This window comes from Pristiophorus japonicus, unplaced genomic scaffold (genome assembly GCF_044704955.1).
Source record: "Pristiophorus japonicus isolate sPriJap1 unplaced genomic scaffold, sPriJap1.hap1 HAP1_SCAFFOLD_283, whole genome shotgun sequence".
Lineage (NCBI taxonomy): Eukaryota > Metazoa > Chordata > Chondrichthyes > Pristiophoridae > Pristiophorus > Pristiophorus japonicus.
Window position 1 is genome coordinate 1 of NW_027252593.1, and position 72,089 is coordinate 72,089.

The 72,089-nt window shown below is 44.3% G+C and overlaps 1 protein-coding gene and 1 long non-coding RNA gene across 4 annotated transcripts; one reads left to right on the top strand and one right to left on the bottom strand.

Annotated features, from left to right (window-relative positions):
- Positions 1–9,689: 9,689 nt before the first annotated feature.
- LOC139247828 (uncharacterized) lies at positions 9,690–9,965 on the bottom strand. Its single transcript, XR_011590968.1, has 2 exons — positions 9,897–9,965; positions 9,690–9,774 (listed from the first exon to the last, which is right to left on the bottom strand). It is a non-coding gene; the product is annotated as an uncharacterized lncRNA (long non-coding RNA).
- LOC139247827 (uncharacterized) lies at positions 9,882–54,503 on the top strand. Of its 3 annotated transcripts, XR_011590967.1 has the most exons (4): positions 9,882–10,151; positions 39,084–44,563; positions 54,185–54,251; positions 54,355–54,503. XR_011590967.1 is itself a non-coding variant. In XM_070871793.1 (3 exons), exons 1-2 carry the CDS (start codon positions 43,192–43,194, stop codon positions 54,229–54,231), a joined length of 1,419 nt encoding a protein of 472 aa, XP_070727894.1. In that variant the 5' UTR covers positions 34,308–43,191; the 3' UTR covers positions 54,232–54,251; positions 54,355–54,503. The 3 variants fall into 2 exon arrangements, 1 of the variants encoding a protein (XP_070727894.1); XR_011590966.1 differs by lacking the exon at positions 9,882–10,151 and having other exon boundaries at positions 34,308–44,563.
- Positions 54,504–72,089: the final 17,586 nt, after the last annotated feature.

Consider the following 72,089-nt stretch of genomic DNA (forward strand, 5'->3'; position numbering starts at 1 on the left):
TTGGAGCCGCTACACGTGCTCCTGCGTAAGGGTTGTGATTGGTTTTGGGGTGACTGTCAGGAACGGGCTTTCAAAGTAGGCGGAACCTACTTTGCTCAAATAAGTTGTTGACCCTGTACGACCCCCATAAGAAATTGGTTCTGACATGTGATGCATCGTCCTATGGGGTTGGATGCGTGTTGCAGCAGGGTAACACTGAGGGCCAACTATAACCTGTAGCTTATGCCTCCAGGTCGCGCGCTCAAGCTGAACGGGGTTATGGGATGGTTGAGAAGGAAGCACTCGCATGTGTCTATGGGGTGAGAAAGATGCATCAGTACCTTTTTGACAGGAGGTTCGAATTAGAAACGGACCACAAGCCGTTAGCCTTGCTGTCTGACAGCAGGGATGTTATCAATGCCAACGCATCAGCTCGCATACAGCGATGGGTTCTCACACTTGTTGCATATGACTGCACCAGCCTGGCACGGAAAATTGCGCTGACGCGCTCAGCAGGCTTACACTGGCCACCACCGCGGGGGCAGCGGAGCAAAGCGCTGAGATCGTCATGGCTGCCGATGCCTTTGACAGCGCAGGCTCCCCCATCACAGCCCGCCAGATCAAAATCTGGACCAACAGAGATCCCCTCCTATCCTTGATTAAGAAATGTTTCTTGACCGGTGATTGGGCACCCGCACACGGAGCCTGCCCTGAGGAGGTTGGGCCGCTTCACAGACGGATGGATGAGCTCTCCATCCAAGCCGACTGCCTATTATGGAGCAACCGGGTAGTCATGCCCCAGAGGGGCAGGGAAGCATTCGTCAGGGAACTCCACAGCGAGCACCCGGGCATCATGCTGATGAAGGCCATTGCCCGGTCACATGTGTGGTGGCCGGGAATTGATTCAGACCTAGAACACTGTATTCGCAGGTGCACGACATGTGCCCAGCTAGGTAATGCCCTCAGGGAGGCCCCGCTCAGCCCGTGGCCCTGGCCCACCAGGCCATGGTCACGTATTCACGTAGACTACGCGTGCCCGTTCATGGGAAAAATGATTCTCATTGTGGTTGATGCACTCGATTCATTTCGAGTACGCATCATTTTGAATTTGTGCACGATATCCACCACCGTGGAGAGTCTGCGTGCGGTCTTTGCGACCCACGGCTTGCCAGACTTCCTTGTTAGCGATAATGGCCCATGTTTCACAAGCTACAAATTCCGGGAGTTCATGCCGGGTACTAGCATTAACCATGTCAGGACAGCACCGTTCAAGCTGGCCTCCAATGGCCAGGTGGAACGTGAGGTCCAAATCATAAAGCAAGGCATGCTCCGGATTCAAGGACCCTCCCTTCAATGCCGCCTATCGCGCCTCCTGCTGGCCTATAGGTCTCCACCGCACTCGCTCACGGGGGTCCCACCTGCGGAGCTACTCATGAAACGAACACTCAAAACTCGGTTGTCCCTCATTCATCCAGTCCCGTCCGACATTGTTGAGGGCAAGCGCCAGTCCCAAAACGAGTACCATGACCGAAATTCAAGGGGGAGATGTATAGAAATTGATGACCCGGTATTTGTTCTCAATCACGCTTTGGGGCCCAAATGGCTCGAGGGTACTGTAATAGACAAAGAGGGGAATAGGGTCATAGTGGTAAAACTTAACAATGGGCAGATATGCCGCAAGCATCTGGACCAAGTGGAAAAAAAGGTTCAGCATGGACACTTAGGAACCTGAGGAAGATCATGAGATGGTATTCACACCACCACCAGTGAACGAGCAACAAGAACATTCAGCAGCATGCACAGTCCCGGTGGTCAGCCCGGAACCACGCATACCAAGGCTCAACAACCAGAGCCTCAATTGCAGCGCTCCATGCGAGAGTGCAGACCACCCAAGAGACTTAACCTATCATCCCAATAAGATGTTGAGGAGAGGTGATGTCATGTATGTAACCTTTATGTAACAACACTGTATATACATAAGAAATGCACACCTTGACCACAGGGGATGAACTTGTGGGAGACACTTCTCACCTGGTCATCCAGGTATATAATAAAAGGACGTCCCACACAGGGTCATCACTTCCTGGTCCTGTGAATAAAGGTTCAGGTCATGGAGTGACCTTGTCCACAGAATGTGCCTCGTGTGGATTTGTGGTATTGTGTAAGGACTTTACACATCCTTTCAGTAACCAATGTGTGAGCAATTGCAGTTAAAGGCAGGGAAAGCATGGGCCCCATCATTATCGATTAATTACTTTCACTAATTTTAATAATCTCTCTACTCTATACTCTCATCACTGTACTCTGCATTCTCTGTACTCTCTACGCTGTATACCAGTCAGTTTGATAGGCCCCAACAATATCAGTAAATAACTTCACTATGTAAAAACTATTTACAAAATAATTTCAATTATATAAAAACTATTTACCAGAAATAACGTGATAATACCTATTTATATTCCCTGTCCCAATATTCTGAGTACAATTATCTTCAATTTAACTCTCTAAGGGCCCAAGTTTCGGGCCGCGCCGAGAACGGCGCAGCCCCGACCTGGATGCCCGTTTTTCGCGCTCGAAAGTGCACCGAAAAAATACTTGCATATTCTCCGGCTCCCTGCAGGTCTTCAGCAGCTTGCCGCGGTGTGCACAGAACAGTGGGGGGGGGGGGCAGAGCAAGAGATTCACGGCGATTCTACAAGTAGTGGGGGGCGGGGCTAATTTAAATAAGGCAACGTCGTGCCGGCAACCCTGCGCGTGCGCGTTGGAGCGCGCGCGCACGCGCAGTGGCATATAAACAATGGCACTCGGCCATTTTTAAAGGGACTAGAGGAAAAGTGAAGATTTGTCTCATGGACCCCTGACCGAACGGCCTCAGTCTTCACAGCTCGGAGGCTTCTGCTGCCGCCGCTGTGGCTTAACGCCAACCCTATCCCCTGGCCGAATGGCCTCCGTCCCCTTCGCAGCTCGAAAGCTGCTTGCTGTTTCTTCAGCTGCCGTCCAGACACTGATGGAAGTAAGGCCTGCCTGAAGCACCGCAGCTCGAAGCCTGATGCTGTTTCACACAGGTAGGAACATGGAATATTTCATCTTTGCTTTGTTTATAAATTTTTATTCAGGTTGGATCTTTATTTGTATAAGTATGACTGTTGAATGATTGTCGAATTTAATTACTTCTCTTCACCCCCCCCGCCCCGTTCCCTACGCCTAATTTGTAACCTACGCCTGATCTGTAAAGTGTATGCAAAGTTTTTCTGAGCGTACAAAAATCTTCACTTACTCCATTCTGTTCGTTTGGAGTAAGTTTTCACTGCCTAAACTTTCAAAAAAGGCGTAAGTGGCCGGACATGCCCCCTTTTGAAAAAAAAATTCTGTTGCAAAGTGAAACTGTTCTAACTGACTAGAACTGGAGCAAACTAAATGCCGAGAATTGAAATTTCTAAGATACTCCATTCTAAACCAGTTGTTCCAAAAAAACAGGAGCAACTCAAGCCGAAACTTGGGGCCCTTAATAACTCTCAACTAATTCTCCACCCTTCTGAAACGCAGCTGAAACTTCAAGTGAAGGTCTCACTCTTTTATTTGAAATATTCACACTTTGATGAAATCTTGCTCTTTTGCTTTTTCTTCTGTATAGAATCATAGAATCATAGCAGTTTACAGCACGGAAGGGGGCCATTTCAGCCCATCATGTCTGTGCCGGCCAACAAGGGGCTCTCCAGCCTAATCCCCCTTTCCAGCTCTCGGTCCGTAGCCCTGCAGGTGACGGCACTTCAAGTGCACATCCAAGCACTTTTTAAATGTGGTGAGGGTTTCCGATGGGCCGTGATCTTATTGAATGTCGGAGCAGGCTCGAGACGCCAAGTGGCCGACTCCTGCTCCTATTCCTTCTATCCTCATACGGACATTGAGGGACGGGTGGAGACTAGGCAGTCCATGCCGTCCCACGATATTGTGCATCGCAACATAGGCACTCTCCACCCCACCCGAAATCCTGCCGATCTCCTGCCAGAGGGACAAAACCCTCAACAGGCAAGAGTGCGAGGGCGGGGCTGGCAGAGGGAGGCGAGGGATGCCCAGGTGAAGACATGGAGGGATGTGTAGAGGAGGATATCAATATTAACGTTGGTGCCCAGGGAGACAGTGTAGGCCAGTGAGGCCAGGAGTAATGGGCAAGGGGGAAGAAGATGCAGATGGCGGGGTTTTGGGCAAGTTGGAGCTGATGGAGGATGAACATTTAGAAAGAAATAAGGTTTGAGTATGGGGTGGGGATTGTGGACTTTTGGGCCTGGGTGGGTGAGGTGGGCATCTTTGCAAAAGACATCACCGCCCCTAGCAACAGGCTTCTTATTGGCGGAGCCAGCCACGTCACTCAGCGCGGCCCAGCCCCTCTCCTAACCCGCGCAGGTTATGCTAATTATGCTAATCATGTCCTCGCGCTCCCTCCCCCAACCGTTGAGAGCAGGGAGCGGGCGGGCGCACTCCATCCAGACTGATTGACAGGGCGGCAGCCAATAGCAAGGCGGGGGAATTGTGAAGTACAGTGCATTTCGGCCAATGGCGAGCGGGGCACGAGGGAGGAGGGAGGGGAAACAAGCGACGGCGTTATTCTCCCCGGAGCGCCGCTCAGTGCGGCAGTCTAATGGGGAGAGAGTGGCCACTGGTGTGATGGCGGGGTGATAGAGAGAGGTGAGAGTGAAGGGGATGTTCTCCGGTCCTCAGTGACCATGCCGCGCATTGAGCACCACACTTATCAATCTGAAGGTACTCGATCAAATTCCTTGTCGAAATCATTCGGGCCTCTTGTCTATATTTTGGACTATCACTGTTCAATACACCTTAAATTTTAAGCATTTAAATCAATATTTGGCCAATGAGTGTTATTTGCTTTTCCAACCAAAGCTGCCACAACTGTCACAGTTTTTGGATTTTTATGCTAGGTATTTTCATGGGCTCAGTGTTAGCAGTCATTTCTGTAAGTGGACCTCACATTCCCTACAACCTGGAGTGTACCTTTTCCTGTCCACTATCTAGCTAAATGATTGCTTGACCCAGGATCATAAAAGGAACCCTTACTCCATACACTGGCAACAAGAATATAATACGTGTTTCTTTACAGAAGGTGGACTGAATAAACAATACCAAGAAAAGACAAGTTTAAAAACAAGTGGTACATCTGTCTAAGAGATGTGAACGGAATGTAGTTTCACACTGAAAATATGTATTTCCCTATACCTACAGACTCAAGAAAAGAATAAAAGGTGCAACATACTTTTCCTCTAAACATAGGCCCTAAAATAGAAAATTTATACTAGCTTAACCCTTCGAGGCTAAGCTGGCTCAGGATTTAAAGTACATATAGTTTTTGGATGATTTTTGTAAATGCCACACAAGCTCTGGGACTGGACCTGCCTCTACAGACCGACAGAAGTTTATACCACAAAAGGCCATTCGGTCCATGTCTGCCAGTTCTTGGCTAGGTAATTCCACAAACCCATTGTCCTACTTTCCCCTATAACAATGCATCATCCTCTACTTCAAATTTCTATAATCTGATTTTCACTTAAAAGACCCAACAGTCTCTGCCATTCACCAGGGCAAAACGTTCCATGCTCTGGCAACTTCCCACATGAAAAGATTTCTCCAAACCTCTATCCTCAGTCTCGGTGACAAATTTAAACTGATGAGCTCTGGTCAGTCACCCACCAATCAGAGAAAAGTCTTTCCAATATCACTAATTATTGGGTTACAGTAGAGTAGTTGTTATGCCACTAGACTAATATTCCAGAGGCCTGGACTAATATTTAATAAACTGCAAGTTTAATTCACAGCATGGCCATTTGACTATTTGAAGTCAGTTTAAAAATCTGGAAATAAAAAGTGGTTATCAGTAAGAGTGACCATGAATTTGTCAGATTGTCAACAAAACCCAACTGCCTCACTGATATCCTTCAGGGAAGGAAATCTGTCGTCTTATACAGTCTGGTCTTTATAGGACACATCATTGTGTTTGAATCAACTGGCCTTTGAAGTATCCTACCAAGCCACTTAGTTATATCCAACCCAGAAGGCGGCCCACCACCACTTTCTCAGGTCAGTTAGGGATCGGCAAAAATTGCAGGCCTTGTCAGCGATGCCCACATCCAAAGAAATAATTTTAAAAATCTCTCTTAAATCCACTCATAATTTTAAAAAACTCATTAAATCTCCTTAGCTTTCTCTTCTCTAGCAGATATAGTTTTAAGTATCTTAGGTTTGTCCTCATAACTATATTGGCTCAGATTTTTCAGTAAAACTAACAGTGAGGCTATCAGTTATATCAGAGGCCACCATTACTATGGAGTAAATCGGGCAGCAACTTCCAGCATCTGCACCTGCAGTTAAAATGCGGAAATCAGGAAGTTGCTGTCAGAGCTGCCCTGCTCCTCCACAAGCTTCCCTGTCGGTGTATCTCGCCAAGAGATTCAGCATTGAAATACATGGAATGTCATGAAGTTGCTGTACTTCGGCAATATATACACACTGAACTCGCCAGAAAGGTTATGGCTAGTCCATTCAAGTTTAAGTAAATATTTAACGACATGCAAGTCTTGATTATGACCAGACAACCTCTCTGACACTGAAAATGAACTTTTATAGGTGTGGTAACTAATTTCTTCAGATTTTAATTATCGGAGTGATTATTTGCACTAGTTTTTTTTGAGCATCCTACTGTGCCTGTGCGCCCTGGACTCCGCCTCCGACGCTTATGCGCCACTGGACACCACCCCATCCTCCCGCGCACGTGCAGACTCCTCGAACCCAACATTGGAAGTCAGGCACATATACTGGAGCTGTGCCGTGTGGAGCTGCGCGCGTGTGTCTAGCTATGGATTATCTCCAGGACTTTTGTCCAGAATATCACTGCAATTATCAACACGAACATCTTCGCGAACTTCTGTGGTAGAAGGTGGGAGAGCGAGAGAGAGACTGAGAGGGGAGAGAGAGAGTGAGAGAGACTGGGGGAGAGAGAGGGGAGAGAGAGAGAGACTGGGGTTGGGGGACGGGGGGGGCGAAGAGAGAGAGAGACTGGGGCTAAGGAGAGGAGAGGAGCGAGAGAGAGAGAGAGACTGGGGATAAGGAGAGGAGAGAGAGAGACTGAGGTGAGGGAGAAGGGAAAGAGAGAGAGAGAGAGAGACTGAGGGGAGGGAGAAGAGGAGGGCGAAGGACTGGGTGCGGGGCGAGGGGGCCAAGGCGAGGGCGAGAGACCGGGGGACTCGGGGAAGAGGCATCACGTTCTTCCAACCCCACCCCTTTACAGCCACAACCATTTTCTCAGAAAGCTCGGTGCATGTGTCACTATTCACTTCACACCCAATCAACCTATTAACAATCTAACCCACACCCAATGCCCCATCTATGGGGCGGCGGGCGGGGGCAGGATGAGGTCAGGAGCTTGGGCTGGGATGGGTCAGGAGCTTGGGCTGGGATGGGGCAGGAGCTTGGGCTGCTCTATCTTGTCGAGAGATGACAGTCGGAATGGCTCAAATTACGCTGCAAAGCCACTGAGAACTTGGGCGGGGTGGTTCTAATTATACATTCCAGAGAAACTGCTCGGTGTGCCTTAGCCTCCAAGGGGACCAATCAACAATCAGGTCATGTGATCATGGAGAGCCAATCAGAGCATGTTGTATTGCAAATATGCGCATCCTTTAATTATTGTTAGAGATTTGGAAAACAATTTTAATGGCGCAGAAATTCTGCTTTCTCCTTCCCGCGGGCATTCGACAAGATTTTAGAGAAAAAATGTGCACCTACCTGAAGCTGCTGCGCCCGCTCGAGTTCCCGATCCGCGGGCCTCCTCTCCCTGCGCGCGCAAGTCTACAACTCCTATTATTATGAATGAGAAACCCCCAAAATACTAATAAAAAATAGAAAATGTACACTACATATTTAAGATTCATTTAAATTAAAATTATTGTCTCATAAAAAAAATAGTTTCCCAATTTTTAAAAACGTTTTTTTGATTATGCCTTAAAATAAACATACCGTAGTGAGGAGGGTTTTAAACAATAAAACCTGTTTTCATAACTTTATTTTAATATGTTTTTGTGTGTTTTAAAACACTTGCTCCAGTAAAAGTAGGCTATGCACCTGTTTTTTCAGGCGCAAGATTTGTGAGGACATTTGCTGGACAAGATATGCGTAAATATCGCAATCTTGCACGTACAAATGTCCTCGCTCCAGCTTGACGGATCGGAAAAGCCGGTTTACAGCACATGCGCATTGCGTGCTAAAAACCGGCTTTTCCAATGCCTTCCCGGGCTCGTAGAAACTTTGTACGGGCCCAGGGATGTCTGAATTTCTACTCCAGTTTTTTTTTAAACTTTTTCTTTCTCTTAATCCCATCTTTCTTTCCCTGTCTTAATTTTGCTTTCTGTACATGAATTGACATTGAATTAAATATTCTAACTTACACTTCCTGGTTTAGACTCTGCATGGCTAAGTATCTGACTGGTTGAAGACACATGCTGTTGCTTGTCCTCTTCAGATCCCATGTAGAGTGCGCCCCTCTGAAATTGTTCTCTAATTACCATAAGTCATCGCGCAAAAGCCCACTAAAAGTCTGTATAAGTCATCGCGCAGAAGCCCACTAAAAGTCTGTATAAGTCACCGCGCAAAAGCCCACTAAAAGTCTGTGGGCAACTGTGAGAGTAACGGACAGCGAGTGTCATTTTTTCACCACTGACCATAAAATCTGGGCCAGAGAATATATACTCCCATTCCCTGTATTTGCTTTCAAAAGATATTACCTCACACTTAACCACATTAAGTTGCATCTGTCACCTGTGTGCCATTCTGCTAACCTGTGACTTTCTGAAATCTATATAACTCTTGTTATTTGTCATACCCCCTTACTTTTAGATCAACAAATTTCAATATTATGCTCTCTATGCCAAAGTCGAAATCATCTATCCATACAAAAAACGAAAGTGGATCCAGCACTGGCCCCTGGAATACACCACTTACAAATCTGCTCTACTCCAAGGAACACAAATTTACCTGAAAGTTTTGTTTCTTGTTTCAACTAACTTTCTTTCCATATGACTACTTTTCCTTCTATGCAAAATGTTTTTATTGTTCTAACAACCCTCTTGTGAGACACGCTATTAAAAGCCTCTGGAAATCCATGTACACTTCATCCACTTTACTTTTAAAAAAAATTGTCAAATCTGAATAACTTAATAAATCCATGCTGACTTCTTAATTAGTCAATACGATTCTAAACACTCACTAATTTTATCTTGAATTATGGATTCTGGAAGGATGAAATATCAAAGTCCTTGCTCTGTCTCATTTGCATATTGCTAATTTGGACAAAAAGCTGCCTCCTGCCAGCAACAGGAAAATTACCCAAAATATTCATTTTATGATCATTTGTCAAGACAGTATTCCTTCGAGAATCTGCAATATGGGAAATAATTTTAATGATGCCCACACACTACTTTCACAACTTGACTGTTACTTATGGTTCACGGTGTTATTCGTGATTGCATTGTGAAGCTCCATTATTACTTGGACTACCTGAAAGTGATTGTTGGTTGATTGAAGTCACCAACAATATTATAAAATGGCTCCAGTGGGATGGCTGATTTTAGCATGTGAATAGAAATTTATAACATATACTTTGGCCAATTTTTTTTCAAGAATATCTTTTGAAATTTAAAACTTACTTTTTCATGCAATAAAAACCATGTCTCCATTTCTGTATGGGCATATGGTTGTCCTTATCCACCTCTTGCTCGGTGTCAGTTGACTCTTAAACAAAGAGTGAAATAGAGAAATGTCAGAATAATCAATAATTGCATCAAAAATGCTTTTTAATCACTGAAATTGGTTATAAAGCTTGCTTGTCAAATTTTCATTCATTCTAAAATTACCAGGAATTGCATGTTTCCAATTGGTTTGAGCCATCTTCGGATTCTTCAGCTCTTTACAAAAATGGCACTAAAAATAAACAAACATTTCATTTTTATTCAGACAGACTAGAAAATCAACTAATAATTCAGCAGCAGATTGGGAAATCTGTTTGTGTTTTAAATTCAGCTCCAAACGATCTACTGCATCCTGTTCAATAAAAGGTATATAACATGGTCGCAACTTCTTATAACGTCTACCAAGGGCAATTAATTTTGGTAAGCTTTTCTTTGATTCTAAAGGATATGTGACTTTGTACATCTCCTTTACTATATCAGGGAGATAATCCATTTTAATTTCCAAGCATTGTTTTGTTATGCATATGTCTAGTTTATCTTGAGATTCTATCTTGTTCAGTTCAGTGTTTTCCACACTATTATGTTTTCGTAATAGCAATTTTTGGGTGTGTTGTAATATATCCTTATGAGAATCAGTGTTACTGGACAATGTTTTGCTTCCTTTTCGAATGTCTGAATGTGCAATCGGATCTTTTATTAAACTAGAATCGATAAAATTAATTTAAGATTTCTGAACAACACTGGGAAGGAGACCCCTTTTATGATTGATGATTTTCTTCTTCATATTGATCTCCAACATTTTCTTATGTTTATCGCTTCTGAATGCCAGTTCAGTTAGAACAACTATACATGCAAATAAGGCTGTGGATTTAGCTGGGAATAAATCAATGTTGGAGCAGGTGGAATGAATGCATTTCTTGATCTCTGAATTTCTGTTGGTATGCCCCAGTTAAGCTGAAGTTTTTTCTGTGTAATGTGTCATTCCAGATTGATCCTGACATTATCTTCAAGGAAAACTGTTTCTATACCAATAGGCTCTATTTCAGCTGTACATGTCTTGATTGGTGGAGGTACTGGTGGTGCTTTAGGAATAATTTCCAATGACTTTTCATATGAAGTTGGAAATCCCCACAAACTTGAAATAAGCTTTTGTTTTAAGTTTAACTCCAAACGATCAACAGCATCATGTTCCATAAAAGGTATATACAATGGTCTTGGTTTTTTTATATCCTTTCCCAACTCTAATTGACTTTGGTAAATGTTTATTTGATGCTAGAGAATAGGAATGTTTATACGATTCCATTACGAGATTTGGTAAACAATCTACGTTAATTTCAACATATTGTTTCGTTAAGCACATAATTAATTTATTTTTGTCTTCTGGCTTGAAGTTGATAACAACAGATACCTCTCTTAAATTGTTTGCTTTTCCCTTCCTACTACCTCTTTCAGGTTGTGATGGAAACATGTTTTCTCTTCCATTCTGAGGCAATTCTTTCTGACGGGGAATGATTTTAAAAGGATATGGCGTATTAGTTTTATTGGACACTGAATAATTTCGATCAATGTTTTCTGACTGCAGTCGTGCCGCAACCATGAAATCAGCTAAAGATTGCTGGACAAGCCTGGGGAGGCCCCACTTATTGTTTATTATTCTACTCTTTTCATTTCTTTCTATAATGTTTTTATGTTTTACAGTTATGAATGGCAATTCGGTGGTGACAACAACTGTATCAATTAGATTTAGCTGTGAAGGAATCAATTTAGGCGAGGATGAAGTGAATATTTCTGTTGATCTCTGAAAATTTGAGGATAAATCCCTGTTGTGTTGGAGGTTTTTCTGTGTAATGTGCAATTCAAGACGGTCTCTCGTTTTGTTATCAATGAAAGTTGAGTCCACGTTGACTGGCTCTATTTGGGCATCTCTCACCTTGGTTATGAGAGTTGCTTGAGGAGACATCATTCTCATTGAATTTTCAAAGGAAGTTGGGCATTCCCAGAGATGGGAAATAAGTCTTTGCTTTAAATTCATTTCCAAGCAGTCAACAGCATCCTGTTCAATAAATGGTATACACCGTTGTTGATACGGATTCGTTTTCCATCAGTCTGTTTCAGCGAATATACTGACACGCGAACACCTTAGCAGCTTTTAACAAAGCAGTCTTTATTAAATGTTTCAACGGCCGGGATTTATCAGAATAAAGGAACACTCTCCCTCAGAGTGCACTCACTTCCCTCGGACAAGCCCCGTTACAATATAGGGGTGCAACGGTTATACACTTTCGGTACGTAATACAATTGAGGGACATTCCGTTCACCCTATCCTTTTGTGATCCCTCCTTCCCTTTGTCCACTCATGAGCCGACATCTGGCCTTCCTTGCCCAATTAGATACGGGTAATTGGTTATGTGTAATAGCAACTGTTTTGCACAAAGAGCTTTTTCACCCATTGCTTGTTATTGCTACAATTTTACTGGCATGACTAGTAACCAAGACCTTGAGCAAGTCTGCTATTTGTGCCAATGTTGTAACATTTGCAGTCTGACATTCTTTTGGTTATCCTTCCATGATTCCTTTGTTCACTTCACTGTCTCCATTGCTATACATTTTCACACATTCTCACCGTGGCCTTGGTCTTGGACCTCTTCTGTTAGGAGGAATAAACTTAATTGAAGGTATTTTGTATGGGTTGTGAACACTGCTGACTGATTCGTGAACATTAGATGGAATTTCAACCCATTTCTTAGAAATACATATTTTAGGTTCATTAATAATATTCTGAATCTTCTCTATAGGCATGGTTATGCCAGTGGTGCATGGTCTAGTAAACATAATTGATGAATGACTGTTATTTATTTTTTGTTGTGTTGTAAATTGAGCTCTCCTTGTTTTGATCTCATCAAAATAATTAATTTGCTTAGATTCTATTGCGTGGTTTTTAGATGCTGGAGTCTGCTTCTCACCAAGAGGTTGTAGATTAGCTAATGTAACTGTATTTGTGCTAAAAATGGAAACTGGTGAAACAGTCATGGCTCCTTGTCTTGATATAGTGTGATACATTTGTTTCTTGGCATATATTTTGGATGGTACACTAGCCTGTACAGCAAATCTATCTTTACTTTCTATGTTCTCAGGGACATCATTTCCTTTTGTAGATGTGTCCATTTTCATTTCCAATTCTTTGGAGTTCAGCTGTTGCATATTTTCAGTCTCATTCAACGGAATAATTTCAACTTGATCTTTATTTACAAATGGCATATTCCCATATGTAATGTCAATATTTTTCAAAAAAGATTCATTCACTGAAGGAAGTGATGGCGCATGCTCAGCCTCTGTTTTTGATGGTTGGTGTGTTGAAGTTGGATGTTGTTGGGGTACATCAGGTTTATTAATGCTCTGCAGCAGATGGTAACTTGACATCTCTTGAAGTGGCTGTTCTTTGTTCACATAACAGTTAGATCTGTGCTGAGGAATTTTTCTGTCCAGATGAGAATCCAGATACTCAATGCTGCATTTACTAATTTGGGGCGTATCAATTTCTTTGATAATAACGTCAAAGGATTTTACTTTGCCATCAGTTGCAGTAGTTGTTGGTCTCATTTCAAGGTGAGCTACCTGATCATGCAGCAGTGGTGTTTCAACCTCTTCAGTTTTAATTTCAACTGAATCTTCTTTGAGGGCATAGACTGGCGATTTTTGTATTCCAACAGATTGTTGAACACGAGGGGTACTTCTGCAGCCTTGATTTATCTTTCTTTCCAAATTTAATTTTAGGCGAGTGGCCTGCCTTTCATTGAATGTTGAGACTTCCAATTTCATTATGGTCGCATTAGCAGAATCTGCGGAGTTAACTTCCTTGACTGATATTGGTCTCCACTGTTGCATTCCAATCCTCCTTTGCAGATTGAATTCCAAGTCATAAACATCATTTTCAGTGAGGCTGAATGTTTTTATTTCCTTCATTTTAAGTTCAATAGATGAATTTTGAGGTTAAGGTGATAGTAGAGGCATCATCATTGAAAGTGACTTCCTTTGAATGTGTGGCAATCCCCACAGACTTTCTAATGCCATCTGAGCAGCATTCAGCTCAAGGGTTCTAACCTGGTTCTCAGGTAATTTTGGAACAACAGTAGGCATCATTTGATAAAGCACATTTTCCATTTGCCGAACTTTTCCAATCATTCCCTGATTCCTTTTAACAATTTCCAACTCTTCAGTAACTGGTGGTAAAACAAAATGAAGATTTTTTCTGAGCTGAAGTAACTCAAATTTTTCAACATTTTCTTTTGTCATAAAAGCAACTTTCTAAATGCATGGGTAAATGTGAAAATTGGTATTGTTCACCATTGCATACTTTTCATGTTCTTCCAAATGGTAGATATCAGACAAAGGAAGCTGGTTTGAATCTGGCAAGACTGTTCCTTGAAGACCATTGCAGTACCTGTTGTTTCTAAAATCATTCTGTACTGGCACTCTTTTGATTTTGTCAATTATTGCTCTTGAGGCAAGCAAGGTCTGGCCTGTTGGAGATGATGGACAAGCGGATGACATACAACCTGATGTTTCTATTTCAGCAATGGTCTCAAATAGAGAGAAATGTGTGTTTCCCGTTAAAGTATTCAAGCTAGTACTTGTAGACCAAGATGTTTCAGATGACCATTGAGTGTCTGAATAATGAGCAAAAGAGGAACAACCATCGCTACTGCAGGATGAAATGGTTTCAAAACCGGGTGTAGACACTGGAGTAAGTGGATTACAAACCTGGGTTTTTAATGTATAGTAAGGCGCCAGTTTCACTACATTAACATATGGTATTTTTCTCAATGTTTCAGTACTGTATGAACTTTTTGTGGTTTGTGTACTGTAACTGAGAGATGACTCAGGAATTGATAATCGTGGGCATTCTCGCCAAGTGTTACCTTTGAGATAATTATTTCATCCTTTCTAAATCCCGATGGTGATGTAGAATATCTTTCATATTCATAGCTACTGTATTCAGTTTCTTTCAGTGCGGTGTTACTTCATGATGATCCTGAAATTTGCTTGTCCAATGATTTACTAGTAACAGTACACTGTTCATCAGTACTTGTCCATGTAACACTAGGAGTTATTCTCCATATTTCTTCTGAAGAAAACTGGTCAGATATGTTTGTTCCAACCGAAGTGTGCTTTCTGAACAAATTTTGTTTCAAGCATTTTTCCTTAGAGTCTGATAAGGCTAGACAGTCTTTGTTAAATGTGGATTCTTTTCCCTCAATCTGGTTCAGCGAATTCATTGAGTCGAACACTGTTACTGCTTATAACAAAGAAGACTTTATTGTTAATCACCGGCCGGGACTTAATCAGACAGAAGGAATGCTCTCTCGATAGAGCGCACCCACTTTCTACGGGCAAAGTGACGTTACATTGTAAAGGCACGACGGTTATACATTTTCGGTAAAAGATTACAAGATACAATTAGAGTGACATCCTAGTTCAGGCTATCCCCTTTGATCCCTCCTTCCCTTTGTCCACTCATGAGCCGACTTCAGTATGGTCTGTTTTTACACAGAGCCATTATTCTTCTGTTAATGTTTCATGTTAGTGGTATGATCTAATAAGACCTTGAAGTTATTTTGTAAGCTGTGTCAATACTGCAACACTTGCAGTCTCCAGTCTGAGATCTCCATGGCTATTCCTCCATGAATCCTTTGTTAACTTTTTACTGTCCCTATACATTTCCAACGTTCTCAACTTCAATGTCTGTACACATTCAATATCCAGTTTCAGTATGCATTGTCATTCCCCCCTTTTATCATTCCATGATAACCCTTAGGATTATTCTAGGAGTATCGCATTCATCCGTTCACACTCTATTTCCTGAATCTTATTGTCGAGTAGATCTTTATTTCGCTGGATCATAACCTGGGAGCCCTTGACCACAAGAGGGTTTGCTAACCTTGCCATCATTACTTTACAACAAAGGTTAAAGCAACCAACAATCAAGCAACAGGTAATTATTACTATGATGAGAATAATTGCCCCATGCATTAGATAGGATCTCCAAGATCCACCTAATAGCCAATCAAACCAGCTAGATCCTCCTGCTGGTGTGGATAACTTCTTCACCTCTATTCTTATGTGATCAGCGAGATTGGTTATGTTTTCTGAACTATCGGGAATGTAAGTGCAACATTCAGATCTGATCAGGGCACACGTTCCCCCTTTCTCAGCTAACAGGTAATCGAGGGCCATTCGGTTTTGTAATGCTACGGTCCATATTGCTACCATTTCGGCCGTGATGCCCTCCAGAGCTTTAACAGTATCGTCTCTAGGTTCTGTACTTCATCCATGAGACGTCTTATCCCGATTGGGAACATCATGACCCCAAAGAACCTGTCGGCGGGGGTGAGGGCTCGCTTGTATCGGCTGGATGCATGTGCTTTCGCCAGGGTACGTACTTGCCACACAAATGGCACCACATATCCCAGATAGCAGGACCCTGTCCATCGCCTCGGCAACCAGGGATATGCCTTATGACCGCACACGAAATACGTGCCGTTAAAAGCTGCTTTCTGATATATTGCTTCCAGGTCCCAAGACTGGGCCCACAGACCTCCACCTGTTTTATTCGGAAGGTGAGAGAGGATGGTGACTCGTGCACCTGTGGTGATGTTGAGACTGTGTGGGCAATTGCTGTACCCTATGATATGTCCCTTGTTACTGGTGTCAATTCGGGTTATACATATGCCCCGGTTGGCCTCCCAACCCCCGAGGTATTGGTCAGGCTAAGAATGGGGGTTCCTTTTCACGGTCGTAGGTTGATTGGTACCATCCCTGGAATGTTTGACTAATGGGGTCTCCAGCACTCTCCCACTCGGTGACGTCCCCGTGGTCGTTCACGTGGTAACGGTATGATACGCCTCCTGCCCTCCGTGCTTCCTCTTTTGACCCGCCTTTCATCTCTCGTATTTGCATTGGCCCCCCTCCTCTCATGATAGTCTGGCTCTGAATCCACCTGACAGTCTCAGTTAGGGTCAGTGGAACGGGGCACAAAGGAATTCCCACTTTGGAATGTACAGGGATATGTGAACACATCCAGCAACTAGAAAAGTTCCCATTTCGCGCATAAACATAAGACATATCCAAAAAGGTGTTCACATGGAGCTCTCGCTTCAGTCTCGCTTCCCACGTGCCGCACTTGACGTACACCAACGCTACTATACAGACTGTGGCACACAGACACAGTTTCATCTTATCACTCTTGGTTAACAATTATTCGAGAACAAAATGTTTCTTGTAGCGTCTCTATGGACAAGGATAAATAGTCCGAAAATTTTGCTGATTCAAAGAGTTCGGTTTTCTCGCCTCTCAGGTCACCGTCGGTGTAGCTGGTTGTCTATCACTGGGGGCAGGGGTTCAAACTGTTCTCCTCGGGACCCGCTCAGTTAGTCGGGACGCTCCTAGGAAGGACCTTATTCAGCTATGGAGAAGAGGAAGTCTGGAACAGAAACGGGGGTTAGGACAACCAGTAAAATAGGTTCGTTAGAGGGTGATGAGCTTGCAGTGGTGCAGGTGAACCCAGGCACTTCTCTCCTCAACCTTAGCTGCAGTGGGGGTAGTAAGTAACACCTGAAAAGGCCCCTCCCATCGTGGCTCTAATCCCTTTCGAATCCATTTCTTAATCAGGACATACTTCCCTGGTGCCACGAGGGACGATTCGGGCAAAACTGGGAGGTCGAGGTGAGCATCTCGAACCTGGTTGTGGGCTATTCGCAGAGCCTGAGTCTGGGAAAGAACTTAGGTGGTCATTTCCTCAGTCATGTGGTAGAGGGGACATTCTGATTCCATGGGGTCCTAAGGGGCTATGTTCTCAGGGACATCATTTCCTTTTGTAGATGTGCCCATTTTCATTTCCAATTCTTTCGAGTTCAGCTGTTGCATATTTTCAGTCTTATTCAACGGAATAATTTCAACTTGATCTTTATTTACAAATGTCATATTCCCATATGTAATGTCAATATTTTTCAAAAAGGATTCATTCACTGAAGGAAGTGATGGCGCATGCTAAACCTCTGTTTCTGATGGTTGGTGTGTTGAAGTTGGATGTTGTTGAGGTACATCAGGTTTATTAATGCTCTGCAGTAGATGGTAACTTGACATCTCTTCAAGTGGCTGTTCTTTGTTCACATAACAGTTAGATCTGCGCTGAGGAATTTTTCTGTCCAGATGAGAATCCAGATACTCAATGCTGCATTTACTAATTTGGGGAGTATCAATTTTTTAATAATAACTTCAATGGATTTTATTTTGTCTTCAGTTGCAGTAGTTGTTGGTTTCATTTCAAGATGAGCTACCTGATCATAATAGAAACATAGAGACATAGAAAATAGGTGCAGGAGTATGCCATTCGGCCCTTCTAGCCTGCACCGCCATTCAATGAGTTCATGGCTGAACATGCAACTTCAGTACCCCATTCCTGCTTTCTCGCCATACCCCTTGATCCCCTTAGTAGTAAGGACTGCATCTAACTTCTTTTTGAATATATTTAGTGAATTGGCCTCAACAACTTTCTGTGGCAGAGAATTCCACAGGTTCACCACTCTCTGGGTGAAGAAGTTTCTCCTCATCTCGGTCCTAAATGGCTTACCACTTATCCTTAGACTGTGTCCCCTGGTTCTGGACTTCCCCAACATTGGGAACATTCTTCCTGCATCTAACCTGTCTAACCACGTCAGAATTTTAAATGTTTCTATGCGGTCCCCTCTCATTCTTCTGAACTCCAGTGAATACAAGCCCAGTTGATCCAGTCTTTCTTGATAGGTCAGTCCCGCCATCCCGGGAATCAGTCTGGTGAACCTTCGCTGCACTCCCTCAATAGCAAGAATGTCCTTCCTCAGGTTAGGAGACCAAAACTGTACACAATATTCCAGGTGTGGCCTCACCAAGGCCCTGTACAACTGTAGCAACACCTCCCTGCCCCTGTACTCAAATCCCCTCGCTATGAAGGCCAACATGCCATTTGCTTTCTTAACCGCCTACTGTACCTGCATGCCAACCTTCAATGACTGATGTACCATGACACCCAGGTCTCGTTGCACCTCCCCTTTTCCTAAACTGTCACCATTCAGATAATAGTCTGTCTCTCTGTTTTTACCACCAAAGTGGATAACCTCACATTTATCCACATTATACTTCATCTGCCATGCATTTGCCCACTCACCTAACCTATCCAAGTCGCTCTGCAGCCTCATTGCATCCTCTCGCAGCTCACACTGCCACCCAACTTAGTGTCAACCGCAAATTTGGAGATACTACATTTAATCCCCTCGTCTAACTCATTAATGTACAGTGTAAACAGCTGGGGCCCCAGCACAGAACCTTGCGGTACCCCACTAGTCACTGCCTGCCATTCTGAAAGGTCCCCATTTACTCCTACTCTTTGTGTACATAATACAGCAGTGGTGTTTCAACCTCTTCAGTTTTAATTTCAACTGAATCTTCTTTGAGGGCATAGACTGGCGATTTCTGTATTCCAACAGATTGTTGAATGAGAGGGGTACTTCTGCAGCCTTGAGTTATCTTTCTTTCCAAATTTAATTTTAGGCGAGTGGTCTGCCTTTCATTGAATGTTGAGACTTCCAACTTCATTATGGTCGCATTAGCAGAATCTGCGGAGTTAACTTCCTTGACTGATATTGGTCTCCACTGTTGCATTCCAATCCTCCTTTGCAGACTGAATTCCAAGTCAAAAACATCATTTTCAGTGAGGCTGAATGTTTTTATTTCCTTCATTTTAAGTTCAATGGATGAATTTTGAGGTAAAATGATAGTCGAGGTATCATCATTGAAAGTGACTTCCTTTGAATGTGTGGCAATCCCCACAGACTTTCTAATGCCATCTGAGCAGCATTCAGCTCAAGGGTTCTAACCTGGTTCTCAGGTAATTTTGGAACAACAGTAGGTATCATTTGATAAAGCACATTTTCCATTTGCCGAACTTTTCCAATCATTCCCTGATTCCTTTTAACAATTTCCAACTCTTCAGTAACTGGTGGTAAAACAAAATGAAGATTTTTTCTGAGCTGAAGTAACTCAAATTTTTCAACATTTTCTTTTGTCATAAAAGCAACTTTCTAAATGCATGGGTAAACGTGAAAATTGGTATTGTTCACCATTGCATACTTTTCATGTTCTTCCAAATGGTAGATATCAGACAAAGAAAGCTGGTTTGAATCTGGCAAGACTGTTCCTTGAAGACCATTGCAGTACCTGTTGTTTATAAAATCATTCTGTACTGGCACTCTTTTGATTTTGTCAATTACCGCTCTTGAGGCAAGCAAGGTCTGGCCTGTTGGAGATGATGGACAAGCGGATGACATACAACCTGATGTTTCTATTTCAGCAATGGTCTCAAATAGAGAGAAATGTGGTTTCCCGTTAAAGTATTCAAGCAAGTACTTGTAGACCAAGATGTTTCAGATGACCATTGAGTGTCTGAATAATGAGCAAAAGAGGAACAACCATCGCTACTGCAGGATGAAATGGTTTCAAAACCGGGTGTAGACACTGGAGTAAGTGGATTACAAACCTGGGTTTTTAATGTGGAGTAAGGCGCCAATTTCACTACATTAACATATGGTATTTTTCTCAATGTTTCAGTACTGTATGAACTTTTTGTGGTTTGTGTACTGTAACTGAGAGATGACTCAGGAATTGATAATCGTGGGCCTGCCATTTTGGCATTCTCGCCAAGTGTTACCTTTGACATAATTATTTCATCCTTTCTAAATCCCGATGGTGATGCAGAATATCTTTCATACTTATAGCTACTGTATTCAGTTTCTTTCAGTGCGGTGTTACTTCGTGATGATCCTGAAATTTGCTTGTCCAATGATTTACTAGTAACAGTACACTGTCCATCAGTACTTGTCCATGTAACACTAGGAGTTATTCTCCATATTTCTTCTGAAGAAAACTGGTCAGATGTGTTTGTTCCAACCGAAGTGTGCTTTCTGAACAAATTTTGTTTCAAGCATTTTTCCTTAGAGTCTGATAAGGCTAGCCAGTCTTTTCCCGCACCTTTTAAAGCACTATACTGAGAAGAGTTATTGGAAACTGATCTGGACTTTTTGTAACTTAATTTTTCATTTGCAATTGAACCAAATGAATGAATAGATGTGTTCTTGAAGCAATCACAACCGGGATGATCACAAAAAGGTATCTCAAAGGAATTTTCATTTACTGCTTTTTCATTCAGACCTTTGGATTCTTCCAACTCTGACTTGACAAACTCTTCTGTTACATTACGTTGTTTTCTGTTTATTTATAACACATACAAGTCAATGCACAAAAATTAATTGTACTCCTATCAATATATTTTAAGAACAAAACATTGTCATACAGGCAATTCTTTTTCATAAATATACATTTTAAAAATACAATGATACCATTTAGCATTTTGTCAATCATGATTCACTGTCTAGGAGTTACATTTTCAGATCTGTATTTGATAACCGAAAAGACAGAAAATACAGGGGATGATTTTCATATTTGGCAGACTTTGGGTGGGTGAAGTGATCAGGATGCCTGCTTGATGTCTCCAGAGACGACTTAACCATTTTCATGGTTGAGATTCATTTGAATTGGCAAGCTGCCCACGGGTTTCCAGTGTTGATGAGCAGCTCGCCGATTGGGAGGGCAGGATAGCTGGTGCTCTAACATATATTTAAAGCGTGCTTGCACCTTTTAAAGCAAGTATATTTTTTTCTTTGGTGTTGATTCTGAGATGATATTTTTAAATTTTTTTTCATAAGGTTGACTACCAGGGCACCCAATGGCCGCGATTTTACAAAACTTGGCTTATGGAGGGAGTCACAGTACACACGGAGATCCTCTTCCCTTCTCATGAGTGGAAGAGACCTTCCCGGGAGATCAACACAGCCTGGTTGCACATTGCAGAGGAGGCACAAGCAGGGATGTGATCAGGAGAACCTGGGTGCAGCACCACAAATGTTTCAATGATCTCAGTAGATCATGAAATGTTTGAACAAAGCCGCACTCAATCTCATCCTGCTGTACGCGACTCATCACATCCCCATCACTCTAGCTTCCTTACCCTATTCTTTCACATCCTTACTCACCTCCATCCATCCCTCTCTCATCATCATAGGTAGTCCCTTGGAATCGAGGAAAACTTGCTTCCACTTTTAGCATGAGTTCTTAGGTGGCTGTACAGTCCAATACGAGAACCACAGTCTCTGTCACAGGTGGGACAAATAGTTGTTGAGGGAAGGGTGGTTGGGACAGATTTGCCGCACGCTCTTTCTGCTGCCTGTGTTGATACGGTTTCTTTTTCCCTCAATCTGTTTCAGCGAATACACTGACATGCGAACACTGTAGCAGCTTCTAACAAAGCAGACTTTATTAATTGTTTCACCGGCCGGGACTTATCAGAACAAAGTAACGCTCTCCCTCAGAGTGCGCTCACTTCCCTTGGACAAGTCCCGTTACAATGTAGGGGCGCAACAGTTATATACTTTCGGTACGTAATACAATTGAGGGACATTCAGTTCACCCTATCCTTTTGTGATCCCTCCTTCCCTTTGTCCACTCATGAGCCGACACCTGGCCTTCCTTGCCTAATTAGGTACGGGCAAGTGGTTATGTGTAATAGCAACTGTTTTTGCACAAAGAGCTTTTCACCCATTGCTTGTTATTGCTACAATTTTACTGGCGTGACTAGCAACCAAGACCTTGAGCAAGTCTGCTATTTGTGCCAATGTTGTAACATTTGCAGTCTGACATTCTTTTGGTTATCCTTCCATGATTCCTTTGTTCACTTCACTGTCTCCATTGCTATACATTTTCGCACATTCTCATTCCCCGCTTTTATCATTCCATGATAATCTTTAGGATTATTCCACGAGTATCGCTTTCAGCCGTTCGCACTCTCTTCCCTGATCCTCCTTGTCGAGTCGGTCTTTAGTTTGCTAGATCATAACCCGGGAGCCCATGGCCACAAGAGGGTTTGCTAACCTTGCCATCATTACTTTACAACAAAGGTTAAAGCAACCAACAATCAAGCAACAGGTAATTATTACTACGATGAGAATAATTGCCCCATGCATTAGATAGGATCTCCAAGATCCACCTAATAGCCAATCAAACCAGCTAGATCCTCCTGCTGGTGTGGATAACTTCTTCACCTCCCTTCTTATGTGATCAGCGAGATTGGTTATGTTTTCTGAACTATTGGGAATGTAAGTGCAACATTCAGATCCGATCAGGGCACACGTTCCCCCTTTCTCAGCTAACAGGTAATCAAGGGCCATTCGGTTTTGTAATGCTACGGTCCGTATCGCTACCATTTCAGCCGTGATGTCCTCCAGAGCTTCAGCAGTATAGTTAGCTATCTGTTCCAATACCCTCTCTAGGTTCTGTACTTCATCCATGGTGCGTCCTATCCCGATTGGAAACATCATGACCCCAAAGAACCTGTCGGCGGGGGTGAGGGCTCACCTGTGTCGGCTGGAGGCATGTGCTTCTGCCAGGGTACGTGTTTGCCGCACAAATGGCACCACATATCCCAAATAGCAGGACCCTGTCCATCGCCTAGGTAAACAGGGATACGCCCGATGCCCGCACACAAAATACATGCCGTTATACGCTGCCTTTTTATATATTGTGTTGGAGTCCCAACACTGGGCCCACAGACCTCCACCTGTTCTATTCGGAAGGTGAGAGAGGATAGTGACTCGTGCACGTGTTGTGATGTTGAGGTTGTGTGGGCAATCGCTGTACCCTATGATATGTCCCTTTCTGCTGGTGTCATTTTGGGTTAAACATATGGTCCCGGTTGGCCTCCCGATCCCCGAGGTATTGGTCAGGACTAAGAATGGGGGTTCCTTTTTATGGTCATACGGTGGTTGGTACCATTCCTGATACGTTTGACTAATGGAGTACCCAACACTCTCCCACTCAGTAACGTCCCCGTGGTTGTCCACACGGTAACGATATGATGCTCCTCCTGCCCTCCGTGATCCCTCTCTTAACCCGCCTTTCATCTTTCATTTTTGCACTGGCCCCCCTCCTCTCATGCTAGTCTGGCTCAGAAGCCACTTGACAGTCTCAGTTAGGGTCAGTGGAACAGGGAGCAAAGGAATTTCCACTTTGGAATGTACAGAGATATGTGAGCACACCCAGCAACTAGAAAAGTTCCCATTTCGCGCATAAACATAAGACATATCCAAAAAGGTGTTTACATGGAGCTCTCGCTTCAGTCTCGCTTCCCACGCGCCGCACTTGACGTACACCAACGCTACTATACAGACTGTGGCACACAGACACAGTTTCATCTTATCACTCTTGGTTAACAATTATTCGAGAACAAAATGTTTCTTGTAGCGTCTCTATGGACAAGGATAAATAGTCCGAATATTTTACTGATTCAAAGAGTTCGGTTTTCTCGCCTCTCAGGTCACCGTCGATGTAGCTGGTTGTCTATCACTACGGGCAGGGGTTCAAACTGTTCACCTCGGGACCCGCTCAGTTAGTCGGGACGCTCTTAGGAAGGACCTTATTCAGCTATGGAGAAGAGGAAGTCTGGAACAGAAACAGGGGTTAGGACAACCAGTAAAATAGGTTCATTAGAGGGTGATGAGCTTGCAGTGGTGCAGGTGAACCCAGGCACTTCTCCCCTCAACCTTAGCTGCAGTGGGGGTAGTAAGTAACACCTGAAAAGGCCCCTCCCATCATGGCTATAATCCCTTTCGAATCCATTTCTTAATCAGGACATACTTCCCTGGTGCCACGAGGGACGATTCGGGCAAAACTGGGAGGTCGAGGTGAGCATCTCGAACCTGGTTGTGGGCTATTCGCAGAGCCTGAGTCTGGGAAAGAACATAGGTGGTCATTTCCTCAGTCATGTGGTGGAATTGGACAGTAGAGGGGACATTCTGATTCCATGGGGTCATAAGGGGCCTACCATAAATTACCTCAGCGGGGGTCAGTCTAGCCTTACCGGTGGGAGTAGTTCGGATCTAGAATAGGGTGATGGGAAGGAGTTTGAGCCAATTGAGCCCAGTTGATGTTACCAGTTTTGCAAGCTTGGTTTTAAGGGTTTGATTAGCACGTCCAACTAGTCCCGCAGCTTGGGGTCTGTATGCACAATGCAGCTGCTGGTTAATGCGCATCTGGGAACAGAATCTTTGTTAACTTGTCCTATAAAGTGAGGGCCTTAATCGGAACTCAGTCGAGCTGGGATACTATATCTAGGAACAATTTCACTCATTAACACCTTAACAACAGTTTGAGCCTTATTGTCCAGGGTAGGGTAAGCTTCGATCCATTTGCTAAACACACCTACTATTACTAACACATATTTGTAACACTGAACTCTTTGCAACTCAATATAGTCCAACTGCAAGGTCTCAAAGGGACCTTCTGGTAGGGGCGTCTTACCCCAATCACAGGGGACTCCCTTCCCTGGATTATGCTGTTGGCAAACAAGGCAGCGACTACTGATGTTCTGGGCCAGCGCCTGGAGTCTAGGGTGCCACCATGTGGCCAAAAGTGTGTCACTTGTCCTTGCTCCACAATGAGTAGCAAAGTGCATACATTCAATAACCCATAGGGCCAACTCGTCAGACATGCAAGTCTGTTCCGTGGGAGTGGTCCAGAGTTTAGAAACATTGTCATAAGTACATCCATAATCTTTCCACAACAGTTTATCTTTTTCAGGAGCGTCCTCCTGTGCTTTAATGACATCTTGAATGGTTGGCATTGGTTTTTCCGAGCTAACTTATCCTTTGCAGGATTTTTAGTTTGACTCATCATTCTGGGCACCACCATTTGTTGTCCACGAGAGGCCTGTTTGGCTTCTCTGTCAGCACAGCGGTTTCCTATGTCAACCGGAGATTTTCCGGTAGTGTGGGCGGTACACTTGACAATGGCAATACGTTTGGGGAACATGAGGGCCTGCAACAAGTCCGATACTAGTTGCCTATGGGATATCTCATTTCCATTTGAGGTTAAGAATCACCTGTTTTTCCATAATTGTCCAAAATCATGGGCCACCCCAAAGGCATACCTAGAGTCGGTATTGATATTGACCTTGAGGTCTTTAGCTAAGATACAGGCTCAAGTGAGGGCGAATAGTTCAGCTTGTTGGGCGGAATAGGCGGTCTCAAAGGCGGCAGGTTCCAGGACCTGATTCTCCTGTTTTACTATGGCGTATCCCGAAATTCGTCCGCCTTCTGGGTCAATGGAAGAGCTTCCGTCAACGTACATAATACAGTCAGGGTCCTCCATTGGTACATCAACTAAATCCGCCCTAACCGAGGTGGCCTCTTGAATTAAAGATAAACATTCGTGACTTGGTTCTTCCTCATCTTGGGGTGGCTCGGTAAGAAAACAGGCTGGATTAATGGCAGCACAGCGCCGAAAGGTCTGCTTAGGATTATTTAGTAGGTAGATCTCATATCTGCTTTGCCTGGCCATGGTAAGATGTTGAGTCTGCAGCTGACCCAGGAGGGCAGCGACGGAGTGAGAGGTATATACAACAATATCCTGCTGGAGGGTAAGGTTGGCGGCGGATTGAAGACTGTTATAGATGGCAGTTAATATTTGAGTACATACAGGGTGTCCCAAGGTAACAGGGTCTATTTTGGAAGAGTAGTAGGCAACAGGCCTATGCTTATCCCCGTGTTTCTGAGTTAAGACAGCGGTAGCACAATCTTTCAGGATCGTACAATACAGTTGAAAGGGCTGGTCATAGAGGGGCCGGCCCAAAGCCAGAGCTTGCAGCAGGGCTGTCTTTCGTTTCTTAAAGGCTTGGATGTCTGCGGCTTCTATTTCAAAGCTGCCTTCCTTGGTTGTATACGGTGTGAGGTGCTTAGTCATCAGGGCAACATTAGGGATCCAGGATCTACAGTAATTGATCATCCCCAACCACTGCTGCATTTGTTTAGCCGTGCTAGGAACTGGAAATTGGCAGATGAGTTCGACCCGGCTAGCCTCCAGGGCTCGGTGGGTGCCTGATAAAATGATCCCAAGAAATTTAACTTGAGACTGGCCAATCTTGACCTTTGATGGTGAAACTATGTATCCCAGGGAGGACAAGTAATTCAGTAACTGATTCGCATCCTCCTAATTACTTGGTTCATCTGCGCTGGCTACCAGCAAATCGTCCACATATTGGATTAAAGTGGATCCCTTAGTCAGCGTGAGGGACTGTAACTGTTCCTGCAGGCATCTCGAGAACAATGTCGGGGAGTGGATGAACCCTTGGGGAAGTCTAGTCCATGTATATTGCTGTCCCTGGTAAGTGAAGGCGAACAGGTACTGACTCATCTGGGCCAGCGGCAAAGCGAAGAAGGCATGTTGGAGGTCTATTATTGTGAAGATCTTGGCGTTGGCTGGGATTAACGACAGTATCTGTGCTGGGTAGGGGCTGGATGATAGCATTGATGGCTCGAAGGTCTTGGACCAAACGGAACTGATTTGTTTTGCCTGGCTTAGGGACTGCCAGTATTGGGGTATTACACGGGGACTGACATTGAACCAAAATCTCCTGTTCTACTAATCCCTTGATCAATCGGTGGATACTTGGTATTGCTTGTGGTTTCAGTGGGTACTGACGGATGGAGGGCCAGTCCACATTGTCCTGTACCAGGATTTCAATGGGATCGATTGGAGTATAACCCACTTGGGAGGGGTCCTCTGCCCATATGTGAGGATCCACGTGATCGGGTGTATTGGTACCGGTATGGTGGCGTAGTACCGTCAGGACCTTCTCGGGGTCTCTGTGAAATTGGACCGTCCGGCCATGTCCCACAATCTGCAAATCCGGGCTGGTAGGGTCAGCCTCGTCTATAGCTTGGCGCACCATAATTCCGAAATCTTTAGCGTGGTGGGGAGGTAATACTTCGCGAGTGACATGGGGTGCCACCGTCGGGGGCTGCTGCCACAACTTTCTATTCATTTCCACGAAATCTGCTTTCCCCTCCGGTCCAGACACTCTGGCTCTTAGGAGGATTTCCCACTCCTCCCCCACGTGATCCTGGTAGAGATTCTGGAGATCCTAATTCTTACCACTAGGATCATAGGCTAGGGTCACATGATAGGGCGCTTGGGGCAAATCCAGGGACCACCATTGAGGGGTCCGGGTAGTGTAGCACTGCCGTTTAAAGGATCCTTGCTTTACAACGATCCCATCATTCCCGCATTCCAGATGCAACTGAAATTTACAGAGGAGATCCCTAGCCATCAAGTTACAGTTCAAATTGGTGGTAATAACAAACCGATGTTCCACAGATTCTTCCTTGTAATTTACTTTAACTGGTTCCGACACTGGGAATGTTGAGACATGTCCCAGGAACCCTGACAATCCCTGTGTTTCAGTAGAGGCAGGGAGTTTAAGCTTCGACTGCACAGAGGACATGGAAGCTCCTGTATCTATTAAGAAGGGTTGCCACTCATTTTGAATTTTTAGCGATATCATCGGCTCCTCATCCGAGGAAGGTCCTCGTACAGTCAAGCTGCGTGGTCAGTATTGATATTCAGGTGACAGTTGGGCAAAGGGGTTGTTCTGCGAGAAGTTAGTACAAGATCCTCATCCTCGCCCCCCCTTGTCCCCCTCCTTTTCCTCCTCTTCCTTTTTCGTGCCGATGGGAGGGGCACTCCCTGCTCCAATGTCCTTCTTGTCCACAATTAAAGCATCATCCACTCCTTCCCCAGCCCTGGCCGCCTCCCATACCCGATCGGGGACCATAAGGTGGTCCATAGTTTGCGGGGCCGGGACCGTTGGGGTGTTGGGTATACCCATATCCCTGGTTATCCACCCAGCCCCGTACACAGTACTGTGGCTCCATTTGATATTCCCTTGGGTCGGGTTTCGGTCTTTCCCCTCGAGGAGGCTCTTCCTTTCTAGTCACGTATTCGGTCTTGACCCGGGTTGGGGGCGCACACCCTCCCTCTCCTTTCTTTTCCTGCCAATAATATTTCACTGCTCTTTCCATCTGGGCCTTACTGTTATCTGCCCAATTCATATTATTGGTCCGGATAGCATGAGCAATCGAATGGGGTAGGCACTGAAGTAGAATAGCGCAGAATTGAGGTGAATTATCTCCCGCCCTGAAGGCATTATCTCCTGATTGGCCTCAGTATAACTCGATGAACCTTTCCATGAATTCATCAGCGTTTTCATCTCGTTTGGGTTTGGTTTCTAATACAGTGGCCATACTGATGGGTTTTTGGAGGGTCGTGCCGAGAGCAGTAAAAACAGCGTTTAGGCGGTCCTGGACATTAGGATGTGCAGCTGCCAGTGCGCCATGGTCAGCTCGCCTCACATGGGTTAGGAACCGGGCGTGCTCAGTTGGGCTCAGGGTTTGCTGCACTAGGGACCACAAGTCTCTCGATTCCGCATTGTAGACGGCAATGGTAGTTCGGAGGTGATCTATAAACTTGACAGGTTCGATCGGGCATGGTGGCCAGAATGGCCATAATTTCGTTCGGTTTCCAAGGCACATAGACATCTATGGTGAGGTGGTTTGCAGCTTGTTGTGCATCAGGGTTTGGCATTGGTCGGACCGGGACTGCCGCCGGGGCTTGGGGATGGGAGCGTCAACCTCGGAAGATGTTTCTGGATCGGAAGGTGGCTCGGAGCCATCTGACCACGCAGCACCTCCGCGTCCCGATCGACGGGAGTGTCTGTTTTGCCTTTCGCGACTGGTATTCTGACTAGCGGATTCACGGGACTGCCTGTTCCTTCGAGATGTAGATCTGCCCTTCCGGTGAGATCTGGTCCTCTTGGCTAAATGGCCTGTGAACTGGGGGCTTGAGTCGCTATCAGAAGAGGAAGGGTCCGTCTGGGCTTGTCGGTTCATTGGTGTGGGGTTACGGTTATCATCACCTCCTACCGCTAGAGTGTAGGGTGGAGGTTGACGGGAAGGGGGCCGTGGTAAGGGGCCAAGGGCTACGGAAGGCACCGTTGGGTGCTGAGTCAGTGACCATTCATCAAATTCATCCTCAGCCTCGGTCAACGCAAAGCCAACCATTTGACTACGTAGTCTGTCAATATCTTTCTCAGAGGTCCCAGTGGAACTCTTAGTACGTTTCTCATGCGTGCACTCTTTTTAAAGACGTCTACAGTTTTAACATGTCCTCCTTCTGTCAAGGAGAATCCTAATTTAGTGGCGTTCTCCTGCCAACTTGACAGAAGTGATGCATCTTTTAGCTTTTGACAGTAATGCCTCCATGTGGCTATTAGATCCTTATCCTTCTTCCCTCGTCCCTTTTTCCAAATCAATTCTTGGGCCCTTTTGGCCACCTCTACGCTTCTGGTGCCCCCTAGGGGCCATTGGTCATCTAATAATTTGTTCAAGGCTCCAGATAACAGTCTAAATTGTCCAGCTCTTTCAGGGAACTCTTAACATAACTTCTGTAGCGGACTACCCGCATCCGTAGTTTTATCTAACTGATTACCCATCCTCGCGTCGCCCCGCGAATGATCAATGTCCTAATTCAGTGCCGATTGCCTCCGCGTCACCCCGTGGTGGATTAGGTTACCTTATCCAGAGCCTAGGCGGACCAAGTGATATACAAGATCGACGCCGTACTTGGCATAAGTACAATTTCAAATTTGCACAGTCCCACGTCGCCCCGCGACTTAGTTTTACCTAATTCCCTATCCTCCGCGTCGCCGCGCAGTTTTCCTATTCGTGTCGCCCCGTGATAATCCTTACTTAATCCTCCGTGTCACCGCGCGGTACAATTCCCCTTGCGTCGCCGCGCAATTCGTTTAAGTCCAATCAGCGCCTAGACGGGCCAAGTGATATACACAAGGTTGATGTTGAACCTGACTTGGATACTTATTTCCTAAATTTAAAAGGTATTCGCCAGATTGACCTGGATCTCGTTCAGACACTACCTGAGAACCAGCGAGTGGCAAAACTTGTCCTCAGACTTTTGGACCAGAGGAAACCAAAGTGTTATTTAAAGTATACTCACTCCACTGGCCACTTTCCTCCCGTCTCGTCTGAGGCTAGTTCGGCTCTTAGTTCGCAAGTTTTCGGCAGTCGTCTGTTGAGATCCCACTTCTGACACCAAATGATAATACGGATTCTTTTTCACTCAATCTGCTTCAGCGAATACACTGATACACGAACACCTTTGTTGCCTTTTCAGTAAAAGACCTTTATTGGAGATTCTTGGCCGGGACTTGTCAAGATAAAGGAACACACTATATTAGAGCTTGTTCAACTCCCTCAGGACAAGCCCCTATACAATGCAAAAGCTCAACAGTTATACATTTTCAGAACAGAACACATTTGATGAGCACTTGGTCCATCCAATCCCTTTCTACTTCCCCCAGAATACATCCAATGGCAGGCCAAAATGTCTCCTAATTAGGGCGGGCTCCAGGGTCCTTGTTTACAGTTTCGCTCTACATTGTACTTCCCTATTTTATGGCTTGTTATAGCAGTCTTTTCGTCTGACTCATGCCTGACTTTGCTTTTCACATAACTCGCGTTTGACCACAACTCTGAGTAACCCCTTTTTGTGTCGACAGTGCAATAATCTGCATCTTGACATTTCTTTAGCTATTTCCCATGATTCTCTACCCTCTGCTACATTTGCAATCCTGCTGTTCACATTCTCAGTGGGGGGGTGGGGAAATGAAATGAGTGTGGGAAGGGGGGGAAATGAGTGTGGGAAGGGGGGGGAAATGAGTGTGGGAAGGGGTGGGAAGGGGCATGGGGGGGCATGAGTGTGGGGGGGAGGAAGGTGAATGCGTGTGTGGGAGGGAGGGAGGGATGTGTGCATGAGAGCCGCGTGTGGCGGAGGAGGAGAGAGAGGTGAGGTGGAGGATGAGGAGAGAGAGGTGAGGTGGGGGACGAGGAGAAGAGAGAGGTGAGGGGGGAGGAGGAGAGAGAGGTGAGGTGGGGAGGAGGAGAGAGAGAGAGGTGAGGTGGGGAGGAGGAGGAGAGAGAGAGAGAGGTGAGGTGGGGAGGAGGAGAGAGAGGTGAGGTGGGGGAGGAGGAGAGAGAGGTGAGGTGGGGGAGGAGAAGAGAGCGGGTGAGGTGAGGTGGGGGAGGAGAAGAGAGCGGGTGAGGTGAGGTGGGGGAGGAGGAGAGAGCGGGTGAGGTGGGGGAGGAGGAGAGAGCGGGTGAGGTGGGGGAGGAGGAGGAGAGAGCGGGTGAGGTGGGGGAGGAGGAGAGAGCGGGTGAGGTGAGGTGGGGGAGGAGGAGAGAGCGGGTGAGGTGGGGGAGGAGGAGAGAGCGGGTGAGGTGGGGGAGGAGGAGGAGAGAGCGGGTGAGGTGGGGGAGGAGGAGGAGAGAGCGGGTGAGGTGGGGGAGGAGGAGAGAGCGGGTGAGAGGGTGGAGGAGGAGGGAGAGGGGTGGGGGAGGAGGGAGAGGTGAGGTGGAGGAGGAGGGAGAGGTGAGGTGGAGGAGGAGTGGGAGAGGGGAGGAGGAGGGGTGGGAGGGAGGAGGAGGGGGGGAGAGGGGAGGAGGAGGAGGAGGAGGGGTGAGAGGGAGAAGGGGTGGGGGTAGGGAGGAGGAGGGGTGGGGGAAGGGAGGAGGGGTGGGGTGGGTGCGATGGGGTGGGGGAAGGGAGGAGGGGTGGGGGTGGGGGTTGGCGGCGGGGGGGAGAGAGAGGAGTTAGCTCGCCGTTATTACACACTGCAAATTCCGGACATCACATTCTTCATGTGACCCAATCATTGAGACAATTTAAAATCAGCGATATGATAATGCTGCTCATTGAAACCCTTTGCTACAAATTCCATATAACACATAAATCCTTTAATCCTTCCTATACTCATCAACTCATTTTGCAGAAGAAAGAAACTCACACATACTGTATTCAAGAATAATGTTAACAAAAATGTTGTCCAAACATATGTATCCAAAAGGGATAGAATGAGGCCAAATAACATGGATGTGGCTGGTGAAGAAGGCTTCCATTCAAATACTAAAGACTCTTCAATAAGCAGTATTAAATTACCTGCCTACGAAACATGTTCCTCATTCTTTCAATGTCGTTCAACTTCCAGATATGACTAAATAGGTCATATCCAAAATGAGGGAATCCACAAAGATACTGGAATAAATTAGCATCTTCGTAGTATGGGCAGTGTGAAATCAAAGGAATGAAAATTGGGTGCGTTCAATCTCTTCAATTAGATTACAGCTCATGGTGAATGTGAAAATTTACCACATCTTTTTAAAGTGTCTGGCGACATATTGATATTAGTCATGTGCTTTCCCTACCCCTACCATATTATGCTGAGAGCTTATTTGTTTCTCTAACTACCCACAAGATTTCATTCTGTTGTCAGTATTATAATGCAGGCCTTCTTGCAATGTATTTATGTTCACAGTAGACTATGACAAGTCATTAGAGATGATGATTTCTAAGGGACTACCTGTTCCTCCAGCAATCAAGGCAACTGATGCTAAAATAGTGCCTATAGCTGTAAAAACATATTTCATTTCTAATGAAGCCAGGATGATTTTAGAATGGCACATTACAGAGAAAAAACTTCAACACAACTGGAGTTTACCATTACATATTCAAAGATCACAAGAGGCATTCATTCCTTTTGCTCCAAAGCTAATTGCCTCACAGCTCAACCCACAGCCTGATTTTGATACAAATATTGTTCCAATTGAGCCTGCATTTCTAGCTGCTGAGAGTCAAAAAAAAATTAGAGCTGAATGTAAAGAAACGGATCATAAATCATCGGTGGGGTCCCCCCACGTTGTTTATTTGTCATTAGAGAGTTTTATGCCTCATGCTCCATCAGTAAAAAGTATCAAGCCACAATTAGAAATATCAGCAGAAAATGAGGCATTGCTAAATAGTAAGTTTAAAACAGTTTGTTTACAAAACATGTTTGTACAACTCAAGGCAGGAACATTTTCTGCACCACAGTGTGAAGAAGCTATCAAAATCAAGAAAGAAAACAGAAAAGGAATGTTGCCTGTGATTGCTCGCCTAAAATCAGAACATAAAGATCAGTTAAATATGTGTTTAACAAAACAAAGTCGAGAAATAAAACTGGATAATTTGCCAGCAATTGTACAAGAATTCTACCAAAGTATATATCCCCCAGCACCAAAAAAAACATTATCAAAACTTTTTGCACGTGGTGAAGGTTTTAAAAAAACAAGGCCAGGATATATACCATTTTTTGAACAGGCTACTATTGATTACTTGGAAATGAACTTGAAGAACAAACACATTTCCCATCTCTGAGGATTTCAAACTCTGCATGAAGAATCAATGGAAATAACGATTTCCAAAGCTCCACCTGTGCTTCCAGCAATCAAAGCAAATACAGGTCAAATAGAGCCTGTACCCATGGAAACCGTTTTCATTGGTAAGAAAGCCAGAGGTAAATTAGAATGGCATATTACTCAAAAAAAACTTCAGCACAATTGGGGTTTACCATTGTTTTATCAGAAGTCAGTAGAAGCATTCATTCCAGTTCCTCCAAAGTTGATTCCATCACAGCTAAACACACAAGCTGATTTCATTGTGGTCATTACTCCATGTGAGCTGCCATTTGTAGATGTTGAAATTAATAAAACATTGGAGTTGAATACAAGGAAAAAGATCATCAATCATAGATGGGGTCTTCCTAACTCTATTCAGTCATCTTTAAGAGATTTTATGGCTCCTGCACCATCAATGAATGATATAATGCAGTCAGAAATCATGGCAAGAAGGAAATCAAAGGCAAATAACATTGAAATAGGAGAGAATTATAAAACTAGTTATCCACAGAAAAGATTTGAACAATCAAAAATAGAAAAGTTGTCCTCAGCAAAATATAAAAGAGGTAGAAGGAAATCAAAAACAGCCAAATTAGGTGAAATATTTGTTTTTGCTCCTCTCAAACCAGAAGATACAAATAAAGTAGATGTATGTTTGATAAAGCAATGTCTAGAAATTCACATGGACTATTTTCCAGACATGGTGAAGGAGTTCTATAAAACCAGTTATCTTCCAGAGTCAAATAAATCAGTACCAAAGCTTACTGTACCTAGAAATGGATTCAAAAAGCCAAGAGCACTGTATATACCTTTTATTGAACAGGATATTGTTGCTCACTTAGAGCTTAATTTAAAGCACAAAAAGATTAACTATCTCTGGGGACTTGAAACTCTGTGTGATGAATCAATGGAAATGATGATTCTGAAAGGACCACCTGTGCCCCCAGCAATCAAGGTGATTGGAGCTCAAATAGAGCCTGTAGGTATGGAAATTAATTTCTGATAATGAAGTTCGAAAAGATCTTGAAAGACACATTACACGGAAGAGACTTCAGCAAAAGTGGGGCTTACCAGTACATATTCAAAGATCACAAAAAGCCTTCATTCCACCTGCTCCAAAACTAATACTATCCAAGTTAAATCCCCAGCCTAATTTTGTGATTGTCTTTGCCCCGACTGAGCTGACATTCCTTCACGAAGAACATAAAAATATACTGGAGTTCAATCTAAAGAAGAGAACTGTTAATCATAAATGGGGCCTTCCTAAGCTTATTCTGCCATCTTTGAATAATTTTATGGCTCCTGCTCCATCAATGAAGGATCTCATGCTACAAACTGAAATAATTAAAGAAACAAACATATTGAGCAACACTCACAGTGAAAAAGAAAACAGTAATGTGTTTCTTGAAGGCACATTTCCAATGCACATTCAAGGAGATTTTTTGTTGCCACAATATGGAAGAGGGAGCAACAGCAAAATATCAAACAAAGTAGCTGTCTTTGCTGGTCTCAAACCAGAACAGAAGAATAAATTAGAAGTGTGTTTAATAAAGCAAAATCTAGAAATTAAAATGCACCATTTGCCGGAACTGGTAACGTTGTTATACAAAAATACCTATCCATCACCATTAAAGAAACTTCTTCCAAGGCTAATTACACCTGGTGAAGGATTCAAAAAGCCAAGATTGTTGTATATACCTTTTATTGAACAGAATGCTGTTGATCGTTTAGAGTTGAACTTAAAGCACGAACAGATTATGCATCTCTGGATACTTGACACACTGTGTGAAATGTCAGCCGAAATGATGATTCCTAAAGGACCAAATATGTCCCCAGTAATTAAATCAAGTGGAGTTCAAATAGAACCTGTGGGTATGGAAACAGCTTTCATTGAAGATGAGGCTAGAGACAAATGGGATTGGCACATTACACAGAAAAAATTCGAGAACAACTGGGGCTTACCATTACATATTCAGAAATCAATTGATACATTCATTCCATCTGCTCCAAAACTGGTTCCCTCCCAGCTAAAACCACATTGTATTTATGTTATAGTTGTTACATCAGCCGATCTAGCTTTCATAAGTGCTGAACATAGAAAAAGATTGGAAGTGAATACAAAGAAAAATATCATAAATCAGAAATGGGGGCTCCCAAATCTTATTCAGTCATCCCTGAGGGACTTCATGACTCCACCTCCATTGCTGCAAGATCGCTTGCTCCAGTCAGAAATCATGAAAGATAGCAAAACATGTACCAACATTGACATCGATCTTATTTCCAAAATGATTATGAAACACAAAAAAAGAAAGTTACCTTCACTACATTACCAGAAAGTTTATAAAAAAGCAAACTTTAAGATAAGTACATTTCCAGATTTTGCCAACCTCAAACCAGAATGTAAAGATAAACTAAATATGTGCTTGTTAAAGCAAGCTCTCGATATTAAAGTACATTACTTACCTGATGTTGTGCAGGAATATTTAAAAAATGCTTACCCTGCAGCATCAAGAAAAACATGACCAAAACTTACTGTTGCTAGTGAAGGATATAAAAAACAAAGACCATGGTGCTTACTATTTGTTGAACAAGATGCCATTGATCACTTAGAGCTGAACTTAAAGCACAGACGAATTATCCATCTTTGGGGACTTGAAACTCTGTATGATGAATCTGTGGAAATGATGATTGCTATAGGACCACCTGTGCCTCCAGCAATCAAAGCAAGTGGAGCTAAAATAGAGCCCGTGGGTATGGAAAGAACATTCATTGAATGTGATATTAGGGACAGACTAGAATGGCACCTTACACAGAAAAAACTGCAACAGAACTGGGGTTTACCACTGCAGATTCAAATATCAGCAGAAACATTTATTCCGCTTGCTCCAAAACTGATTCCATCCCAACTAAATCCACAGCCGAGCTTTGGGGTACTTGTTGCTCCAACTGAACTAGCATTTCCAAGTAAAGAGCATAGGAAATTATTGGAACTCAATACGAAGAAGAAGATAATAAATCACAAATGGGGTCTCCCAACACTTATTCGGTCTTCGTTAGAGAAAGAGCCATGAAGTTTCTTATCAAGGAAATATCTTGTGCTGCAGCCAGAAGTAAAGAGAACCAATAAGATGGGGCCCAGCAATATTGATATAAGAAATAAGATTAGAATTCCTTTACAGATGAACAAAAGAGAGAAATTGTCTTTACAACATAAAAAAGGTAGCAAAAACACAAAGCCAAGCAAAACAGCAGAAGTGGCTGTTCTTGTCAACTTCAAACAAGAATATACCGATAAGCTAGATGTGTGCTTAAGAAAATTGCATCTAGAAATTAAAATGCATTGTTTGCCAGAAATGGTAAAAGAATTTTATAAAGAAAATTATCCTTCCAAGTCAAAGAAGCCATTAGGAAAGATTATCGCACCTAGTGAAGGATGCAAAAAGCCACATTCATTATATATCGCTTTTACTGAACAGGATTCAGTTGAGCGCTTGGAGCTGAACCTAAAGCATAAAATGATTTTCTGTCTCTGGGGGCTTCCAACTCTTTATGAAAAATCAATGGAAATGATGATTCCCAAAGGGCCACCTGTGCCTCCAGCAATGAAGTCAAGTGTAGCTAAAATAGAGCCTGTGGGTATGGAAACAACTTTCATTGATGATAAAGTAAGAGAGAACCTCGAAAGGTATGTTATACAGAAAAACCTTCAGAAAACCTGGGGCTTACCATCAGATATTCAGAGATCAGAAGAAGCATTTATTCCATTTGCTCCAAAACTAATTCCATCCCAACTAAAACCACAGCCTGCTTTTTCAGTAGTCAGTGTTCCAACTGAGCTAGCATTTCTTCGTGATGAGCATAAGAAAATATTGGAGATGAAAACAAAGAAAAAGATCATAAATTGCATGTGGGGTCTTCCCGAGCTGATCCAATCTTCTTTGAATAAGTGTATGCTTACTTCTCCAGATGTTTCCAGCAATACTAATGTGGGCAATAAAGAAAATAAAATGGTTCCTCAACACACAGTCCCAACAATCAAAAGGAGGAAATTATCCATGTTACAATATGAAAAGGGTGGCAGAAGCAAGAAAATTAAGAAAATTGATGAGGATTTTTATCTTGCTAGCTTCAAACCAGAATGGAAATACAAACTAGAGATCTGTTTAACAAAGTTGTGTCTAGAAATTAAGACAGGGTGCTTACCTGAAATGGTAAAGGAATTCTACAAAAGCACCTATCCTTCAAAATCAAAGAAACCTTTGCCAAAGCTTATTGTACTTGGTAAAGGATTTAAAATACCAAGACCACGTTATTTACCATTCATTGAACAAAATGCTGTTGATCACTTGGGGTTGAATTTAAAGCATAAATAGATGACCCATCTCTGGAAAATTTCAAATCTGTACGAAGAATCAATGGAAATAATGATTTCTAAAGGACCACCTGTGCCTCCAACAATCAAGGGAAATGTAGCTCAAGTATTCTCTGTGAGTATGGAAACAAGTTTCATTAAAGATGAAGCTAGAATCAGACTAGAAAGGCACATCACACAGAAAAAACTTCAACATAACTGGGGATTACCATTACTTATTCTAGAGATCACAAGAAGCATTTATTCTGCCTGCTCCAAAGCTAATTTCATCACAGCTAAAACCACAGCCTGATTTTGTTTTGTTTTTTGTTTCACTTGAACTGACCTTCCTAAGCTCAGAACATAGAAAAAGACTTGAACTGAATACAAGGAAGAGAATCATAAATTACAAATGGGGCCTCCCCAAGGCTGTTCAGTATTCTTTAAATAATTTTATGGCTTCTCTTGTGCTGCAATCTGATGTGATGGAAAGAAACAAGATATCTTCTAGTAATATTCAAGTGAGAAAAAGAAAAATAGTTACTCCAATGAATACATTTTTACAGACTAAAAAAGTAATGTCTTCTAAACAAAATCGAAAAGGTAGCAGAAAGCTGAAACTTAACAATGTCGGAGAGATGTGTCTTTCTGCTAAACTCAAGCCAGAATGTAAGGACAGGCTGGATATATGTTTGATAAAACTGTGTCTTGAAATTAAAATCTGTTGTTTCCCACAAATAGTGAATGAGATGTATAAAGCTGCCTATCGTCCAATGCCAAAAAAGCCATTTCCAAAGCCAATTGAACCTGGTAAAGGATTTAAAAAACCAAGATTGTTGTACATACCTTTTATTGAACAGGATGCTGTTGATCGCTTAGAGCTGAACTTAAAGCACAAACAGATTTCCCATCTCTGGGGACTTGCAACCCTATATGACGAATCAACAGCACTAATGATTCCGAAAGAACCACCTGTGCCTCCAGGGATCAGAGCAAGTGGAGCTCGAATAGAGCCTGTGGGTATGGAAACAACTTTCATTGACAATGAAACTAAAGACAGACTAGAATGGCATATTGTACAGAAGAAACTACAGCACAACTGGGGCTTTCCACTATGTATTCAAAGATCACAAGAAACATTTATTCCACTTGCTCCAAAACTAATTCCATCCCAGCTAAAACCACAGCTTAGTTTTGTGATAGTTGTTGCGCCCGTTGAGCTGACCTTCCTTAGTGATGGACACTGGAAAATACTGGAACTGAATATGAAAAAGAGAATTATAAATAACAAATGGGGTCTTCCAAAGTTAATTCAGTTATCGCTAAGGAGTTTTATACCTGTTGCCCCACAAATGAACCATTTCCTACTACAGCCACAAAAACGAGCAGTGCCTCCTTCTGCAAGCAATATTCTCCAGATGAAAAGCGGAAAGTTGCCTGCACTAAAGTATCAAAAAAGCATAAAAGCAAAAAAGAATAGTGAGGTATATGATAACCTCAGAGTTGCATGTGGAGCTGTTGTAGATTTCTGCTTTATAAAGCAATGTTTAGAAATTAAAATGGAGTATCTACCTAAACTGGTAATGGATGCCTATAGTGCTATCTATGCTCAAGCGCCAAAGATAATTTTACCAAAGGCTATTTTACCTGGCAAAGGATTTAAAAAGCAAAGATCATCATATATGCCTTTTACTGAACAAGAAGCAGTTGATCGTTTGGAGTTGAACTTAAAGCACAAAGAGATTACCCATCTCTGGGGATTTCCAACTCTCTATGAAAAATCATTGGAAATGATGATTCCTAAAGGGCCACCTGTGCCTCCAGTAATAAAAGCTGGTGGAGCTCAAATAGAGCTTGTGGATATGGAAACAACTTTCATTAAAAATAATACAAGAGACAGGCTAGAATGGCACATAACCCAGAAAAAACTTCAGTACAATTGGGGCTTACCATTACATATTCAGAGATCAGAAGATGCATTTATTCCATTTGCTCCAAAACTAATTCCATCCCAGCTATAACCACAGCCTGCTTTTTCAGTAGTCATTGTTCCAACTGAGCTAGCATTTCTTCGTGATGAGCATAAGAAAATATTGGAGATGAAAACAAAGAAAAAGTTTATAAATTGCAAGTGGGGTCTTCCCAAGCTTATCCAATCATCTTTGAATAAGTTTATGAGTACTTCTCCAGATGTTTCCAGCAATACTAATGTGGGCAATAAAGAAAATAAAATGGTTCCTCAACACACAGTCCCAACAATCAAAAGCGGGAAATTATCCATGTTACAATATGAAAAGGGTGGCAGAAGCAAGAAACAAAGAAAATTGATGAGGATTTTTTTCTTGCTAGCTTCAAACCAGAATGGAAATACAAAACTAGAGACCTGTTTAACAAAGCTGTGTCTAGAAATTAAGACAGGGTGCTTACCTGAAATGGTAAAGGAATTCTACAAAAGCACCTATCCTTCAAAATCAAAGAAACCTTTGCCATAGCTTATTGTACTTGGTAAAGGATTTAAAAAACCAAGACCACGTTATTTACCATTTATTGAGCAAAATGCCATTGATCACTTGGAGTTGAATTTAAAGCATAAACTGATGACCCATCTCTGGAAAATGTCAAATCTGTACGAAGAATCAATAGAAAGAATGATTTCTAAAGGACCACCTGTGCCTCCAACAATCAAGGGAAATGTAGCTCAAATATTCTCTGTGAGTATGGAAACAAGTTTCATTAAAGATGAAGCTGGAGGCAGACTAGAATGGCACATCACACAGAAAAAACCTCAGTGCAATTGGGGCTTACCGTTTCATATTCAAAGATCACCAGAAGTATTCATTCCACCTGCTCCAAAACTGATTCTATCCCAGCTAAATCCCAAGTCTGATTTTGCAATAGTTGTTGTTCCTTCTGAACTGGCATTTCTTAGTGACGAACTTAGGCAAACCCTTGAGCGAAATATAAAGAAAAGATTTATAAATCGCAAATGGGGTCTTCCCAAAGTTATTGACTTTTCATTAATGCAATTTATGGCTCCTACTCCAGATAATAAAGGCTTCATACCACCATCAAAAAATCTGAAAGAAAACAACACAATGTCTAACAGTAACAATTTAGATAAGAGTTATAAAGTGTTCCCTCAGGGTACAAACTTCCGACTCAAAGGAGGAAAATTATTTTCACAACGTGAAAGAGATGAGGTAAACATACATAAAGTAAAATAAATGTCTGCCAATGTTAACCTCAGACCAGAGTGTAAAAATAATCTGGCTGTGAGCTTGACCAACCAGTGTCTGGAAATTAAAATGGATTGTTTGCCTAAATTGATAAAGGAATTCTACAAAAATACTTATCCTCCAATATCAAAGAAACCTTTACCAAAGTTAATTGCACCTGGCAGGGGATTTAAAAAACCAAGAATACGATATATTCCTTTTACTGAACAAGATGATATTGATCGGACAGAGATGAACTTGAAACACAGACAACTTTTATATCTCTGGGGACTTGAAACGCTGTATGAAAAGACATTGGTAATGATGATTCCCAAAGGACCACCAATGATGATTCCCAAAGGACCACCTGTACCTCCACCAATTAAGACTAGTCAAGTTCAAATAAAGCCTATAGGTGGGCCAACAACATATGTTTGTGAAGAAGTCAAGAAGTTTCTAGAATGGCATATTTTGCAGAAAAAACTTCAACGTACTTGGGGCTTACCATCACATTTTCAGAAGTCAGCAGAAGCATTTATCCCACTTGCTCCGAAACTGATTATAAGCCAGCTAAGTCCACAGCCTGATTTTGAAATAGTTATTGCTCCAGTTGAGTTAGCATTCATAAATGATGAGCACAAAAAGGCACTAGAAATGAATACAAAGAAAAGGACTGTAAATCATATATGGGGCCTCCCCAGGCTTATTGAGTCATCTTTAAATGAATTTCCTCCACCAATAAAGGATTTCATAAAACAATTTAAAATTAAGAAAAAGAAAAGAGTAAGGTCCAGAACCAAAGACATAACAAAGTATTATAAAATGGTTTATTCCCAGTGCACATCTCTTCTGAACAAAGGAGAGAAAAATACTTCGGATTTTGGAAGTTTTAAGAAAAGTGTCAAAATGAAAAAGAGAGAAAAGAGGATGTCTACTGTTGTCAAATTTAAACCAGAATGTAACATTAGGTTAGATATGTGTTTAATAAAACAAAGTTTATCTAGTAAACTTCTACCTGAAATGGTAACACAGTTGTACAAACAAACTTATCCTCCAGTATTGAAGAGACCATTACCAAAACTCATAACACCTGGCAAAGGATTTAAGAGACCAAGATTACCATATATTCTGTTTGCTGAACAAAATAGTATTGATCGCTTGGATATGAATTTAAAGCACAAACAGATTAATCATCTTTGGGGTATTGCACCTACATTTGCCAAGTCAATAGAAATGATTCCTAAAGCACCTTTACTTCCAGCAATTAAAGCAAGTGGAGCTAAAATAGAGCATATCGGTATGGAATTAGCCTTCCAGTATAATGAAACAGTTGACATTCTAGAATGGCACATTACAATGAAAAGATTTCAGCACCAGTGGGGCATACCATTGCATATCCGAAGATCAGTGGACGCATTCATTCCATCTCCTCCAAAACTGGTTCTATCCCATTTTAGCCGGTGTCCCGATGTTGATATTGCTGATTCTTTAAAGAGCTAATATTGCTAAGTGAGAAATATAAGGAAGCATTGGAAATAAATACAAACAACCGGATCATAAATCACAGACAGGGTCTTCCCAATATTATTCAGAACTCTTTGAGTAGTTTTATACCTCCCACTCCACCAGTATGCATGCAACTGTTAGAGACTGGAGAAGGAAGTACAACAGGATTGAATAGATCTGAACTGAGCAAAATTAATACAGTTTTTCCTGCTGAACAGAAGTTATTGGCAAGCACAACAAACGGTAAAGATGGTAAGGAAAGCAACAGTGTAAATAGTATGGAAGAACTTTCTGTCAGTCCAAAACTGGAATTTAAAGATAAAGTTGAAGTAGATGTGGCAAAGCAATCTATACAAATGCAATCAGTGGATAAATTTTCAGCCACAAGTAAAAGTTTGCTGAAACTGAATACCCCTTATAAAAAACAAAACTTAAAGAGCAAATGGAGTGACGATTGTCTTGAGGTAGATTGTTCCATAGCATCACCCAGTTATAGGCCAAAATCTATGAAAATCGTGAGTTCTTCAACTTGGACATCAGATCAGAAATTGGCTGATTTGGCAGATAAACCAGTGACTATTGTGGGACTGTCTTTCGGTCCAGCAATAATAGGAGCAAACCTGCCTTCATCCCCCATGACTGTGCAAGAGGAGTTCAACATTTATCTGAAACAAAATATAGGTTCTGTTTTGATGCCACGTCCTGTTCGTTATGCAGATTGTGAAGAAATCTTATCAAAAAATGCAAGAGACTTTGGGAATAATGTATCCTGTTCAGAACAATTGACTGAGGAAACAAACAATCATATTCAGCAAGATGAAGAACATGGATATGTTAAAATAATTGCAGGTGCTATTGTTAAAACCCAGAATGAGGAAGAACAAGTGCAGGTTGATCTATCAGAAATAATTTGTGCACAGCCTTCACCTACAGAACTTTGTGATGCCTTGCAAGAAAGAATAATTATTGCATCTCAAGATCCTTATGATGGAAATTACTTGAGCGTTCCTGCTGAGGAACTCCATTGTGCTTATTATGAAACCCTCAATGAATCATATATTTCCAGAACTCATGTTGTGAAGAAAGAATGCAGGAAAACTTTTCAAAGTCAGTATTCAAATCAAACAAAACCAGATAATACTTTGCGAAAGTCAAAGGCTAAATTTTCCAAGCAAGATTGTCAGAGACCAAGAACATTTAAACATAAAGAAGAAGATGAAAATTCTGAGTTATGCAGCCAAAGCATTCTTTTTGTTAGCCCAACTGAAGAGCTGCAGAACACAGTTATAATGATCTGCGGTTCAGATACAGACCAAAAAGAGAAATCGTACCCTTACTCACATTGTGACAGACCAGAAAGCACAAGGTCATCAAGAAAAACTTCTCACAGTCGTAGACATGATGAAAGATCCTCACGAAGCTCCACGCCCCATAGTCCTGGATGTCAGCAAGATTTTTCACAAGAGGATTCTCCGTTTACAACAAATGAAGACTATGAAGGTACTGTATAGTCTGATGTTTTTGTCAGATGGTAACATTTTGTAAATAAGTATAATTGCCACCAAAACCATATTTATTTTGCCTTAAAAGTTTCTATATGTAAAAATGTAATTAAAGATAAGCATAACTAATTAACCAAAATTGGTATATCTTCTATTTGCTGTGTTAATTTGGATGTATGATGTGGATAGTCTGTTTCACATTGTAAGCATAAACCATCCAACCCGTGGCCACTACCTGTCAGCAGAAAAATGTCAGATGCATATCCTCTCAAAAAGAGTATAGTAAATTCTAATTTAAATAAAATCATTTTATTACTAATAGTTGACAACTTGTCCCAAATTTGCACAGCCTTCTGGTACATTTCTACTGTAACTCTGTAGCTAGATCTTTGCTGGGAATTTCTGGGAGGCCTTTTCTGCGACGGAACCTTCAACTGCCCCAAATGAGGGTGTGTGGTAGGGACTCTACATTGGGAATTCCAATTCTTCCAATCTCAGTAGGACCCCATATAAATTTGGAGGCCATACAGTATGCCCATTAAGATGAGAACTACAAACCTCCACAATGGGGCCCCATCAGAGGTTCAAGATCAGGAATGCTGCCCGGATCCCCAAACAGCTGGATGGACAGGTAGTCATTTAAGGAGTGCTTCATTTCAAGAATAAAAATAATGCCACAATAGTTCTTACTTTCTTTATAATTCTGCATTTGTTACATACACAGAGGTCTGACCAGAAGTACTGAGGAGAAGGTGTTACGCTTCAGTCAGTGATAGCACTCCCGACTGATTCAGAATGTCACATATTTAAGTGCCACATCAGGTCTTGAGCACATAATCTATGCTGACAGTTTAGCTGAGTAGAAACATAGAAAATAGGTGCAGGAGTAGTCCATTCGGCCTTCGAGCCTGCACCACCATTCAATAAGATCTGGCTAATCATTCACCTCAGTACCCCTTTCCTGCTTTCTCTCCATACCCCTTGATCCCTTTAGCCGTAAGGGCCATATCTAACTCCCTCCTGAATATATCCAATGAACTGGCATCAACAACTCTCTGCGGTAGAGAATTCCACAGGTTAACAACTCTCTGAGTGAAGAAGTTTCTCCTCATCTCAGTCCTAAATGGCTTACCCCTTATCCTAAGACTGTGTCCCCTGGTTCTGGACTTCCCCAACATCGGGAACATTCTTCCTGCATCTAAACTGTCCAGTCCTGAATTTTATATGTGTCTATGAGATCCCCTCTCATCCTTTTAAACTCCAGTGAATACAGGCCCAGTCGATCCAGTCTCTCCTCATATGTCAGTCCTGCCATCCCGGGAATCAGTCTGGTGAACCTTCGCTGCACTCCCTCAATAGCAAGAGTGTCCTTCCTCAGATTAGGAGACCAAAACTGAACACAATATTTCAGGCGAGGCCTCACCAGGGCCCTGTAAAACTGCAGTAAGACCTCCCTGCTCTTATACTCAAATCCCTTAGCTATGAAGGTCAACATGCCATTTGCCTTCTTCACCGCCTGCTGCACCTGCATGCCAACTTTCAATGACTGATGTACCATGACACCCAGGTCTTGTTGCACCTCCCCTTTTCCTAATCTGCTGCCATTCAGATAATATTCTGCCTTCGTGTTTTTGCCCCCAAAGTGGATAACCTCACATTTATCTATATTATACTGCATCTACCATGCATTTGCTCACTCACCTAACCTGTGCAATGCAGCCTGCAGCCTCTTAGCATCCTCCTTACAGCTCACACCGCCACCCAGCTTACTGTCATCTGCAAACTTGGAGATATTACACCCAATTCCTTCATCCAAATCATTGATGCATATTGTAAATAGCTGGGTTCCCAGCACTGAGCCCTACGGCACCCCACTAGTCACTGCCTGCCATTCTGAAAAGGACCTGTTAATCCCGACTCTCTGCTTCCTGACTGCCAACCAGTTCTCTATCCACGTCAGTACATTACCCCCAATACCATGTGCTTTGATTTTGCACACCAATCTCTTGTCTGGGACCTTGTCAAAAGCCTTTTCAAAGTCCAAATATACCACATCCACTGGTTCTCCCTTGTCCACTCTACTAGTTACATCCTCAAAAAATTCTAAAAGATTTGTCAAGCATGATTTCCCTTTCATAAATCCATGCTGACTTGGACCGATCCGATCATGTCACTGCTTTCCAAATGCGCTGCTATTTCATCTTTAATAATGGAATCCAACATTTTCCCCACTACTGATGTCAGGCTAACCGATCTATAATTACCTGATTTCGCTCTCATTTTTTAAAAAGTGATGTTACATTAGCTACCCTCCAGTCCATAGGAACTGATCCTGAGTCGATAGACTGTTGGAAACTGATAACCAATGCATCCAATATTTCTAGGGCCACTTCCTTAAGTACTGTGGGATGCAGACAATCAGGCCCCGGGGATTTATCGGCCTTCAATCCCATCAATTTCCCCAACACAATTTCCTGCCTAATAAGGATTTCCTTCAGTTCCTCCTTCTCACTAGACCCTCGGTCCCCTAGTATTTCCGGAAGCTTATTTATATCTTCCTTCGTGAAGACAGAACCAAAGTATTTGTTCAACTGGTCTGCCATATCTTTGTTCCCCATTATAAATTCACCTGAATCTGACTGCAAAGGACCTACGTTTGTCTTCACTAATCTTTTTCTTTTCACAAATCTATAGACGCTTTTGCAGTCAGTTTTTATGTTCCCAGCAAGCTTCCTATCATACTCTATTTTCCCCCTCCTAATTAAACCCTTTGTCCTCCTCTGCTGGATTCTAAATTTCTCCCAGTCCTCAGGTTTGCTGCTTTTTCTTCCCAATTTGTATGCCTCTTCCTTGGATTTAACACTATCTCTAATTTCCCTTGTTAGCCACAGTTGAGCCACCTTCCCTGTTTTATTTTTACTCCAGACAGGGATGTACAATTGTTGAAGTTCATCCATTTCATGTACTGTTGGAGGTGCTGTCATTCAAATGAGATGTTAAACTGAGATCTGATCTTTTCTCTGAGGCGAACAAAAAGATTCTTATTTGAAGAAGAGCAGCAAATTCTCCCAGTGCCTTGAACAACATTTATTTGTTACCCATCATCTTCCATACAAGTAGACATAGGTCTTCTTGGCTTGCCTGTGATAGTATTACAGCCACCTTTCATGTATGCTCCTCTAAGATGCACAAGGATATCCTGTAATAGTTACCTGACCTTTTTTTTAACAATCCGTGTGTTTCTCTCTGACCCTTTGTTTCACTCTCTTCAATTTAATAATTTCTTTATGTGACCTCTGCTGTTGTCCAGCTCGTGCCATCTGGCCTCAATTACAGTAATCAGTGCCTCCACTTCAACCTGTAAGGAATTCTTGGTTCTCGAGCCACATTGCATATTGCATTGCAGCTCCGATTTTTCCACTAAGAATTAAAGTTCTCACACACAACTGGCTCTTTAAAAGTGGATAAGTGTAGACCGGGAGCTGTACTAGGCATGCGTGCCCATAGCGGTCATGTCAAAAACGTCCCTTTTTTTTGCGCATATGCACAAGGGGGCTGTCATTTACTCTACATGCCTACTGTTTGTACTATCACAAGGTGTGCCAACTGAGGGCACAGCAGTGGGAGACTTGTAGGTTGCCTGTACAGGTGTGCCTGGCCTAGTATAAGAAGCAGGCCACCAGGTGTGATCCTCACTCTGGAGTTAACAAATAAAGGACTAAGGTCACGATAGTTCAAGTGCAGCACATTGCCTCATGGAGTCATTATTAGACCATCCAAGACACAACAATTGCCGACAAGATTACAGACTTTCACGCGAAAATGACTACCCTTGGTACGTTGCAGCAGTTCGCCGATGGTGATGATTGGGACGCCTTCGTGGAGAGGCTCGAACATTTCTTCACAGCAAACGACCTGGCAGGAGACGATCCGGCCACACTGGTTGATAAGCGCAGAGCTATCCTGCTAACCAGTTGTAGGCCCACCGTCTATGGCCTCATCAGGGACTTGCTGGCACCAGGACGTATGAGGAGCTTGTAACACTGATCCATGAGCAACTCAAGCCCAAGGAGAGCATCCTCACAGCCGGACACCGGTTCTACACCCACCAACGGCCTGAAGGCCAGGAAATCGCGAAATACGTCGCAGACCTCAGGAGGCTGGCGGCACCGTGTGATTTCGGCGACCACCTCAACGAAGCGCTACGGGGCATTTTTGTCATTGGAATCGGCCATGAGGGCCTTCTTCATAAGCTACTGTCGGTGGATACCACAGTCGCACTGCAGAAGGCCATCTCTGTGAGCCAGGCATTCATGACCTCGACCTGCGGTTCTAGCCAAATGACTCACTCTCAGGACTCAAACCCGGCAGGTTTTGTGCACAGTGTGGACTGTAGAACGCGAACCATCTCAGCCTCCGAGTCCCTTAACTCAGAGTCCGCTGGTGGGGGCTAATCGAGTAGCTCCATGCTGGCATTGTGGAGGGAATCACAGGGCTCACCAGTGCCGCTTTAAAGACTATGTATGCAAGGGCTGCTGCACAAAGGGCCACTTCCAGTAAATGTGTAAGAAAAATATGACTCACTGTCGATGAAGAGTCTGCAAATGGCCATGAATCCTGCGCGGATTATGAAACGATAAGCAGAGAGGCAGCTCAGCCCCACGATGAGGTATATAGCATGTTTACCTGCACCACCGAGTGTTCCCCGTTGAGGATGGAAGTCGAGATAGATGGTGTTCCAATTTTCATGGAAGTGGACACGGGGGCGAGCCAGTCAGTAATGAATAAGAAGCCTTTGAGAGACTATGGGACAATCAAGCTGAACGACCAAGTTGGCCCCGTTTCAGGCAAAGCTGCGCACCTACACCGATGAACTTATCCCAGTATTTTGTAGTTCGAATGTAAAGGTACTCCATGATGGCACGGTGCACAAGTTACCTCTGTGGATTGTTGCAGGTGATGGACCAACGCTACTCCAAAGAAGGTGGATGGAGAAGATCCATTGGAAGTGGGAAGACTTCACCCCTCCAGCGATCGACGTCCTCCGCATTTGGAGCCACAGCAAGCCCTCACTTGAGGGGGGACCCGGCACCAGAAAGCAGACCAGCACAGCACCCGAGGCACAGAACGCTCAGCACTACTGCGTGGAAATCCAGCTGGGACGACCCGAATGCACCTTTCAGGCTCCGGTGGCAGGACTCCAGAGGAAGAAAATCGGATCCAAAGGCGACTTTCCAGCTTCAGTGGCAGAACCCGGGGAGAAGAGTGATAGGTCCTTACGATACAGTATAAATGCACACGAGGCCCATGCTTGAGAGAAAGTCAGTCTGTGACCTATCCTTTATTCCTTAGCACTCAAGTGATGAAGGTGGGTGGAGCTTCCCCTTTTGTATCTGAAGGTCCAGGTTAGGAGTGTCTCCCACTTAGTGATCATTGTTCTTACAGTGTACAACTTAGGTCAGATTATACATGGGTTACAATGCTGGTTGAATACATGACATCACCTCCCCCACAAAGTCTTATTGGGATCACAGATTGAGTCTCTCTGGTGGTTTACGCTCTCTTGTAGAGCACCTGAGTTGGGGCTCCGGTTGTTGGGTGCTGGCCTGAGTGCCTGCTGTTTGCGGTGCCTCAGGCCAGTCCGGACTGCCTACAGTGATTGGGCTCTCCTTCCTTTGGTTCCAGTGTTCGGTCACCTGTGGTGGAGTGAACTCAACGTCGTGTTCTTCCTCTGCTTCTTCAATGGGATTGCTGAACCTCCTTTTTGTTTGATCCACGTGTTTGTGGCAGATTTTCCATTGGTAAGTTTAACGACCAAAATCCTATTTCCCTCTTTGGCAATCACAGTGCCTGCGAACCATTTGGGCCCTGCAGCATAGTTGAGGACAAAACCAGGAACATTTACATCAGTACATCGCGCCCTCGCATTCCTGTCATGGTAGTCATATTGTGGCTGGCGCCTGCTCTCGACAATTTCTTTCGTGGTGGGGTGTATAAGGGATAACCGGGTTTTGAGCGTCCTTTTCATTAGCAGCTCTGCGGGTGGAACCCCTGTGACCGAGTGTGGTCGGGATCTATAGGCCAACAGGAGGCGTGATAAGCGTCTTTGAAGGGAACCCCCTTGGATTCTGAGCTTCCACTGTTTGATTATCTGCACTGCTCGTTCTGCCTGGCCGTTTGAGGCCGGCTTGAATGGTGCCATTCTGACATGGTTAATTCCATTGCCTGCCATGAAGTCCTGGAATTCAGTGCTTGTGAAGCATGGGCTATTGTCGCTGACCAAGACGTCCGGTAGACCGTGGGTGGCGAACATTGCCCGTAGCCTTTCTACCGTGGCAGAGGATGTGCTTGAATTTAAAATGTCACACAATCCATTTGGAGTAGGCGTCTACGACAACCAAAAAAAATTTTCCCATGAAAGGACCTGCGTAGTCCACATGGATGCGTGACTATGGCTGGGCAGGCCATGGCCAGGGGCTATGGGGGGGATTCCCTGGGCGCATTGCCCAGCAGAGCACACATGTTGCACCTGTGAACACAAAGTTCCAGATCTGCGTCTATCCCTGGCCACCAAACATGTGACCTGGCAATTGCCTTCATCGTGACAATGCCCGGGTGCTCATTGTGGAGTTCTCTGATGAACACCTCTCTGCCCATCTGGGGCATGACTACTCGGTTTCCCCACAGTAGACAATCGGCTTGAATCGAGAGTTCATCCCTTCGCCTGTGAAATGGTTTAAATTCCTCAGGGCATGCCCTGTACGTGGCTGCCCAGTCCCCATTCAGGACACATTTCTTGACTAGAGACAATAGCGGGTTTCTATTTGCCCAGAATTTAATCTGACGGGCTGTCACAGGTGAGCCTTCGCTTCCAAAAGCTTCAACATCCATGACCATCTCAGCACCATGCTCGGTCGCCCCCTCACTGGTGGCTAGTGGGAGCCTGCTGAGTGCATCGGTGCAGTTTACGGTGACCGGTCTGTGCCGAATTGTATAGTCGTAGGCTGCTAACGTGAGTGCCCACCTCTGTATGCAGGCCAATGCGTTTGCATTTATGGCGTTGTCGGCCAAAATGGACGTTAGGGATTGTGATCTGTCTCCAGCTCAAATTTCCAGCCAAACAGGTACTGGTGCATTTTCTTTACCGCATATACACATCCACCCGACACCATAGGACGACGCATCACACGTTAACACAAGTTTCTTATATGGGTCGTATAGTGTTAACAGTGTTAGAACATAACAAATTACATGCTCTATTAATAGCCCTTTCCTGGCTGTCCCGCCAGATCCATGCGCGACCTTTGCGTAGGAGCACGTGTAGCAGCTCTAGCAGCGTGCTCAATTTGGGAAGAAAGTTACCAAAATAGTTCAGGAGCCCCAGGAACGAACGCAGCTCCGTCGTGTTACGGGGTCTGCGTGCTCTGTGGATCGCTTCCATCTTGGATGCAGAAGGACTGATCCTGTCCGCTGCTACCCTCATCCCCAGGAATTGTACCTCTGGAGCTAGGAGGACGCACTTCGCCTTTTTCAGTCGCAGCCCTACCCGGTCCAGTCTGCGTAGCATCTCCCCCAGGTTGTGGAGGTGTTCTTCAATATCGTAACCCGTGATGAGGATGTTGTCTTGAAAAACCACCGTCCCTGGAATCGACTTGAGGAGGCTTTCCATCTTTCATTGGAAGATCGCGGCGACCGAGCGAATCCTGAACGGACATCTGTTGTACTCAAACAACCCCTTGTGTGTTGTGATGGTGGTCAGCTTCTTCAATCACTCACCAGCTCCTGGGTCATGTAAGCTGAGGTCAGGTCCAATTTTGAAAAAAGTTTGCCATCAGATAGCATCGCAAAGAGGTCCTCCGCTCTCGGTAGCGGGTACTGGTCTTGGAGTGACACCCGATTGATGGTGGCCTTGTAATCACCACATATCCTGACTAACCCATCCGCCTTGAGCACCGGCATGATCCGGCTCGCCCAGTCACTGAATTCAACTGGCGAGATGATGCCTTCCCTCAGCAGGCGGTCCAATTCGCCTTCTATCTTTTCCCGTATCACGTACGGCACCGCTCTGGTCTTGTGGTGTACTGGCCTGGCGTCGGCGTTTATGTGAATCACTACCTTGGCCCCCATGAAAGTGCCAATGCCATTTTGAAATAATGAGTCAAATTTGTCCAGGATCTGTGAGCATGATACTAGCTCCACAGAAGAAATTGCATTGACATCGCCCCATTTCCAGTCCATGACAGCAAGCCAACTCCTCCCCGTAGTGCGGGACCGTCCCCCGGGACAACCCAGAGTGGCAACCTGTTCTCCGAATCTTTGTGGGTCACGACTACCGTGGCACTGCCTAGCACCGGAATGATCTGCTTTGTGTAAGTCCGTAGCTGTGCGTCAATCGGCAATAATTTTGGTCTCCTGGCCTTGGACGCCCACAACTTTTCGAACTGTTTGATACCCATCAGGGACTGGCTGGCACCTGTGTCTAGCTCCATTGATATTGGGATGCCATTGAGGAGCACTTTCATCATTATCGGTGGTTTCCTGGTGTATGAACTATATACGTGCTCCACATGAACTCGCTGAACTTCAACTTCCAGCGATTTCCCCCAGCGTTCATTTCTGCAATTTCTGCAGGTATTTTGCTCATCTCTGCAAACTCCGGCTGAGTGTGTGCCTCCACGCCTCCAACATGAGCTGCTGTTGGAAACAAAAGTTCCCTTGCCAGTCGATCGTCCCTGTCTGCCCCTGTGACTTTACTTGAATGCGCCATTAACAGGTGTTGATGGCCCCATTACTGGCCGCATTGTCTCTTGCAATGGTGTGAATCGCCGTTCAACTTGCCATTGTCTCTGTCGAATTCCCCCTCGATGAGCAGGGGTGTTGATTTATTGTCGAGCCTCCAGCAATGGTCCTTCCCTTTAAGGGAGGGAAGGAACCTCGGATCCCGGCAGCGCTGCACTGGACATTGTGCAACGCTCTGCCGCTACCACCCCTCTTGCCTGGTTTAGCGCTCCAAGGGAAGTGGTAGCGCTTGATTTAGCGCTCCACTTCCTTCCCGGAGCATTAAACCCAAAGTTCGCATCGGCTTCACTTGCACAGCGCCCGGCGATATTTTTGAACTCCTTTGAAAGTTATCGCTTCGAACGGGGCGCTGCACAATCTAAACTATCGACTTGATGTTTCATTAGTACATCAATTCTATATATTCTTTTTCAGTTTCTAAAGCATCCGCTCTAAATTTCTTTCTTATCCTGTAGGGTACTTTCACGATAAGAATACCCCCAGTATGAACCAATAATGTATTTTTGAGCATTACAGATAAGAAAGATCTCAGATAAAATCCCTGGGAACATCTCAGTTTTACGTCTAATCCAAAAGACGGTTTAGTAATTACTGGTACCATATCATGCAGCACAAGTGTCGAAACCTTTCTTTGAACAATTTCATGTAATGTAGAATAGAATTCTAATAGCATTAATAACTGTGGCATTTTTTGGAAAAATGCTGTTAGTATATTTTATCTAAGTCAAGCATACTGTGCATTATTTTGAATTGTACAGAATTTGGTAACATATACTAATTGCATGACAAAAACTTAATGATATATTTTTCTATTTTTTAGTCTATTACCAATCTGAGAGTCCATTATTATCACATCCAGTACACTAGGACAAATTAAACAAGAGAAGGTACTATGAGTAATGTATGTTAAGAATTCAGCTTTAACAACCATTTATTACTTGCCACACTGAAAAACTAATAACATGAAAAAATTGTTTTCTTGAATTGCAGTTTCATCATCAGGATTTCTTAAAACTTACAGCCACAAGCCATGACATCGATGAAGCAAATGAATCATTGTTGCCTGCTGATCTGATACAGTTACATCACATGTAGCATTTCACTTGCTTAAATAAACATCATTATGGCAAAGTGAATAATACATGGATAGCCTTTTAGTTAAATGCAAACATAATTTGGAAAGAGGTTATGAGTAGGAATCTTGGAAGCCTACATACTAACAAATTTCACATGGTGTTTATCACAAGTTGAGACACTAAATAGGATAAATGCAATCAGAAAGTAGGCCTTCACTCATTTAATATATGACACGGATTTCCAGCTGTGGATTCAACCGGTGTATTTTAATACGTTAAGGAGAACCCAAGAGGTAATTTAAACTTGTGTATAATTTCCTGATATTCCTGCCTGCATATCACCGATTCATATTCATATTACAAAGTTTCCAGGCTTGCCAGATGCACAGCTGAATATTGGCCCGGAATTTGCAGCCAGCAGCAAAGCGAAGACACTCCACACAGGGATCTCGCAATCCGTGTCGAGAGCTTTGAGTTTTCTGACCTTGAATTCAATTCAACGGAAGTTAATAGGGATTCCATTTTGTGAATTGTTGTGACATCAACAGGCTGTCTAAGCAGCTAATCAAAAGGCAGAATTCTCACAGACAGCAAACAAGGAAGTGGGTAAGCCCTTAATATTCTAAAGGGGAGAAATTCCCCAGCGCCTCGATTGGGGGCAGTAACCGACTCGGGGCTGGACTACCTTCACCCGGCGCAGAAGTTCTGCTCCGACCGCAAAATTGCAGTTACCACCCATCACAGGAAGGATGCGCTCCACTTCCTGTAGGGGCGGGTTCCAGGGCACTACTGGAGCGAGTTGGTCAGCTCTACACAGCTGCTCCCCAGTGGCGGGCGGTGCAAAATGGGCAATTTCGACCCCCAACTTTTTTAAATAGTTAGAGAGAGCAAAACAAAGGTTGGAGCTCTCACATGGGGAAAAAGCAAACCTAAAATAAAGATGCACAAACTTAAAAATGTTTTTAAATCATTTCTTAAAATGAACAAATCTCACACTGCACAAAATTTAAATTATTACGCTGTTAAAGCCCCAATTATATCTAATCTCTTTGGATGGAACTTTTAATTTAACAGTGTACTTACTGCGGTAGAGCCGAAGTTTCCGTCTGTTTCAGTGATTTATGCGATTTCACTGATTTCTGTGGGGGTCAAGTGGAGGTGGGCACGGCACAGCCAGTTGTGGAGCTGTCATTGACAGACCCCAGCTTCGGGTTTCTGCATGTGCACCAAATCCAAAAGTTGTGGTCAGTTTCAAATTCAGGGCCAAAGGAGATAAAGAGCTATACTTGGACATTGTTAGAAGCAATTAAAAAACATTTTTTTTAATGTCATAATTTAAAGGACACATCCATTTTTTTCTGTAACTAATTAATCTCCCGTGGTGTTGCACATGGGGAGTCGAGACCACTTCAGACTAAGCAGAGTTAGCGGATGGGAAGATATTGAAGGCAGATGAGGAGAATAGAGGCAGTTGGAAGGTGACTAAGGAGAGACAGAGGTGAGGGAGGAGAGTGAGCGGGGAGGAAAAAAGCAAGTCAGGTAAAGGGGAGTGAAGAGGTGGGGGGAAGAATGAGAGGAGAGCATAGAAGGTGAGGTGAGCAGTAGGGAGATGGAGAGAGGAGGGGAGAAAAAGAGGAGGGAGTGAAGAAAAAGTTGGATGGGGTTGAGGAGAGAGTGAGAGGAAATGATGGCGAAGACAAGGAAGGGAAAAGGAGAGGAGTGGGTCAGGAGACGAGGAAAGGAAGGGGTTGACAAGAGGGGAGCGAAGAAGAGAAGGGAGGGGAAAGAGGATAAGAGGAGAGGAGAATAGACACTGGGGATGGTAGGGGATGGGGAGGGTAACGAGAAGGAAAGGAAGGTAGAGTGACGACAGTGCAGCTAGCTGCTACAGGGTTATGCAAAGAGGAGAGAAATGGGAAAGAAAGGAGGAGAAGAATTAGATAGAGGAGAGGGTAAGGGGGTGGGGATGAGTTGGGAGAGGAAAGAGGAGAGGGAGGGGTAAGGATGTAAGGTGAGGAGAGAGTGGATGAGGCAAGTGGGAGTTTAATTCAGTTTCATGGAGCTTAACTTTCATTCACGGTGCATCGGTGGTGTAGTTTGTGCAGCATGAAGAATAGGAGAATAGGGGGCCAAGATGGCCCCTTTTTTAAGAGCCAACGGTGTGGAAAGGAGTTACTGCTCAGTCAAGGGGGAGTGGCCGACAATTGGGACATTGCCCTCGTCACTTTTTCAGGCGGAGAAGGTGACCGCCCTGCCCGTGTTCCTGTCAGCAACCCCTTACCGCCCGGCGGTGATCCCTTATCACTCTGTGAGGGAAATTGCCCTACGGGAGCAGAGCAGGCACCAGTCAGTGCCCCTAACAGATTTCCCCATCAGGAAGTTGCTGGGCAGCGCGTACACGCTTAAAGGGGAGGGCATTCTGCCACTGCCGCCATTTAATTTTAATTGTCGGCTGACTCTGAAGTCGGCCTGATAATGGCGACCACAGGTGCGGCCAGGCCGCCAACATGCAGCCCGTCACTCGCTCTTGGGTGCCAGACCGCTGGCCTTGCCAAAGCCCTCCCTGGTGGCCCAGTGGTGCCACTAAAGAGGTTGCAGAACTTGCAGTGCCCCCCCACCCCCCGCCCTTTAACTGATGACACTGCTCGCCTTCCACCCCGCTCCCAACCTACTTCCAGCCCCGCTGCTGCCCGAAACACTGCCCCAACACAAAAAGAGGGCAAAATCACTCTTAATCACTGCTCCATCAAATGCAGCGGTAAATTATCAATTAAATCGGAATGTACACCCCATTTGGGGCAGAGGGTAATTTTGGCTCTAGATTTTTTCCGGGAGGAATATCAGCAACAAAGTCCTGCTTCAGAAAAGCAGGCGCAGTGATCACAGAGTTCTGCTATAGTAGGGGCTTGTAGCAAAAGATTTCTGCCTTTGCCAAGAAGGTTGGTCATTGTATGACTTTTGTTTGAAAGGAGTTTTATTAATTCTTTTTGGTATGTATTGATGCTTGGGGTCACTAGACACCAGGGCGGGGGGGGGGGGCACCACTGTCAGAGGTCCTCGGGCTGTACACGTGTGTGTGCGGGTCCTGGTATATAAGAGTGAGCACCATGTCATGTGGGCACTTCGGGCACGAATAAAGTTGAACCAGGTTTGCACCTGAATGAGTTTACAGTAACAAGTCTTGCGAGTCATTATATACATTACATTTGGTGACGAGGTAACTTAAGAACCTTCGCATGCACAATGGGCACCATTGGAATTCTGGAGAGATTCGTGGATGGCAAGGATTGGGTGGATTTTATTGACCGCCTGGATCAGTATTTCGTGGCCAACAAAATGGAGGAAGCTGGTGATGCAGTTAGGCGCAGTACAGCTCACCGTTTGTGGTCCAAAAATTTATGGCCTCTTAAAGAATCTTCTCTCACCTGCACGTCCAAAGGACAAAGAGTATGGGGATATGTGCACTTTGGTGCGTGAACATCTCAAAAGAGGGGATCATCTTACGCTATCACTTCTACACACATGTTCGTGCTGAGGGCCAGGATGTGTCGGGATTCATCGCCGACCTAACACGTCTGGTTGAGCCGTGTAAGTTTGGAAACGCATTGGAAGACATGCTGCGAGATTTTTTCATGATAGGCATCAACCATGATGTGATCCTTCAGAAATTATTGGCTGCAGATACGCTGGATTTGAGCAAGGCCATCGCGACTGCCCAGGCATGCATGGTGACTGATGATAATTTAAGGCAGATATCATCGAAGAGTCAGAGTTCCACGGCAAGTACTGTAAACAAGATTGTGTCGTCATCTGGCAGAGCTGCTTATGGCAGGGCCTACTCGACTGCTTATGTGAAACCTGTAGCTGCTCAAAGTCTGTCAACTGGTACGAATCCGATTTCACCCTGTTGGCATTGTGGGGGCTATCATCGGCCTCATCAGTGTTGGTTTAAACAGTACATCTGTAAAGACTGTTCAAAAGTGGGACATCTTCAGCAAATGTGCCCACAACTGAGCAAGCGTACTGCTGCTCATCACATTGATGATGATGACCAGTCTAGTTTTGGCCCGGATATGCAACCCAAGATACCCGAGGAGGAAGTGTATTCGTTCCTGACAAAGAGCCAACTGATAATGGTCAATTTGAAGCTGAATGGTGTGCCTGTATCAATGGAGCTGGACACGGGTGCGAGTCAGTTGATAATGAGCCAAAGGACATTCGACAAGCTGTAGGACGCTGAGGCTGTGAAGCCTAAGCTGAGTCCAGTCAATGCCAAGTTGTGTACTTACACTAAGGAACTCATACCGGTGATTGGCAGTGCAGTAATCAAGGTGTCATATGATGGCATGGTTCACTATTTACCGTCATCCCGGGCAATGGTCCACCGCTGTTCGGCAGGAATTGGCTCGAGAAAATCAAGTCGAACTGGAATGATATCAAAGCATTGTCCTCGGTGGATGACACTTCATGTGCTCAAGTGCTGAAGAAGTTTCTTTCTTTGTTTGAACCGGGCATTGGCAATTTTACTGGAGCCAAGGTGCAGATTCACCTGGATTCTGAGGCAAGACCTGTCTAACATAAAGCTCGGTCTGTTCTGTACATGATGAGGGAGAAGGTCGAAATTGAGCTTGACAGACTCCAACGTGAAGGGGTCATATCACCGGTCGAATTTAATGAATGAGCCAGTCCTATCGTTCCAGTGTTAAAGAATGATGGCACTGTCAGGATCTGTGGAGACTACAAGGTTACGATTAACCGATTTTTGAAACAGGATCAGTATCTGCTACCGAAGGCTGATGACCTGTTCACCATGCTAGCTGGTGGAAAGTCGTTCACTGAACTGGATCTGATGTCGGCCTATATGACACAGGAGCTTGTTGACACTTCAAAGAAACTTACCTGCATCAACACCTATAAAGGACTGTTTGTCTGCAACAGGTGTCTTTTTGGAATCCGTTCAGCTGCAGCCATATTTCAGAGGAACATGGAGAGTCTACTGAAGTCCGTTCCTAGAGCTGTCGTGTTTCAAAATGATATTCTGGTCACAGGTCGTGACACTGCTGAACATCTGAACAATCTTGAAGAAGTCCTACATCGTCTGGAAAAAGTGGGACTCAGTCTGAAACGTTCGAAGTGTGTCTTCATGGCACCAGAAGTTGAATTGCTAGGGAGGAAAATTGCTGCTGATGGCATCAGGCCGACTGATTTGAAAACCAAGGCTATCAAAAATGCACCCAGACCTCAAAATGTGACTGAGTTGCGTTAATTCCTTGGGCTACTCAACTATTTTGGTCATTTCTTACCCAGATTGAGCACTTTATTAGAGCCACTGCACATGCTGCTCAAAAAAAACGACAACTGGGTCTGGGGTTTATCTCAAGATAGAGCTTTTGAGAAAGCCAAGAATCTGCTCTGTTCGAACAAGCTGCTTGTTCACTATGATCCGTGTAAGCATCTTGTATTGGCCTGTGATGCTTCACCATAAGGGGTTGGCTGTGTGCTCCAACAAGCAAATGAGTCGGGTAAGCTACAACCTGTTGCGTATGCTTCGAAAAGTTTGACAAAGGCGGAAAGAGCTTACAGCATGGTAGAAAAAGAAGCTTTGGCCTGTGTGTATGGGGTCAAAAAAATGCATTAGTATCTGTTTGGTCTTCGTTTTGAACTTGAAACGGATCACAAGCCAGTCATTTCATTGTTTTCGGAAAACAAAGGTATCAATACCAATGCATTGTCCCGTATCCAGAGATGGGCGTTAATATTGTCTACCTATGATTACGTTATTTGTCATAGACCTGGCACTGAGAATTGAGCCGATGCACTGAGTCGTCTGCTGTTGCCCACCCCTGAAGTGGAGACGCCTCAACCTGCAGATCTACTGTTAGTAATGGATGCTTTTGAGAGTGAAGGAACTCCTGTCACTGCTCAACAAGTGAGGATCTGGACCAACCATGACCCTATTTTATCGGTTGTGAAACATGTGTCCTCAGGGGTGATTGGTCTGCAATACCTATGGAAATGTGTGATGAGACCAAACCTTACAACCGTCGCAAAGATGAACTATTCAGTCAGATTGTCTACTGTGGAGCAATCATTATGCCTAACAAAGGCAGAGAAAAATTTGTACGTGACCTACATAGCACTCATCCTGGTATCGTCATGATGAAAGCCATTGCCAGGGCTCATGTTTTGTGGCCTGGAATTGACTCTGATCTGGAATCATGTGTGCATCAGTGCAATACTTGCATGCAGCGAATTAAAGTACCAGCGGAATCTCCACTGAGTCTTTGGTCATGGTCATCTAAACCATGGTCGAGGATACACATCGATTTTGCGGGCCCTTTCCTGGGAAAGATGTTTTTTGTTGTGGTGGATGCATATTCAAAGTGGATAGAGTGTGTCATTATGTCATCCAGCACGTCTACAGCTACCATTGAGAGTCTTTGTATCATGTTTGCTACTCGTGGTTTGCCTGACATTGTTGTGAACGATAACGGATCTTGCTTCACAAGTCTTGAGTTTCAAGAATTCATGAAACTCAATGGTATCAGACATGGAAGGTCAGACATAATGGACTTGCTAGCAAAATTAAAGACCATGTCTGTGACTTCAGCAGTGCTCTGGGGGCGGGTCGACCGGGAAATTGACAACGTTTGACAGCAGTTCGGGACCCTGTGCCTGTCCCACATGTCGGGTCTGCCTGCGCTGATGCACTTGAGACACTTGACGCTGAGTAGCGCCCTTTGGCAAGGTGCTTGAGACAATTATTGGCATATTTAGAAGCCCTTAACAGTGGTACTTTACTCACCTTTTGACGTTAACAGCTCGCAAACAGATTTCACGTTGCTCCTGGACCCCGTTTGTTCATCTGAGGCAGAGGTTGAGTGGCCATTGAAGCACATGATTGGTGACAGCATTAAAACTTGTATAAAACCTCACAATTTACACCTGTACACTTTCCAAACCCAGAGATGCTTTGGTTTCTCCCTTTGGAAGACAGATTGTACTTAATGCAGGTTGTAAGTCTTTGTAGCAAACTCTGTATCCAGTGTCACCTCATTGGAACAACCTCTGTCACCATTGATGGATCGCTTCTGTCATCTCATCTTCAACTGGTATCTATTCCATCAGGATAGAAACTGTAAGAGCGAAAAACCTTAATTAGAGGTAAAGTAATTCGGTGTAATTAAAATACAAAGTAAGAAAGGCAGAGAAAGGTTTAAAATGCATTCATGGTAGAAAAGCTGAATTAGACAGAAACACCAAGGTCAGAGAAATTCTCTTAGGAAATAAGAACACCCACAAGATTTACGTAGACAGCTCACAGAAATAATGAGAGGAGGCCACGATGTTCCAGCCACATGAGATAACAGAGACAATGTCTCTTTTCAGCAGAGGGTAGCCATATGTCTGCCAAGGACATGAGTCTGGGAATTAGCCTGGGAAGACATTTCCAGAAATGTAACACATCATCTGTAGGGGGCTTTTCCCTAACAACAGTCGCCAGAACTGAATGTACCAATGGAATCATTAGAAATTACTGTAACCAATAAAATTTATGTAACTGTACCACCCAATGAAATTGCTGTAATCTGTATTAACCAATGGAACACTACCCTGCATAGTTCCACCATTTTGACTGTATCTGAACTGTATAAGAATGTAACTGCATAGCTTGTCCCATGAGAGAGGTGTTGAGAGCACTCAGTAACGGTACTGATGAGGCCGGATCTCCCTTGATTAATCAGGTTTTAATAAACAACTCTTTTCTCTATAAAAGACCTTTCCTGTGAATGTTATATTTTTAATACTCCACAACAGAAACCAATTCCACCCTGTCACCTTGGCTCTCAAAATCTGACCACGATGAACCCCACCACCAGCATCACCACCAGCAGCACCAACAACAACACCAACCTTCGCTGCAATCACCTGATACTGCACAGGACAGAGGGCATCAGTACCCGACCACATTGCTGCCCGGGATGCCAGGGATGGCCTAACCATGACCACATTTACTTCACTTGATGCTGCACACCCTGGCTTGCAACATGAAGCGCCAGGTTGGCACCACACCAACACCATGAAGCATTCCTACAATGTCCAAGCCATTCCTTTCACACTCATCACTATTGCGGGGCTTACTGTTACATCTCACCATTCACTGCAACTCACTACGCCAAAGGTGCACACAAATCTGTCCAAGAAGGCAAAGTGTTAAAAATACAGATTTCAATGTTTGACTGCACATTAACAGAAACTTTACATGAAGATTGGCAAAAAGACACAAGTGCCTACCCTTGTGTGTTAGTTTGTCTGTTTGCGTGAGGGTGAGGGGTGACTAATGAGATGGGGATGTGACAATGTAGATAGAGAGGGATGGGTGGAGGTCCAAGTTAAGTTGGTGTAAGTAAGGATGTGCAGGCGTAGGGTAGGGATGGCAGAGTGATCGGGATGAGGATGAGGTTGAGTGTGGCTTTGCAGTAACGTTTCGTGATCTACTAAGATCATTGAAAGGTTTGCGCCACTGCAGCCTGGTCCTCCTGTCGGCATCCCTACTTGTGCCCTTCTCTGCAATATGCAACCAGGCTGCGTTGGTCTCCTGGGGAAGTCTCTTCCGTCCATTGGAAGGGAAGAGAACCTCCCTGCGTGCTCTGACTCCCTCCATAAGCATATGGAGGGTGACATGGGAGAGCCTGCGTGCAACTCTATACCTCTGTGCAGTGTTTGCAGCACCTCAGTGTTGTTGCACACTGACAGCACAGCTGTCAAAATTAATTTGTGCATGGTCCCTTTAAGGAAATGGCTGATGATGTGTCATCAATTGATGTCATCAGACCTGCTTCCTTTTAATTGACAGAATCTCGCTGAGCGGGCCATGGCTGGGGACCCTTGGAAACGGTCCCCAGCAGTCAGATGGTGGGAGGGGTAGGCGGTGGGGGGAGGGAAGCCCAGGATTCCTTGTGTATTCAGGAGGAGCACTCCTGTTTCTCCTAGCCCATAAGAAACCCTTTAAAATAAATCACACCTTTTTGGCCCTCTTATACGCCCAATGCTCCCTCACACCCAAATCGCCTAACAAGGCTAGCACCGGGTACTAAATGGTAGAATATACTCAAACCATGTAACGAGCTCCTGTGTAATACCAGAATATGCACAGGCCGGGTAACGGACTGTTGTACAACAACAGAATATACACAGACAGGTGAACGGGCTTCTGTGTAATGCCAGAATATAGAGATAGAATAATGGGATCCTGTATAGAAACATAGAAACATAGAAACTAGGTGCAGGAGTAGGCCAGGTCTTCAGCATGCTTTGAGCCAGTTGTTTAAAAAAGTTGCACCCAGTTTTATTGCTACCATCAATGAGTTTTTCAATGATAAGTCTCTTATCTGAGGATCAACAGTTTCTTCTTTTTTGAACAGGCACCATTTTCTCTGGGGTTATTCCTGAGATAAGACATGGTGTTATGAACATTTTTTTAATACGTTCATGGGATGTGGACATCAATGGCAAGGTCAGCATTTATTGCCCATCCCTAACTGCCCTTGAGAAGGTGGCGGTGAACTACTTTCTTGAACCGCTGCACTCCGTGTGTTGAAGGTACTCCCACAGTGATGTTAGGGAGGAATTGCCAGGATTTTGACCCAGCAATGATGAAGGAACGATATTCCAAGTCAGGAATTTGTGTGACTTGGAGGGGAACTTGGATGTGATAGTGTTCCCATGTGCCTGCTGCCCTTAGCCTTCTAGGTGGTAGAGGTCACAGGTTTGGAAGGTGCTGCCGAAGAAGCTTTGGTGAGTTGCTGCAGTACATCTTGTAGATGGTACACACTGCAGCCACGGTGCACGGTGGTGGAGGGAGTGAATGTTGAAGGTGGTGGATGAGGTGCCAATCAAGCAAGCTGCTTTGTCCTGGATGGTATTGAGCTTCTTGAGTGTTGCTGGAGCTATACTCATCCAGGCATGTGGAGAGTATTCCATCACACTCCTGACTTGTGCCTTGTAGATGGTGGAAAGGCTTTGGGAACTCAGGAGTTGAGACACTCGCTGCAGAATACATGGTCTCTGACCTGCTCTTGTAGCCACAGTATTTATGTGTCTGGTCCAGTTAATTTTTTGGTCAATAATGACCCTCTCCCCCAGAATGTTTATGGTGGGAGATTTGGCAATGGTAATTCCATTGAATGTCAATAAGAGCTGGCATGGACTGGTTGGGCCAAATGGCCTGTTTGTGCTGTATATCCTATGTAATAAGCGGGCACTTATGTGATGCAAATGTTACTTGCCACTTATCAGTCCATACCTGAATGTCGTCCAGCTCTTCCTGCATGTTGACCAGACTGCTTCATTATCTGAGGAGCTGCAAGTGGAACTGAATACTGAAATCAGCGAACATCCCCACTTCTGACATTATGATGGAGATGAAGCAGCTGATGATGGTTGGGCCTAGGATACTTACCTGAGGAACTCCTGCAGCTATGTCCTTGGCCTGCAATGACCACAACCTTTGTGCTAGGTATGACTCAAGCCAGTGGACAGTTTGTCCCCTGATTCCCATTGAGTTCAATTTTACTAGTGCGGCTTGATGCTGAAAATGACCAGTATCAATTTGATTGAAATAAATAACTTACATTTATAAAGTACCTTTAACATCCTCTGGGCATCCTAAAACACTTCACAGCCAATAAAGTACAACTGAAGTGTAATCAATGCTGCAATGTTGGCCAACATGGCAGCCACTTTGCAAGCAACAAGGAAGGTCACATAAACAGGAATGAGAAAAATAAAATAATCTGGTGATATTGGTTGAGGGATAGATATTGGCCAGGACACAACACGAATAGAAGGATATGCTGATAGGGTTAGATGAAGTAGAGTGGGAGGATGTTCCTGCAGAGCATAAACATCAGCATGGATCAGTTGGGCCAAGTGGCCTGTTTTTGTGTTTTATATTTTAGGGGGAGAAATTGGGTGCATTTGCGGCAGCCATCCGGGGAGGGAGGGGGCGCTAACAGGGCGCAAATGACTGCGACTGGGTACGGCGTCACTAATGAATCCTGCTAAATTCAGCGGGAGTTTAACGGCGATACAGCATTGCGCCCCCATCTCCTGCACCCGGAGATCATGACATCATCACCGTGCACATTGCCCCATTCGTGCCCTGACCCCTAAATTGGGTTTGGCCCCTGAAGCAGCGAGGGGCAAAAACAGCGACTGCTTCAGGGTCGCGCGCCGGGCGGCTAGTAGCTACTGGGGCAAAACTTAAAGGGAGGGGGCCGGCTGCCTTCGAAAAATATATATAATAGATAAATGCAGTTTATTTTGCACAAGTAAGTAGCTCCTTGAATGTCGCTTGCCTTGGCGGTGGTCCAAAGGGAAGGCGCAGGATTTAGAGACAAACTCTAAACTTCTTTGAAGTGGAACTCCTTATAGTATGGTTTGTTTGAGCATCCTGAAAATTCTGACAAGTTCTGTCACGAGAGACAACAAAAGAACTAAACTCCATCGTCCAAGGGTGATGTGCAGCTGGATATGAAACTGGATTTTTTAGAAAGTAGGAAACATCCCACTTTGTGAAATGAATAGACCTAGATTTTCCCTTGCAGTGGGATTCCAGGTGGGAGGAGTTCGTTGGTGTAGGATATCTGTGCATTGGTGTGCACCCACCTGACCCCAGCAGTTCTTCCACTATCAAGCTTATTGCGAATTTGAATGTTGGTGATGTATTAGAGGCCACTAGATCACCTTGCATGGGCAAAGGAATTTATTTTTTTACATTATTTTAAATCTCACACATTGCCAAGTGCAAATCATCTCTCTAATGGATTGTAGCAGACAATGCAGGCCTTTTATTTGCAAACCCTTGCTTTTGCCTCCTTAACACTGCTGCACTCCTGGCAGCATTGCTAAGATGTTAATGATTGGAAATACATCAGCTGACATGGGTGGGCATAGTCAAGATCTACCATTGCTGTGTGCAGAAAATCTCAGTAATGGTAACATGAGGAAAGCAGTGGAACAGCTCATCACAAACTTTCATTCACCATAATATGTCAAAATAGGTAGGGTGGAGTGGAGGGGGGAGCGGGGGAGGAGAAAATCTGGGCCTAAACCTTTGAAAATGACCGAGAAGTTATGGTAGACCTTTGGTGTTGAACCAATGTGGAAAAGCAAACAAATCATAGAATGATACAGCAGAGAAGGAGGCCATTTGGCCCATTGTGCCTGTGCAGCTCTTTGGTAGATCTAGCCAATTAATCCCACTCCCCTGCTCTTTCCACATTGCCATGTAAATTTTTTCCTTCAAGTATTTATCTAATTCTCTTTTGAATGTTACCATTGAATCTGCTCCCACCACCCTTACAGGCAGTGCATTCCAGATCACAACAACTCACTGTGTTTAAAAAAAACATTTCCTCATGTTGCTTCTGATTCTTTTGCCAATTACCTTAAATATGTGTCTTCCGGTTACCGACCTATCTGCCATTGGAAACAGTTTCTCTTTATTTACTTTATCAAAAACATTCATGATTTTCAACATCTCTGCCAAATTTTCTCTTAACCTTCTCTGCTCTAAAGAAAATAACCGCAGTCTTTCCACATAACTGAAGTCTTTCATCTCTGGTACCATTCTAGTAAATGTCTTCTGCACCCTTTCCAAGGCCTGACATACTTCCTGAAGTGTGGTGCCCTGAACCGAACACAGTACTGCAGCCAAGGCCTAACCAGTGTTTTATAAAGGTTTAGCATTACTTCCTTGCTTTTGTAATCTATTCCTCTGTTAATAAAACCAAGGATCCCATATGCTTTTTTAACAGCCTTCTCAACTTGACCTGACACCTTCAAAGTTTGTGTACATGCATCCCCTGGTCTCTCTTCCTGTACCCCCTTAAAAATTCTGCCATTTAATTCATATTGTCTTTCTTCATTCTTCCCATCAAAATATATCACTTCACACTTCTTTGTGTGAAATTTCATCTGCCATGTGTCTGCCCATTTTGCCAGATTCTCTGTGTCCTCCTATAGTTTGTTGCTAACCTCATTGTTTATTATATTTCTGAGTTTCACAGAATAATAGAAGTTTACGGCACAGAAGGAGGCTGTTTGGTCCATCGTGTCTGTGCCGGCCAAAATAGAACTATTCAGCCTGTCATGCATTCAACTATCATTGTAACTATCATGTATAAGCTGACCTAAGTTATACACCTTGAGAACATTGACCACAAGGGGGTGAACTTGTGGGAGACACTCCTAACCTGGACTTTCAGGTATAAAAGGGGAAGCTCCACCCACCTTCTTCACTTGAGGTCTTGGTCATAAAGGTGACAGGTCACAGAGTGACCTTCTCTCAAGTATGGGCCTCGTGTGCATTCATACTGTATCGTAAGGACATATCATTGGCGACGAGAAACTGGGATTTAAACCACGCGAGCATGGCCACTAGCAGCACAGAAGAGAGGTACTGTGTTGGTGATGATTGGGATGACTTTATTGAGAGACTACAGCAAAGTTTTGTCAATAAGCAATGGTTGGGACAGGATTCGGTCGACAAACGCAGGGCTCATCTCGTGATGGTTTGTGGATCCAGAACGTACTTCCTGATGAAGGACCTTCTAGCGCCAGAGAAGCCAGTGGACAAGACATTCAAAGAGCTCAGTAAGTTTATCAGGGAACACCTTAAGCCGGCGAGCAGCATGCACATGGCGAGACACCGGACTTACACCCACCGGCGGCGAAAAGGGCAGAGCGTTCCAGACTTTGTGGCAGATCTCCGGCAACTGGCGAGCCTATGTCAGTTCCCAGATGCATGCAGAGTGGAGATGCTGCGAGAATTTTTTATTGAGGGCATCGGGCACGCTGGGGTTTTCAGGAAACTGATTGAGACCAAAGACTTGACTTTGGAAGCGGAGGTTCTGATAGCCCAGACATTTATCTCGGGAGGAAGAGACCAGAATGATATATAACAAAAATCTTGGCTCAAATGCGACAAACGACCAGGAAGTCAACATTGTTAATGCGGCACACAGTTCTCTAGGCAGACAAAGGCAATCGGACATTCCCCAGCATGTAGTCGAACCCAAAGGGGGAATTCAACAGAGACAATGGCTAGCTGAACGGTGATTCATGCCATCGCAAAGGACAATGCAGCCAGTAATGGGGCCATCAACACCTGTTAATGGTGCGCTTAAGGACAGTTACAGAGACAGTCAGAGACGATCGACTGCTAATGCACCTTTTGTTTCCAACAAGGGGCCTCCAGCTCATTCTGGAGGTGTGGAGGCAAACACCCAGCCAGAGCTTGCAGGTATCAGCAATATACCTGCAGAAACTGCAACGTCAGCGGTCACTTGGCGCGTATGTGCAGGAAGCTTGCAGCCAGGTTGATGTACGAGGAAGACGGGCCCGATGTAAGTCCTACGAGGCCAAATGAATACTGGGGGAAATCGCTGGAAGCTGAAGTTCAGCGAGTTCATGTGGAGCACATATGCAGTTCATATACCAGGACGCCACCGATAACGATGAAAGTGCTCCTCAATGGCATCCCAGTATTAATGGCGCTAGACACGGGGGCCAGCCAGTCCCTGATGAGTATCAAACAGTTCAAAAGGTTGTGGGTGTCCAAGACCAGGAGGCCAAAATAATTTCCGATTGACGCACAGCTACGGACATAAACAAAGGAGATCATTCCGGTGCTCGGCAGCGCCATGGTAGTCGTGACCCACAAAGATTCGGAGAACAGGTTGGCACTCTGGATTGCCCGGGGGACGGTCCCGCACGACTGGGGAGGAGTGGGCATGCTGTCATGAACTGGAAATGGGGCGATGTCAATGCAATTTCTTCTGTGGAGCACGTATCATGCTCGCAGGTGCTGGACAAAGTTGACTCCTTATTTCAGCCCGGCATTGGCACTTTCATGGGGGCCAAGGTAGTGATTCACATAAACCCGGATGCCAGGCCAGTATACCACAAGGCTAGAGCGGTGCCGTACGTGATGTGAGAAAAGATAGAATGCGAATTGGACCGCTTGCTGAGGGAAGGCATCATCTCGCCAGTCGAATTCAGTGACTGGGCAAGCCCGATTGTGCTGGTGCTCAAGGCGGATGGGTCGGTCAGGATATGTGCCGATTACAAGGCCACCATTAATCGGGTGTCACTCCAAGACCAGTATCCACTACCAGAGCGGAGGACCTCTTTGCGACGCTATCCGGTGGCAAACTTTTTTCAAAATTGGACCTGACCTCAGCTTACATGACGCAGGAGCTGGCGAGTGAGTCGAAGAAGCTGACCACCATCATGACACACAAGGAGTTGTTTGAGTACAACAGATGCCCGTTTAGGATTCGTTCGGCCGCCGCGATCTTTCAGCGAAATATGGAAAGCCTCCTCAAGTCGATTCCAAGGATGGTGGTTTTTCAAGACGACATCCTCATCACGGGTCGTGATACTGAAGAACAGCTCCACAACCTGGAGGAGGTGCTACGCAGACTGGACCGAGTAGGGCTGCCATTGAAAAAGGTGAAGTGTGTCTGCTTAACTCCGAGGTAGAATTCCTGGGGAGGAGGGTAGCAGCAGACGGGATCAGACCTATTGCGTCCATAACAGAAGCGATCCAGAGAGCACCCAGACCCTGCAACACGACGGGGCTGCATTTGTTCCTGGGGCTCCTGAACTATTTTGGCAACTCTCTTCCCAAATTGAGCACGTTGTTAGAGCTGCAACACGTGCTCCGAGGAAAAGGTCGTGATTGGGTCTGGGGGGATAGCCAGGATAAAGCACGCAATTTGTTATGCTCCAACAAACTGTTAGCGTAATATGACCCATGTAAGAAACTTGTTTTAACGTGCGATGCATCGTCCTATGGGATCGTTTGTGTGTTTTGCAGCATGTGAATGCCACTGGTCAGTTACAGCCAGTAGCTTATACGTCCAGAAATCTGTCCCAGGCAGAAAGGGGGTAGAAAAGGAAGCATTAGAATGTGTATATGCAGTAAAAAAAAATGCACCAGTACCTGTTTGGCAGGAAGTTTGAGCTGGAGACAGGTCACAAACCCCTAACGTCCCTTTTGGCCGACAACAAGGCCATAAATGCGAATGCATCTTCCCGCATACAGAGGTGGGCACTTACGTTAGCCGCCTATGACTACACAATTCAGCACAGACCGGGCACTGAAAACTGCGTTGATGCGCTCAGCAGGCTCCCACTAGCCACCACTGAGGGAGCAACTGAGAATGATGCTGAGATGATCATGGCTGTTGAAGCTTTCGAAACCGAAGGCTCACCTGTGACAGCCAGTCAGATTAAAGTCTGGACAAATAAAGACCCGCTACTGTCTTTAGTTAAGAAATGTGTCTTGAATGGGGACTGGGCAGCCACGTACGGGGGATGCCCTGAGGAATTTAATCCATTTCATAGGCGCAAGGATGAACTCTCGATTCAGGCCGATTGTCTAGTGTGGGGAAACCGAGTAGTCATGCCCCAGATGGGCAGAGAGGTGTTCATCAGAGAACTTCACAATGAGCACCCGGACATTGTCATGTTGAAAGCAATTGCCAGGTCACATGCTTGGTCAGATGCAGACCTGGAACTTTGTGTTTGCAGGTGCAACACATGTGCTCAGCTGGGCAATGCACCCAGGGAAGCCCCCCCTAGCCCCTGGTCCTGGCCCGCCAAGCCATGGTCACGCATCCATGTGGACTACGCAGGTCTTTTCATGGGAAAAGTGTTTTTGGTTGTAGTAGACGGCTCCTCCAAATGGATTGACTGTGCCATTTTAAATTCAAGCACATCCTCTGCCACGGTAGAAAGTCTACGGGCAATGTTCGCCGCCCATGGTCTACCGGACGTCTTGGTCAGTGACAATGGCCCGTGCTTCACAAGCACTGAATTCCAGGATATCATGGCAGGCAATGGAATCAACCATGTCAGAACGGCACCTTTCAAGCCAGCCTCAAACGGCCAGGCAGAACAAGCAGTGCAGATAATCAAACAGGGGATGCTCAGAATCCAAGGGGATTCCCTACAAAGTCGCTTATCATGTCTCGTGTTGGCCAATAGATCCCGACCACACTTGCTTCCAGGGTTTCCATCTGCAGAGATGCTAATGAAAAGGACGCTCAAAACCAGGTTATCCCTTATACACCCTACTATGAAAGAAATTGTTGAGAGCAGGCGTCAGTCACAATGTGACTACCATGACAGAAATGCGAGGGCGAGATGTATTGATGTCAATGACCCTGCTTTTGTCCTTAATTATGCTGCAGGGCCCAACTGGCTTGCAAGCACTGTGATTGCCAAAGAGGGGAATAGGGCTTTGGAAGTTAAACTTACCAATGGACAAATCTGTCACAAACACGTGGATCAAACTAAAAGGAGGTTCAGCAACCCCATAGAAGAAGCAGAGGAAGAACACGACGTAGAGTTTACTCCACCACAGTTGACCGAACACCGGAACCAAGTGGAGGCGAGCCCAGTCACTGTGGGCAGTCGGGACAGGCCTCAGGCACCGTAAACAGCAGACACTCAGGCCAGTGCCCAACAACCGGAGCCCCAACTCAGGCGCTCTACAAGGGAGTGTAAACCACCAGAGAGACTTAACATGTGATCCCAATAAAACTTTGTGGGGGGAGGTAATGTCATGTATTCAAC

Coding starts and splice junctions, on each gene's coding strand:
- LOC139247827 (XM_070871793.1), top strand. CDS start 43,192: ATGCAACTGTTAGAGACTGGAGAAGGAAGTACAACAGGATTGAATAGA. Junction 44,564..54,184: donor AACAAATGAAGACTATGAAG/GTACTGTATAGT, acceptor TCTATTTTTTAG/TCTATTACCAATCTGAGAGT.